General features: G+C 40.7%; 7 protein-coding genes across 8 annotated transcripts; 3 read left to right on the forward strand and 4 right to left on the reverse strand.

The window, feature by feature from the left end:
• Window positions 1-1200: 1200 nt before the first annotated feature.
• Window positions 1201-20611, reverse strand: nek8 (NIMA-related kinase 8; the record flags this gene model as incomplete). The annotated part of the gene is given in 15 exon segments (XM_083914427.1): window positions 1201-1329; window positions 3074-3232; window positions 5012-5164; window positions 5509-5672; window positions 6145-6295; window positions 6442-6559; window positions 7183-7254; window positions 7883-8032; window positions 8447-8631; window positions 8730-8809; window positions 8896-9104; window positions 10155-10286; window positions 10373-10605; window positions 11187-11392; window positions 20565-20611. Coding segments are annotated over 15 exon segments (2088 nt in total). The 3' UTR covers window positions 1201-1300.
• A 6275-nt stretch (window positions 20612-26886) lies between these two features.
• tlcd1 (TLC domain containing 1) lies at window positions 26887-34464 on the forward strand. The gene is made up of 4 exons (XM_083913731.1): window positions 26887-27446; window positions 28416-28498; window positions 30462-30544; window positions 32012-34464. The coding sequence occupies exons 1-4, from the start codon at window positions 27241-27243 to the stop codon at window positions 32414-32416; spliced, it is 777 nt and encodes a 258-aa protein (XP_083769857.1). The 5' UTR covers window positions 26887-27240; the 3' UTR covers window positions 32417-34464.
• Window positions 34465-35571: 1107 nt separating this feature from the next.
• LOC310947617 (ras-related protein Rab-34-like) lies at window positions 35572-42227 on the forward strand. 2 transcript variants are annotated; one of them, XM_083914489.1, is made up of 12 exons: window positions 35572-35726; window positions 35984-36022; window positions 37523-37638; window positions 37719-37810; window positions 37902-37970; window positions 38628-38729; window positions 38834-38898; window positions 39032-39083; window positions 39169-39250; window positions 40050-40140; window positions 41342-41449; window positions 41537-42227. In XM_083914489.1, the coding sequence occupies exons 3-12, from the start codon at window positions 37564-37566 to the stop codon at window positions 41602-41604; spliced, it is 804 nt and encodes a 267-aa protein (XP_083770615.1). In that variant the 5' UTR covers window positions 35572-35726; window positions 35984-36022; window positions 37523-37563; the 3' UTR covers window positions 41605-42227. The 2 variants fall into 2 exon arrangements, with proteins under 2 accessions (XP_083770615.1, XP_083770616.1); XM_083914490.1 differs by having other exon boundaries at window positions 37905-37970.
• Window positions 42228-42324: 97 nt separating this feature from the next.
• LOC310947618 (adenine phosphoribosyltransferase) lies at window positions 42325-45161 on the reverse strand. The gene is made up of 5 exons (XM_083914491.1): window positions 45006-45161; window positions 44774-44867; window positions 44325-44471; window positions 42782-42877; window positions 42325-42697 (listed from the first exon to the last, which is right to left on the reverse strand). Exons 1-5 carry the CDS (start codon window positions 45126-45128, stop codon window positions 42558-42560), a joined length of 600 nt encoding a protein of 199 aa, XP_083770617.1. The 5' UTR covers window positions 45129-45161; the 3' UTR covers window positions 42325-42557.
• Window positions 45162-50160: 4999 nt separating this feature from the next.
• On the forward strand, window positions 50161-53294 carry proca1 (protein interacting with cyclin A1; the record flags this gene model as incomplete). The annotated part of the gene is made up of 5 exons (XM_083913299.1): window positions 50161-50680; window positions 50770-50902; window positions 51431-51565; window positions 51656-51933; window positions 52474-53294. The coding sequence occupies 5 exons, from the start codon at window positions 50161-50163 to the stop codon at window positions 53292-53294; spliced, it is 1887 nt and encodes a 628-aa protein (XP_083769425.1).
• A 6942-nt stretch (window positions 53295-60236) lies between these two features.
• Window positions 60237-63447, reverse strand: LOC310946746 (E3 SUMO-protein ligase ZBED1-like; the record flags this gene model as incomplete). Its single annotated transcript, XM_083913300.1, has 4 exons — window positions 60237-61516; window positions 61624-61765; window positions 62203-62254; window positions 63416-63447. The coding sequence occupies 4 exons, from the start codon at window positions 63445-63447 to the stop codon at window positions 60237-60239; spliced, it is 1506 nt and encodes a 501-aa protein (XP_083769426.1).
• A 1152-nt stretch (window positions 63448-64599) lies between these two features.
• Window positions 64600-70576, reverse strand: LOC310947293 (dehydrogenase/reductase SDR family member 11-like). The gene is made up of 7 exons (XM_083914079.1): window positions 70404-70576; window positions 68691-68900; window positions 68326-68420; window positions 66567-66696; window positions 65821-65913; window positions 65670-65735; window positions 64600-65527 (listed from the first exon to the last, which is right to left on the reverse strand). Exons 1-7 carry the CDS (start codon window positions 70533-70535, stop codon window positions 65486-65488), a joined length of 768 nt encoding a protein of 255 aa, XP_083770205.1. The 5' UTR covers window positions 70536-70576; the 3' UTR covers window positions 64600-65485.
• Window positions 70577-71117: the final 541 nt, after the last annotated feature.

Genomic DNA, 71117 nt, shown 5'->3' on the forward strand with positions numbered 1-71117 from the left:
TTTAGATAACCAGAAACCAACAGACCCCTGTGAAGGTCATTCGTTAATGTTTTGTTTCTAATCCCTACAATACAAGCTTTAACACTAGAAAATAGAAAAATAAAAATACATTATATATATATTTCACTCCACCAGTGGTGGAAAGAAACTAACTTCCTTTACTCACCTGTAAGGGACTTTTTTTACCATGAGGTATTGCTACTGGAATAAAACATCTCAGTACTTTCACTACTTTGGAAGTTTTTTCTCAACACTTTTAGGTCTTATCATACATTTTCAGCGAGATACAACACAGAATCTTCCCAAAATACTTGTCAGAAATCACTCCTTCTTTACTACACGGTGCACTTGATTTACTGCCCACCATTTTCTGATTTACTGCCCACCATTTTCTGTGAATCCAAAGTGTGACCTCTGTGCTCCCGTATATACTGCCCATGAAAGATTCCTAAGATGGAACAAAATCAACTTTCTGCTAACAATCCCACAATGCCCTTTGTCATATTTATTAGAGGTCAGTGATGAAGTGTCTAAAATCTGGATTTACTGCTCTCTGCAGAGTAAACGACTGAGTGTCTATTATATATAGGGAGTATTGAATGAGTGAGTGATTTTGGACATAGTCATTAAGTCTTAAAGACGTTGATCAGTTGAACCCTGAACAACACATCGTTATCTGGTTTGAACGCTGCTGTTTATTTACAAATGAATGGGAGGACTAATCCAATAAAGCACAATGTGAGCGCTGACAATGTGATCGAGATTAATGTTTGGTTCATTTGACTGACGACACTCAAGTGGCTTGTTGTTTCTGTGTATTGTGTCATCTCCTCCACCAGTGGCTCAAGAGAGCTCAAACCAGTTTGACTTTTAGTGGCCTTTATCATGCTAAGTCTGCATGTGAGAGAAGACAATAGCTCGCCACTTGAAAGCTGCCTAATGACTTCCTGTAATCCAGCTTCAGAAACAGTGTTGCAACATTCCTTTAACCAACCTGTTGTGAGATACACCTGCTGCAACACACAGCGTTTGACCTTTTCTGTGCTTTGCTGCATGATATCAAACCGCCGAATGAAACAAACATTCATTCCTGGAGAGTGAGAGACAGGAGAAAAAAAACTAGACAGAGAAGGAGACCAAGTGAGAATCAGAGGCCGCAGCTGCAGCGTGAAAGGGAATCTTTCAACTGCAGCGCAGATGGGCCTCTGGGAGGAGTTATATTCAGAGGAAGCGTCACCTCGTGCCACAGCCGGGCTTCATGGACTGCTGAGTGGGTGTGGGTTCATTTTTTAGGACATAATCATCTTGGGACAGGTTCTTCAAGCAAAGCTGAAATGAGAGGGAGAAAGAGACAAGGGTGAAATGTCTGTAGAGGTGAAATAATAATCGATTAATAGATTGGTTGATCAACAGAAAATTTGTTGGCAACTGATATTTCATATAATATTCAATATTTATTGACATTCGTTTGACAAAACAACTATTCCATTTACCAAAACAATAGTTAGCAGATTAATCAATAATGAAAATGATTGTAAACTGTAGCCCCTAACGTCTACACATAACTTCATTTGTTGTACAAATGATTGTAGATCGATAAATCAATTTGACAGTATGAGTTAATAGTTAATTAAATATCAATAACAGCTTGTCTACGTGTTTTCCGACCAATATGAAACAGGATTCTCCCAGTTAAATATACATACAGTCTGTACAGTTCAACATGGACCAGCAAGACTGTTTCACTCCTTTGACATCTCTGTTGGTTTTAACTTTTTGAAATTCTTGTTTTCTATCTGGGATTGATACGTTGTACTTTATGAAGTGATAAAATAGAAATTTTAAAGGGGAAATTCTTTGGCAGATCACCGTTACAGATCTCGGTGTCTTATTTATATTTCTGCATTCATTCACTTGTGAGTATTAGTACATGAGTTGGTAACTCGCTGTCTTTGATGTCATGTCCTTAAAAATAAATTTAGTATACAAGCTATCAAGATTTTCAATATCTGCAGAAAAACATGGAGATAAAATCAATATGGTTTATGAATAAGATTTTAATAAGCCCTGCCTACAGAGGGGGGCCCGTAAGTAAAAAATGAAGAAGCAAATCAGTTTTGAATTTCTATTGATTTCTTTTTTTCCCAAGGACATGACTTCCTTCATCTATCAATTCATGATATAGTATGCATTTAATTCTTTTTAAAACATCATGGTGTTTGTGGGTTTCAGACACTGTTTTTGATCTCATAATCTTAATAAAAATGTATACTACTAATAATACTAATGTATAATACTGTCCATGAAAACATATATCAACACTGCTCTAATAAGCTGTAGTAATATTATCATCAGTTTCTGGTCTGATCAGATCAGTATCAGACCCATTTATTGACCTTGAGGGGTCTATGTTGGTCTCTGTCCTTCAAAGAAACATTTCAACAGCAGCCATGTAGCCTGTAGCAAGGATTACCAACATCTCTGTTACTTATTAAATTGTGATGCAGTTTAATCTCCTTTAATCTGCAGCTATTTTCAATTTGGAGTGTAGAGGGACGATTTAATCCCACCTTCACTGTTTTCATTAGAATCTGTGGCTTTTGCACTGTCACTGTTGGGAGAAAGGGGGACATGTGATTGTTTTCTGTTCCTCTCAGTAAGAGGTTTGTGGTCATGTCATTAATTTCACTCTACAATCAATGGCCACAATGCAAAACTGCCCTTAATCATTACATTTGGCATGCCAATACAAATGTTCTGATCACGTGTAGCTGAAAGGAAGTAGTTTGCTAATGTAAACAGAGCGCCTGTGACTGGAAATGATTAAAGATGTATGTCTGTGTCACACAAAGCTATAGTCATGTCTTCAGTCAGTGAGCCTTCAAAGTTACAAATGAGTCCTTTCACAATTCTTCATAAACGTGCATCTTTGTGGACTCAATGTTCTCAAGAGAAGCTTGTCTCAAGTTCAGGCTGTCTCTCATCTGGGGATTAGCGCTCTCTCAGTTAAATTCCACCACCGTCCCAACATCTCACAGTGTTTGTTAACAAAGGGTAATAAGCGAAATATTACGTTTCACTGCCAGCAGAGTGTTGCCATGACAACAAGCCACCGATGTCACAGTGAATGGGTGACTCTCGTCGAGCTGCACCGCCTTCGGTATCCCAGAATCCTCCTCCTTTCTTCCGAGGCGGCCACGGGCCCCCTTTCCCCAGGTGTACACATCCCCATCTATGGAGGGCAGGAAGAGAAGGAGCTGGTCACTGTTTCTTAGGATGCAATAGTCCAAACAAATCTTTAACTGACAGCTCTGTCACTCTTGCAACTGCAGCATAATGACTCTATCAAGAGGAAGTCAAAGCTGAACAAAGACTTCCCTCGACAAAGAAAACCTACAGGCATGGCTGCCACTGCTGGCTTTCTCCCCAGGGAGCCAATCGCTTGCACAGTATGACATTTTACCATTTTACACTCACGCACGCATGCACACACACAAACACACACACACACACACACACACACACACACACACACACACACACACACACACACACACACACACACACACACACACACACACACACACACACACACACACACACACACACACACACACACACACACACACACACACACACACACACACAAACACTCTGTTAACTATCTGTTAACCTACATGTTTAAAGGACCACACCAATGGATTCATATGTTTAGCCCATTAGCTGAAACCCTGTATGTACATTACTGATAACCATACCATATGTTCCATGTAACCATTAAACTTCCAGTTCATTTCAGTTTGACATGAAAATAAACTTGAAACTTGTTTGAGTTACCAAATCCATCACAGTGAACATTTAATCAGATCTGTTTTTTGAGTTGAAATTACATCACCATTGTGTGGTCACATTGTTGCTCACAGACTATTTGAAACTGGGTGACTCTCATTAAAATCCTCTTTCCTCAAAGCAGCTAAACCACTGTTTTCTGAGAAATGTTGTCCCTACTCAGATCTCAGATGAACCCTTTGTGTTTACTTGTGCAACTCCTACTCCTACATATCTCTGAGCAACTTTTATTTTTAAGTGTGGGATTAGCAATGAGGGAAAATAAAGGTTGCCTTTTTTGAAAATGCTTCCTTTGTGCACAAGTACTTGTTGGAAACTCAAGTCAGGAGCAGAGTAGCAACCATTTTAATGGAATGCAAAACCATACAATTCAATTTTCTCATTCCCCCATTGACTCATTAAGGAAATGTTGTTTGTTATAGTCTTGTTTTACAAATGCACATGGAAATTACACAAGAAGCAGAAAGAATGAATGCTGCAAGCAATGCAATCTCAGGACAGTGACAAAGGTTATTGACATTAAAATGCAAGGCCACAGATTGCCTTTCAAATTGTTGGTGGGGGGACACATAAGGTGTCCACCCCCACCAACAATTTATGGTGTAACTGTCTTTATTTATGTACGGGAAGACACAAGTGACAATTTAAAACAAAAATCTATGAATATGACTCAAAACAACCAATTCTATTATGACTTAGTTTTTATATTCTCAGATTATTATATTTTGTTCTCACAGTGGCCCACTCAGTTGTAGCTGACAGACTTTATATTTATAGTATATTTACATATATTATTCTTGCTGTAATTTGTGGCCGTATTAGAGCAACCGTTGCTTTTGAGTTTGCATACTGCCCCCTACTTAACCATAGGCACTGCTGCGTCTTTGAGTTACATTCTAGCAGTTCTTCTTAATAAAATAATAAAAGGCCTCTGCTACTTTTATATTTTTATTGGGGCATCCCCCCCTGGATGATTGATACCTGACCTCACTCCCTGACTTGCGTTGCACCTAGTATGTTGGACCAAATCACACATGTATCAGTCTATCAGTTTAAGTAATCCAGTAACCTCACGTACCTCCCAGCCTTCAATCTATGGAGGTGTGCAAGGCCTTTAAAAACCTAGACAGTCAAAATATCACACGTAGTCACTTCTACTCACCAGACCCGATAGCTAAGGTGAAAGCATCTCCACAAGCAGCCATGGTTATACCCTGCAGCCCAGGCACCGGGTAGGGAACACGGCTGCTACGACGGGAACTACAGCCCATCTGACCATGCTGGTTGCTGCCAAAGGTAAAACACTGACCCCTTTCTGGACAAGGAAGATGTGGAAAGTGTTTCAATTATAAAAAAAAATGAATACTAGTATTGAGACTTTGATACAATAAGTGTGTGATTATTGGCAGCCCAATTTTATGACAGAGGTTTAATAGACTGCTCTTCACATTTTAGTTTAGCTGTAGCACTTAAACTTTACAGAAGAAGTTGAGCATGTTGGAAGTGATCTCTAGAATCTAGAAAACTAGTTTGGCAATCGCTAAATGAAACAGTGACCTTCTCTTATTTCATACCATTATGGAGGCAATCAGATGCATCATTTCAATCAAGTCTGGTTGAAAAATGTGATTTGATAGACTCATAATGGGGAAAGTTTACCTGTAACCGCAACAGAATGGGCGGTCCCAATGTCAATGTGAACAATCTTCTCACTGTTGAGTGGGGCTGATTGGACAGGCGTGTAAGAAAGGACTTCTTCCACCTGAGTTGAGGGATTTGGTTCCTCTCCAGCTGTTATCTTATCCAGCCCAAGCTTGTTGAACCTGACCACAACAAAACAGCTAAATTAAAGAACTTATAACAGAGAAACAGAGAAAAACTGTATTTATTTTATTCTTTTAAAACACTCCATCAATATACAATATATGTTTATCACTAAAGCCTTTGATATTTTTTATTCCTGCCTCCTCAGCTGCTGAGCCTCAGGTATCTGAACAATACTACTTCTCCCTGAAATAAACACTGTTGTGTTACTCATACACAGCTCTACAGCCTGTCTAACCCTCTCTGAAAGAGATGGATTACCAATGCCAGAAAAGTGTTTGTCATTTTTGGAGAATGTTGTCTCACAGGTTTGTCTCTCTTGGCATCATCTCCTTTAATCTATCGCCACCTCATTCACATGAACCAATTATAGATAGTGTCTCTGTCAATTTATGAAATGTAAAATGAGATGTAACATCACATTAGCTCATGGCATAGCCATAGTTTGGGTTGGGAAATAATAGTAATTACCTGTTGCTTCCACATGCCACAATGCTGCACTGGGTGCTGGTAATCATGGAGCAGTCGACTCCACACATCACCCTCTGGGCCTCAAATTCCACAGGTAAGCACACCTGCAGTGGAGAGTTGTGGGTGTCTTGGGTGCCTAGCCCAAGACGACCTTCCAGACAGAGGAACAGAAACCCAATGATCAAGCTGTGTTCTAAGATGCTGCTGTCATAAATCACTCTCATACAAACAAACACCAAAAGATGAATACTAAGATAGGATAAAAAAACAACCGGTTAGTTTTTTTTATATATATACCATTGTCTCCTCTTCCCCAGGCAAATACTTCTCTTTCATTGGTCACAGCGAGTACGTGGGAAGCACCGCATGATACCTGAACCAGCTCGTAGCCGAGGAGTGCCTCAACTATCTTGGGCTGAGTACAAAAAGAGAAAGAAAGAAAATATATATCATCCTCGCTATGTTTAAATTATAGATCTGTTGGGACGTGGTGTCCTGGTAGCCCAGTCTTTAATTATATATATAATCTAATAGGTATATAGTAAATGTCCCATCCTGGTTCAATTCAAGCCTTTGGTGAATATCATATTACTCTCCCTTTTCTGTCTAAATGCTTATTATTAATGTTTTTTCATAATCTGTAATTGCCTCACATTACAACACGTTTAACTACTACATCTGTTAACATAGTGGAGAAATACTTACAATATACATAAATATACATAAAGCTCAAACAAATACAGTCTACTGTAATACAACACTCCTGTAAACAATCCTACCTACATGGGGGCTTTAATGGAAAGTTAGAGAGTTACAGATTCAACTGTACGATCATTTTGGAAGATGTGGTGCTGTTGAACTATATTGCATTATACTGAGAGGTGTTTCTAATATTTAGCTACATTAATAAAAATAAGGTGAATAAAATATTAAAAACATCAGTACAACTTATTGCAGGACTGTCGTATTAGATTGCATTAGTTTTGTAATGAAACTACATGTAGTGAGTATATTTTCCTTTGAATGTTGGATACACACCTGTGTTACATCATTGAAGTTACCGTGTCCTAGACAGCCATTGCTTCCACTTCCAAACGTCATGATAATGCCTCTGTCTGCAAATTGAAAATAAAAAGACTGGATTAAATTCAATTCAATTCAATTCAATTTTATTTATAGTGCCAAATCATAACAAAAGTTATCTCAGGACACTTTACAGACTAGGTATAGATTAAAGACACTATTAGTTGACGAGTATAGGTGTATTATCATGTAGACCAACAATGCTTCTAATCCTCATCTAGGGAACACTAATCTGTGTCACTACAGTGAAAAGTGATGAAAGAGAGGCAACTGAGTTGAGAGGAATGGTCTTTAATCCTGCGTTATCTGCTTTGCAATGCTGGATGGGCTAACAACAGCCCCCTAAAGCCCACTGACCAACAGAGCACCACAGTTTCAGCTCGAGGAAAACTACTTCCAAACTGCTAGGGAAGCATGGAGAGGTTTCTTTACAAGTAGATCCACTCTATCTGATCAAGTCTGGAAAAAGAGCTGACTGTTTCTACACTATATGTTCAAATGCTGCCTCAGTGTTTCACAGCCATGTGGTGCAGTGTGTGAGGGCAGAAAACACAGAATACACATTGATTTCCTTGGACAGAGTTCCCTGCTTCACTGACTGGGCATGGGTGTGATGTCTGTCTCTGATGGTTATAAAAAGCACAACGGCCCACCAACCTGTCATGCAGGTGGTAAAAAGATCGCCACAGGACACAGACTTGATGGTGACTCCAGACTGACCCTCAAGGAAACGTGAAATGAATTGAGGCTGCATCTGCTCCACTACACCGGGCAGACTGGCCTCCCCAGATCCCACTGATGGAGCCTGTGACAATGAATTAATATTTGTCTTAATGAGGGAAAAAGAAAAAATAAGCAACTAAAATGTTAAAGGAATGATCCACCATCTCATACAGTATTAGGACCCATCGATCTGTGATCTTCAATGTCTCCCAGCAGTTTTTTCATTATTAAGTATCCATACTCCCCAGCCAGCCTCATAAAACTCTAAAGAACATCAAATTCAGTCTAAAAACATCAATCTGCCGGAGGCTGTTTAAAGCAACTGCTGGTGTAGAATTTGCCATCTCTGCCTCTTCTGTTTGATGATTTATTTTGTCTTATTCTCACAGATAACTAGCCAAATCAATTAAGTGTTTACAACCAGCTAGTTCAATTGTAGTTAGTTGTTTTTCTGATTTTGGTGTTAGCCCCTTCAGAAAGTTTCTCATTTACAGACCTCCCATGTAATCAGACGGCCAGACTTTGTGACCCCCATCTTCTGAGTGCGGCCCAGAGACACTTGAAGCACCTCAGTGTTGAGCATCGGCAGGCGGAGAGGCGCTGAGATTCCACTGCCCCACGTGTACACAGAGGACAGTGGGAGGGAATGCACCTTCCCTGATCCTAAACCCATTGATCCATCTGTTCAAGCCCAGAAAATAACAATCAGTTTGTAATTAAAGTAAAGTGATCTACCTGGAACAGCTAGTTCTGTTGTCAAATAATGATTTGTGCCTGACCTCTGGACCTGTTGGTAGGAACTCTCCCTCCTGGTCTACCCTGAGGACCAGTATGCACAGTAGACAGTGGTTTCTCAATCCTGGAACATAGAAGAAGAAAGAATTCATCTCAAACAATTTGCATTAAAGTGTCTGTCTAGTCAATAGCCATACATTAAGGTAGTACCTGCGCATTTTGACGTTGCCTATATCTGTGTAGAGATTAAGCAGGGGCCCAATGCATATGGGAAGAGCCATTATTTCGTTGAGTTGAGGGCGTTTGGATGGATCCAAATTGAGCATGTTGAGGATAAGCTGTCGGAGTTCTGGGCTGTACCGGTCTGAAATCGGAGCAAATGTTCCGCTCATGATCTTCAGAACGAGGGCAGGTAGATTCTGAAATCACAATCAAGAGTGTTTAACGGTAAAATTACAACCCAGTTCCCAGAACAAATATTGCAAATCACTAAAACCCAACATGTAATCGAAAATAGCACGAGATTTCACACGTTGAAACATAAAAAATGTATTGTTTTTGAAATATTATCCTCATTTAGAATTTGATTCCAGCAACACATCTCAAGACAGTTGGGACATGATCCTGTTTACCACTCTGTTGCATGATCTCTTCGTTTAACAAAACTCTGTAAGCGTTTGGGAATTGAGGAGACCAAATACTGTTATTTTGAAAGTGGAATGTTTTCACATTTTTGCTTGTTGTAGGATTTCCACTGCTCAACAGTTTGTGGTCTCCTTTTTCTTATTTTACGTTTCATATTCGGCCAAACATTTTTAATGGGTGACAAGTCGCGTCTGCAGGCAGGCCAGTTCAGCACCCATACTCTTTTACTACAGAGCCATGCTGTTGTAACACATGCAGAATGTAGTTTGGCATTGTCTTACTGAAATAAGCAAGGCCTTTCCTGAAAAAGACACATGTTGCTCTAAAACCGGTATATATCGCTATCGTATAAATGTACAGGTTACCCATGCCATGTGCACAAATGCACATCTATCTATCTAGTGTCTATCTACGTATCTATCTATAGACCTTTTCAACAGAATTCCATTGCTAGGCAACAGCCTTGGTCCTTGGTAACTTCCTGTCAGCTAACATCATTCACATTGCAACAGGAAATAAACTAGGACTTTTTGGTTTAGGTTTACATCTTTGAAAAGGTCTATACAGTATATCACGTTCTGTTTCTATTTACTTTTTACATTTTACACAGCGTCCCAACTTGTTTGGAAACAGGGTTGTACAAAATGTTTCAGAAATATACGAAAAATCATCCAAATCCCTACCAATGGAATACAATTTTCACAATAGTACCCCGTTTTAGAATTCATAGTGATAATATTTAAAAGCTAACACTAATTTAGTATTGTTGAATCACTACATCTAAGTAAGCAAGGGAATTCTTGTCCATGAAATGCTTTCCTTACAGCAGCCTCAAAGGCTCTCTTAAGGCTTGCTAGCTCATAGAGCACACAGCCCAAAGCCCAGATGTCACTCTTCTGGTTATATGGCTTTCCTTCACAAAGCTCTGGGGAGATGTAACATGGGGTCCCGACCACCTGCAGAGTAAAAAGAAGGAGGCATTGATTTGTGCGAGCACATGAAAGGATTCAACATATCTAGAATCAAAGGCGTATCAACTCACTGTGTATGCTTTGCTCTTGCTGACAAGGATTTTGGAGATGCCAAAGTCACCGATTTTGACGATCATTTGATGTTTGTCAAGAAGAATATTCTGTGTCTTGAGGTCTCTGTGCAAGATCAGTTTGTTATGGACGTGGTACAGGGCAAGTAAGATCTGTACAAAGAAGTGTAGGATGATGTCCTCATCCAGCAGAGAGTTACAGCGCTTCTGTATGTAATCGGCCAAGGTTCCACCTGCAGGAAGAAAACATTGATAATAAGAGAATAAAAAGAATAAAGATGACTTCTCTTCATTAAAACTATAATGACTTTGAAATCGATCAAGTTAATGGGGTGAGTGAACAGCACTGAGAAGCACAGCAAGTGCTCATGTAATTGTCAACAAAAAGGGAATGGGGATCCACAAAATAAACATATAGTGTAAATTAATATTTATATTGTTATCTTCTACAATGAAAACGGGTTCCTCAGGTGTTTCGGATCCCAAGTTAATAAACAGGAAACAAGACCCTATTAAATCATTTCAGGCATGACACACAAAATGTTATTTTGTTTAATTTTAGTTTAGTTTAGTGCAGATTATGAGGTACTAAAGAGGACATTAAATAACAGACCACAACTAAATGCATGTTGCAATGTTGTAAAGGATGACTGGCTCTGGGTCTTGCTGCTGACTTTTGGACTAATTCATGACGATCTACCTTTCTTGGGAACCTGAAAAGGTATGGAGCCCTGTAGCACTAAACCATGGGAAAAGTGAACTGTTAGAGAATGAACAAAAGGGGTTGTGTAATAAGATATTAAAGTAAGCTTACCTGGTGCATACTCCATAGCTATCATCAGGGCTTTGTCTTCCAGGAAATTCTCATAGTACTCTATAATATTTGGATGGTTGAGCAGTTTCAGGACCTGACACTCATTCTGAGCCGCCAGGCGTTCGTCTCGTGACATCTGCTCCACTGGGATCTCCTTCAGGATGACAAAGGCCCCGTCGCTGCGCCTACGGCATAGGTGAACAATCCTGACAGGGGAGGAAAATAAAGGAAAATTAGATGTATCTTTTCTTCCATACACAATATAGTAGGATGGCAGTTGGTAGTTTAGATCTGGTGTGACAGTTTTGTTTTTGACACAAGCCTCTTGTATGACATGATGTTAAGACAAGTTGATGATTATGGCAGTGAATCACTGGTGTAAGTACTTGTATTCTGTACTCATGTATACCAATTTGCCCTAAAATGCTTTAAAACTAAAATGAACTAAAGACCAGCTTGCGTTGGAATCAACCCAGCAGCAAAGCCAGATAAGGCCAGGGCCGTAAAGTGTGTGTGTGGGGGTCTTTTCCCGACTTTATAGCCCCCCCTACTTCTGGCTCCCTTGCTCGGACCACAACCATCTTTGAACTCAGCCTAAATTTTGATTTCAACTAAACACCAGGGCCCCACGAAGTGAGCCAGGCTTTCAAGCCAATTTAACATAATTAAACATAACGGTTGACGCTACCGGGTCTGTTCTGAAGGCTGCATGACAGAGCAGGCGATTTAGCCAGATCCAGCCACTAGGGGCGCTAACGCACTCTATTGGGCAGAGTGCCGCTGCTCAACAGAGAAGAAGAGATTGACGGCAGTGAGACCAGTGTATGGCTGGCAGAAGTTGTGTCCGCTACTTTTTATCGGTCAACTTGCCGTTCGTGGTTCAGTGTGCGTCCAGAGAAACGTGAGTTATATTGTTTATTTACTGGATGCATTTCATTGCTGTATATTTTATTTGTTTCATATGCCTGTTAGCTGAAGTTATACTTTGTGCTACAATGTGTATTCTAGCAGTGTCAGCTAATGCTTCTGGTGGTTTAAATGGTAATTTATGTTACATTCATGGCACTGAGCGTTCTCTCAGTTAATATGTGATATTATGTATATTCCTTTGGTAGGTGATGTATATATGTTTCATGCTAATAATAATTAGATTATTATTTAGGATTGTGTGCTATGATCAATCATATTGTGACCTGTTTTATTGATGGCTATTATTGTTCTTGGTTTATTCCAGAACCACACACACACAAACACACCACAACTGTGTACACTGCTAATATTGGATTAAAGCACCATAAAAGGACTGTCTCCTGCCTCCTCATTCACCTAAGTCTTGGGGGAACTTTATAGAGTGCGTTCTAACCGATGCACACTTTGCGATTACAAATCAGAGTAGCCAGTCTGCATTCTGTAAGACTTCATCACATATGGTCCTTCGAGCCGGATAAGGTAATTACGAAGTGAAAATGGCTCATGTATGTTCCCCCAAGTGAAGATGTACGTCCACGCCGACGAGTGCGTCAGCCAAGATGGATGGAGGATTATGAAGGGTACACCCTCCCACAGGCCGTGAGCTACCCACCATGCACCTTTGCTGCGAGAGAGGAGACTGACTGGAGCAGAACTAGAGAGGGATTTGCCGAGACGACACCCCTCACCCAGCGCCCGCCACAGCATACTCAATATCCTGTTGAGTTCATAGAGACATCTGCCAGTCACTTTGGAGCTGCAGCACCTGTGTATGTGAGTACGCCACAGCCATATCACCGTCGCCTGTAATGACAGATGTGTTGCAGCAAATACAAGAGGATAATAGGAGGTTGCAGCTGATGATAAGTGACATGAGACGTCAGATAGACAGGAGTGGTGCAGCACCTCCCAGCTTACAGCTGCATCACCCACACGAGAGTCACCACCCTGCCAGAGTAGCGGGCACCAGGCTCCCACCATCACAACCCCCCATGCTGCAACCACCACTTGGAACACGTCACCCACAGACAGGAGATCATGACAGCTGGTCAATACCATCACCCTCCCCACAGGCTGCACCGCTGCCTCCTCCAAGGGAGTTGCAGCGACCACCCGCAGTACAAGACAGGTACATAGCAGTCAACGATTGGCCGCCGCCTCCCCCACCAGTAGCCTTCCCCGATGATTACGAGCCACCCGGAGTCCAGCCTATACCTGTAGAACAACCTGCTGATATTGTGGAGAATCTCAGAGGACGTCTACAGCAGCTAGAAGCACGCCTGTCACCGGCCCCATCCATGCTATCAGAACCACAATATGATACCGTGCTACCATCGGTTGCTACACCCCACCCCCCACAACGGCTAACCTCATCAGTGCCGCGGCCCTATAGCAGCGAGAGGACATACAGGGGCCCAGCACCATCAATCCCTAAGTTCACGCGGGGTGACCCCAGAGAGTTCTCCAGACTGAAGCTTGCACTTGACAATATTCTTCCTACCGACGCGACAGAGATGTTCAAGTACCAAGTGCTCTGTGACCACCTCAAGTTTGAAGAGGCTCTCCTGATAGCTGACTCCTATAGCAACTCCTTATTCCCCTACTCCGACACTATGGCTTCTTTGACCAAACACTATGGTCAGCCTCACCAGCTGTCCCTACAGCGCATTGCAGAGCTCATGGAGGAGCCTGCTATCCGAGCTGGCGACACTGCAGCATTCAGGAGGTTTGCTCTGAGGGTCCGAGCTCTAGTCGGGATGTTGGAGCAACTGGGTGAAGATGGGCGCATAGAGCTAAAGTGTGGGTCTCATGTGGCCAGATTAATGAGGAAGCTTCCCCAGGATCTCCGTGCCACCTTCCGACGTTATATTCATTCCTGGAAGGCCGGAACCCCGTCTTTGATGGACTTCGCAGAGTGGCTCGACTACGAGTTGGAGATCCAGGAGGACGGAGACCGGTTCGACAAGATAGAGGATGTCCAGAGAGGGAGAAGCGGGTGGAGGAAGGAATGTGACAAGGACAAGAGAGCCACTAAGAAAACTATGAACGTGCTGCATGGTACCACCCTTGACGCAATTCCTCAAGCAGGTCAAGCTGAAGTTTCAGATTACCAAGAGGCTCCGGATAAGCCCAAAGCCTACTGCCCCTACTGCAGCAATACGCAGCACTTCCTGGACCAGTGCTTGAACTTCAAGCAACTAACAAAGGAGCAGAAGACGACGTGGGTGAAATCCAACAATCGCTGTTGGCGTTGTGGAAGGCACCATCAGGCCGCCCAGTGCCGGTTGAGAGTCCTATGCAAGACATGCCAGGGGAAGCACCTTGAAGCCTTGCATGAAGTGAACCTCCGGCCAGGCAGGAATGAGCGTGCCGCTGGAAATGGCACTGGTGTAGAGGTGAAGTCCGCCACAGATGTTTTGTACCTGGATAGGCGTGCCGGCTGCAATCAGGTCCTCTTGAAGGTCAGTAAGGTGCTCCTGCGTAATGGCAATCACACTTTGGAGACATATGCCATATTAGATGACGGCTCTGAAAGAACGATCCTTCTACAGGAGGCCGTTCAGAAGCTGCAGCTTCAGGGAACTCCAGAGAGCCTCACCCTGAGAACAGTTCGGCAGGACGCAAGAACACTACATGGTTCATCTGTGATGTTCAAAATCTCTCCAGCTAGTCAGCCAACAAAGACATTCACGATTGAGAGAGCCTTCAGTGCAGGCGGACTAGGTCTTGCGGAACACTCTTACCCAGTGAAGGGACTTCAGCGCAAATACAAGCACCTTAAGACACTCCCCCTTCAGCAGTTCACAGACATCCACCCACTTCTTTTGATAGGCTCTGACTGTCCGCACCTGGTGACGCCGATTGAACCTGTACGTCTAGGCCCACCTGGGGGCCCAGCTGCGGTGAAGACCAGACTTGGCTGGACACTGCAAGGGCCAGTCCAGTCTCTTCAACAGTGTAACCGCCCACAACAGTGTCTGTTCATGTCCACCACCTCCCCTGCAACTGAACTCTTTAATCAGGTTGAGAAGCTCTGGCAATTGGACATCCTGCCGTACAGGAATGAGAAGCTGGTGACTCGGTCACGAAGAGACCAAGAGGCCATAAACCTCCTAGAGGCAAAGACTAGGAGAGTGGAAGTGGATGGAGTCCTCAGATATGCCACCCCACTGTTACGAGTGAGTAATATGCCTATACTCACAGCACAGCCTGAAGCGGTACTTCCCAGCCTACGCAGCACAGAGAAGCGTCTCGGCAGAGACCCGGTGAAGGCAGAAGCATATCAGGCAGAAATCACAAAGCTGAAGACTGCAGGTTATGCTTCCAAAATTAGTCAGGAGCAGGTGAAGACTTCCATGGAGTCATGGTTTATTCCACATCACCTGGTGACCCACAACAATAAAAACCGGATTGTGTTCAACTGTTCCTACACTTATAGGGATAAGAACCTCAACGAACTACTGTTGTCTGGCCCAAACCTTGGTGCATCTCTCCTGGGTGTCCTGCTGCGGTTTAGGAAACACTCCATTGCTGTTAGCTGTGACATAAAGGGAATGTTCCACCAAGTGAGGTTGCTGCCTGAAGACCGTCCTCTGCTGCGCTTTCTCTGGCGTGATCAACAGAGGGATTCTCAACCTGGCATATATGAGTGGCAGGTCCTTCCCTTTGGGACAACTTGTTCCCCATGCTGTGCTATATATGCACTACAGAGACATGTACATGATCACAGCCACCCAGGGGATGCAGCGCGTGAGTCCATTGAGAGCCACTTCTATGTAGACAACTGGCTGCAGAGCTTCCCTACCCCAGATATGGCTCGAGACGTCACAGACAAGCTGAGAATACTGTTGCTGGAGGGAGGCTTTGAGCTGCGACAATGGGCCAGCAGTACGCCAGATGTCATCGGCCACCTGCCCAAGGAGATCAGGTCAGATAGTAGTGAACAGCTGCTTAACCACACAGACATGGATCCTCAAGAACCTGCCCTGGGGCTGCGTTGGTTATGCCATTCAGACACACTGCAGTATAAGTCGCGGCTGCTGGATCACTCCCCTGCCACCATGAGGAACATCTACAAAGTATTGGCCAGCCAGTACGACCCCATAGGGTTCCTCACACCCTACACTACTAGGGCCAAAGTGCTTGTTCAGCAGCTATGGGACAAGAAGCGGGAGTGGGATGACCCTTTGCTGCCCGGTGAGTTGCTTACAGCGTGGCAAGACTGGGAGAATGAGTTACCATACCTGGACAGCATCAGACTGCCTCGCTGCTATGTCAGTCCAGCCATGGACCAGGCAACCAATAAGCAAGAGGTCCATATCTTCTGTGATGCATCTCAACGAGCGTACGGCAGTGTGGGATATCTACGCACAGAAGACACAGAGGGGCATGTAGAGGTGGCTTTCCTGACAGCCCGGTCCAGAGTGGCCCCCAAACGTCAGCTCTCCGTGCCACGGTTGGAGCTGTGCGCTGCACTGACGGGCGCACAGCTTGCAAACGTGCTAACCCGAGAGCTTACATTGGAGCTATCCAGAGTGGTTATGTGGACAGACTCTACAACTGTTCTTGCTTGGATCCAGTCAGACTCGTGCCGCTTTAAGGTGTTTGCAGGTACCCGTATAGCCGAAATTCAAGAGCTGACTGATAGCCAGGCCTGGCGCTACGTGGAGACGTCAGATAACCCAGCGGACGACCTCACCCGGGGGAAATCACTGCAGGATCTCTCAGGTGAGAATCGTTGGAGTCTTGGACCCCCGTTCCTGCGGCTGCCACCTGAAAGGTGGCCAGTGCACCCAGTGCCAATTAATGAAGACATTGCTGAAGAGCTTCAAAGGCCCACAACCTGCTTGGTTAGCGCCGTAACTGGCACTCACCATCCCTTACCTGATGCTCAGCAGTTCAGCACCTTCAGTGAATTGGTGAAGGCGACTGCGGGATATCTTCATGGGGCGGCGGCCGATGTTAAAGGGACTCTCACAGCAGAGGAGTTCAAGGAGGCGGAACTCAGCATCCTGCAGTCTGCTCAAAGAGACAGCTTCCCTGAAGAAGTCCAGTGTCTGTCAGCTGGGAAACAAGTCCCTTCCTCCAGCTGTTTAATTACACTGGCTCCAGAATATGATGTATCGCTCCAGCTGATACGAGTAGGAGGTCGACTGCGGCGTTGCCAGGATTTGGATAACGATGTGATCCATCCGGTAGTCCTTGACCCGAGACATGCTGTGACCAAGCTACTCATCCGACAGGTCGACCATGACCTGAAACACCCTGGTGCAGAGCGACTCTTTGCTGAGCTGAGGAGGAAGTTCTGGATACTTCGAGGCCGTGAAGCCATAAGGAGAGAGCAGCGCTTATGCCCTGAGTGTCAGAGATGGAGAGCCCAACCTGTAAACCCCAAGATGGCAGACTTACCCCCTGCACGGCTCAGGCTACATCAACCAGCCTTCTACTCTACGGGGATTGATTGCTTTGGTCCGATGCAGGTTAAAGTCGGCCGACGGAGTGAGAAACGCTGGGGTTTGCTCTTTAAATGCCTCACAACAAGAGCAGTCCATATTGAGGTGCTGTCCAACATCAACACGGACTCCTTCCTGATGGCCTTGAGAAGGTTCATACCACGTCGTGGGAGACCAGCAGAGCTGCTCTCGGACCAGGGCACCAATTTCAAAGGTGGAGATAGGGAATTACAAGAAGCTTTCCAAACCCTCCATCCTTCTCTCCAAACCCAGCTGGCAGAGTACCAGATAAAGTTTCGCTTCAACCCACCTAGCGCCCCCCACTTTGGTGGCTCCTGGGAGCGGGAAATCAGGTCTATTAAGGCTGCCCTCACGGCTACTCTGGGCTCACAAGTTGTCAGTATAGAAGTGCTGACCACTGTCCTGATTGAGATTGAGGGCATCCTTAATTCGAAGCCCCTTGGCTATGTATCATCCGATGTAGCAGACCCGGACCCAGTCACCCCTAACCTGCTGTTGATGGGGCGGCCAGACCCTTCTCTACCTCAGGCAGTGTATCACGACTCAGAGCTGCTCAGCCGGCGTCAATGGAGGGCCTGTCAGGTGCTGTCGGATCGCTTCTGGGTGCGGTTCCTGCGCCACTACCTGCCAACATTGCAGACACGGTCCAAGTGGCAGTCAGACACATCTCCTCTTCAGCCGGACACTATTGTGATGATCGTCGATCCTCAACTGCCTAGAGCATCATGGCCTGTTGGGAAAATCGAGAAGGTGTTCCCTGGGGCCGATGGTCTGATACGCTCGGCAGAGGTTAAAGTCCAGGACCGGACCTACGTCCGACCTGTAAGCCGTCTTATCAGACTCCCTTCTGTACCAGAAGAGGATGCACAGTGATTGACTGAATACTGCAAATTAGCTGGAGCTAATTTGGGGGCGGCTGTTCTGAAGGCTGCATGACAGAGCAGGCGATTTAGCCAGATCCAGCCACTAGGGGCGCTAACGCACTCTATTGGGCAGAGTGCCGCTGCTCAACAGAGAAGAAGAGATTGACGGCAGTGAGACCAGTGTATGGCTGGCAGAAGTTGTGTCCGCTACTTTTTATCGGTCAACTTGCCGTTCGTGGTTCAGTGTGCGTCCAGAGAAACGTGAGTTATATTGTTTATTTACTGGATGCATTTCCTTGCTGTATATTTTATTCGTTTCATATGCCTGTTAGCTGAAGTTATACTTTGTGCTACAATGTGTATTCTAGCAGTGTCAGCTAATGCTTCTGGTGGTTTAAATGGTAATTTATGTTACATTCATGGCACTGAGCGTTCTCTCAGTTAATATGTGATATTATGTATATTCCTTTGGTAGGTGATGTATATATGTTTCATGCTAATAATAATTAGATTATTATTTGGGATTGTGTGCTATGATCAATCATATTGTGACCTGTTTTATTGATGGCTATTATTGTTCTTGGTTTATTCCAGAACCACACACACACAAACACACCACAACTGTGTACACTGCTAATATTGGATTAAAGCACCATAAAAGGACTGTCTCCTGCCTCCTCATTCACCTAAGTCTTGGGGGAACTTTATAGAGTGCGTTCTAACCGATGCACACTTTGCGATTACAAATCAGAGTAGCCAGTCTGCATTCTGTAAGACTTCATCACAGGGTCAGTCATGTGATGCCCTATGGCCCAAAATGACTTTTTTAGTATTGACTTACATGGGGAGAGAGACATCTGTAAACATGTGGATACATTTTTTAAAGCAAAATACTCAAAACCGCCTCCGTGGTATGTCCTGCTACAGTAGGTCTTCAGGGCCACAGTTTGCCATAATAACAATGTGAAAACAATATCAGCATCGCTGTCACATCTGGTAACTACTGACCTATATTTTAATGTTGTTTGTAACCCAACAATTCCATAAAAAGGGAAAATAATACCAACTGGGGTGGATGGGGAGGTGAGGGTGGAAGGAATTTGTGAATTACAACAGACACTTTACTTGTATTTGTTTTACTTGTTGAATTGAACAGTACTGTCTGCTGGAAAGGCAAGGGGGAAATAATGTTTAATAACCCTCAAACGTTTTGCTTCCATTCGCTTATTATCTGTAAGTAGTGGCTCTCAATATCCAGGTTAGAAAATTATTTTTTGAAAAACCATCACTACCCGTGTAGTATGGATGAAGACGTAATGTACAAAAATACACATTTACATAATAGTCTTCATGTTACAGTAAGTCTAAATGCAGTTTGACATAAAACATGGCTCATTAAATCTCATAGGTTAGGCCTTTTTTATGAACTTATGAGTCTTTAGTGTAAAAGTATAATTTACAAAGTAACTGGTATAATTTCATGTAAATTTAGTCGTGGAAAGTACAAAATTACCCTCTATAATGTTGTGTAAGGTTTTACAATGTGAGAATCCTCAAGTACTCCTTTAACGATGAACAGTTGTACAGTAAAGGAACTGAGTGAATATATATCTGAGGACTTTTTTAATAATTTAATCAAATCTCACAGTTTTAAATACATTGGGAAATGAGCAGTAAAGTAGTCTGTTACAGTCCAGAATACATTTAGCTACAGTGTATAGTTTGATGCAACTTGCCATCTTTAAATAACTTTGTCAATAACTGACATGACAATAACTGTCTCAACCAAAGCTAACGTTTGAAAAGAAAAGTCACACACAGTGTAATTGACAAAACCTTCTTTGTTCTTCTAGTTTGTTTATAAATAAGAAACCCAGATTAGCTTTGGCGTTTTGACTCATCACGCCGCTAGCTTTAATATAATAACCGTAATGTTTTTCTCGGTTCCCGTTACATTTGTTGGGGAAACAGACTTCTACCTTTCTTGGTTTACGCCAGACAACAGCGTGTATTGTCAAATAACTCTTGTGTGTGACACAAAACAGCTACAAAGTTAATAGATTCGAGTTTACCCGAAAGCTCCTCTTCCGACAACTTTGATTTTCTCATACTTCTCCATCGCTGCTCCCAAACGTTTCCGCCGTCGTCCAGGCAACCCGTCCTATCTGCTACAGGAAGCGAGGAGGGACATAAAGACGAAGGGCGAAATTCTCCGAAAACATTATCACACAGAAGTTACAGTAATGACCACTCCCGGTGACACATATCACAGTCTTTATAAGTGGATACAGTCATAGAGGAAGAGGTTTAGAGGCAGAAAAAAGAGCAATTCAAACATCAAGAGCAAAACCGAAACCAAAATGTACCAGTGGGCGGCAGTAGCTCAGTACATAGGTGACTGGCTGGTGCCAGTTCATCTCCTGGGCACTGCCGAGATGCTGTTGAGCAAGGCACCAAACCCCCAACTGCTCGGGGCGCCGGTCCATTGGCAGCCCCCTCGCTCTGACATCTCTCCATTAATTGCATGTATATAGGTCCTATTTGTGCATGTGTGTGTATTTCAGGCCTGTGTGTGTGTAACCTGAATAATAACAGAGTGAAAAAAATGGTATTAATAAAATAATAATTCTTCTTCTTCTACCATACTATTTTGCATAGAAATAGCCTTTAGACCTTTTCAAAGATGTCAACATAAACATTGTAAATGTGACATTAAATGGAATAATTGGCTGGAGGTTTGAGATGAATATGCTGCATACACTTTAGATAAGACATATACATTATGGAAAGTAATGTAAAAGGAATACACTGGCTGCAGTCATTGTAGCATACACGGCATGCAGCAGCACCCGTGTTGATCCTGAAGCAATGTAGTTCAACAGGGAGTGTAAAACAAAACACTATTTCTGACTTTTTATCTCATAAATCTGTGACTTTTTCACATACACTTTTTACTTTTAATCTCATAAATCTGCAGCTTTGTTTTCTCGTAGATTTACCACTTCTCATTTAATTAATCTGCAACCTTTTCTCATATACATGCTATATATACTGTGTATTACTTGGTCCTAATACGCAGAGTATAGTTGGCTTCATTTATTATGCTCCATTTCATAATTTCAACTTTTTTCACAAACAGAAATCCAGATTGAAGTACTTTGTAGTCCTGAGAAAGGAAATCACATCCATCCTGTCTGAAAAAGGACACAATAACAAACCAAGTTACTGGCAGAGTACTTTTTATATGATTCTATTAGTACTGACATATAAAAACAAATGCGTTCAGCACAGTGTTGTATAACAATTGTGGCAGGAAACAGATGAACTGAAGTGAAAACTGAAATGGAGACAGTAAGGCAGCGGGGTAATGTCTTGATCATGGACTTCAGATACTCTAGTCTTACACCCAGACGCCTGGTGATTATGAAGCGCCTTCCTCTTGTCTGAGATAAGCAGGAAGAGAGCTTCATGAGCACCGTTTCCCCTCTGATGGGGATAATACATGCATTGTGCTGTGACAAAGCCTGCTCTGTGTTGTGCTGAAGTACATACCTCCACTATAATCATCAATCTGAAATAATGATATATCACCACAAACAGTAATCTTTGTGAAATTTAACCTTTTCTCTACAATTTGCAGTTTTTTTAAATTAAGTTATGGTTGAGCGAATGTGGGTGAGTAGGTGGTTCAAAAATGTGCTCTTTCTCAGGGATATAATATCTCAACAAAGGAGCACCTAAAGGAGCCTTGCAGTATTTGGGCACTCCTCAGACCTGTTCGGTGACATATTTGGCCTTGTGCTGCTGTCGGAGATCTGTCCCCAGATGTAACAGTCAGTAAACAGGAATGCACTGTGTGGGATAGTGAAACTGATGCTAAACCCCAGGTATGAACCATTAATCTTTGGTAGATTTCTGAAGACATGACAGGAAGTTTTGGGTTTTGTTTCATCACAGTGATGCTCTCACAATTCTCTCAATGTACATACACAGAAATAGACATGCGGCTATAGATAAGGACAACAAAGCTGAACAAAGGACAACATCAACATTTGACTATTAAGTACATGCATATATATATATATATATACATATAAACTATCTATATATAAAACAGCAACACAGTTCCTTTTTTTTAAACAGTATGCTAGTGGAATAGTGCAGTGTGCTGGAATAACAGGTTGCTTTATATAGATCATAAGCTTATATTACATTGATAGTGATGATAATGACATCGTAAAGATTAGTGAGTATTTAAACTATGAATTTACTAAATTACTGGTAGTGGATGATTGGTATGATAGGCTTAATGCAAAGGTATTTTTATCCCTGCGGACTGATGTTAATGGTTCACATGCACGTATACATACTGCATGTGTCTGGTACTTAATTACATATTTTTTTCATGATTTCAAAGTTTCTGACCATTTACTTTATGTTTTATTGTTTTTTTCTTGGTTGACATTAAGTTTGTTGTTGTAAATAACCTTGCAATTGTTTTAAGTGCTATAAAAATAAACTTAATTGTTATAATTACTGTTAGATAGCTGGCTAGTTAGCTATAGGCAGTGCATGTTTTTTGCTCTTGTTGTAATATATAACAATTATTAATATTTGATGATTAGAGTTATCATAGCATCAATAACAGCTAAACATAAAGTGGCATGGATATAATAAATTAATTTAATCAATGTTAATAAAGTATTAAACAATTAACCCTCATTGACCAGACAAAACCTATACTTGGATATATACAATGCACCTGCTGGAAATCAAATCAAATTAACCACGGGGAAGCAACCAGGACACAACAATTGTATTAAGTTATATTTCTCTCTTTAACCACAAGGTGTCTTGTTACAAAAAAGCCTCAATTACATTCATTATATACAGATTATGTTTCTTGCTTCACATTTCTCACTTGCAGCAGTAGATCTATTGATAAGTTCAAGTCTCTCTTTCTCTTGAGTGATGGTTTTGGAATACTGTACATAGGAAATTGCAGCCTTATTAATCACAGGGAATTTTCTATCTAATCTCATTGAGGTGGCTTTCTCCAGAGTTTGTTGTAGAGAGTTGCCCTCAAGTGGTTTGATTCAGAACAGGGAGCCACTGAGCTGCAAAACAGAACTAGTCTGTATGAAATGCTTGTTCTTCACGTGAGGTGTTGCTACCATCTGGTGGTATCTTTTTATACTGTAGCCTATAGTAAACTGGGAAAGATGCCCAAGGAAGACACGTCTATCAACACTGTACAGTATACATGATTATATATGGGGTGGCCGGTGGCTGAGTGGTTAGGGCAGTCGCCCCATGGTAGCTGAAGGTCCTCGAGACAGCGGCCAAGAGTTCGACTGCTCTCCCCCTCTCTCTCACCCCATTTCCTGTCTGTCCTATATAATAAAGGCTTTAAAACTGCCAAAAAAGCATCTTTAAAAAAATCTATACATATACATGATTATATGTTGTAAAAATCCAAAGTATGCACCGATATATTTATACGTAATGAATTACAAAAAAAAACACACTTGCATACGATTAAAAAAATCCCCCCGTCTGAGGGTTGTAGATGGTAACCCCAGATTTGAAAACTCGCAAAAACTTTTGAGACTCGCTCCCCAACAACCCATACTAAACTCAACCATAAGATTTTGATGCCTAACATTAACCATTTGAGGTTAATGCCTAATCTTAACCATTTCACAAGACTTTTGTAAATCATGGGTTACCATAGACACAAACCCCTTTATCTCCACCCATTGCTTGAGAATTAAACATTTCAAACTGAGGGTGAATACGGGTATATCCAGACAGCCTGTATGAGAAAAAGAAAATGTGTTTTTGAACATTATAGACTGTAAACATGTTGTAGTAGAAACACAAAATACAAGTGTGATTTTGTATTAATAATCTGAATTTATAGTAATTAGTAACCACTGTAATAAAAAAATTACAATGTTGTGACTGTTAACTGAGTTTTTCATTTGTATATTATTTGTGTTGTTTCATGCCAGAATCGCACTTAAGTACTCAGCCCTATAACATATAACGGAAAACATGAATATGAAAAAGATATACATTATCACAATGTGTGACAAACAAAGCAACATTAAATAAAGGAGAAGCATGGAAGTGTAGCGAGTATTACCCAACAAGATGCTATCAGCATTTCTGAGTTGATTTGATTCATTGTTTTAGTCGTATACCTGTAACAGATCATGTCCTTTTTTTTATCTCATGGACGGCATTTAACTTCATTTGTATTTTGTTATGAAATGAATGTGGAAGAGCATTATGAGCAAAAGACATAGATAGACAAACATGCATAAATAATAAAAACAGGAGCAAGACAATTAAACAGGTATACAAATATGCAAAATCAAACTGTACAAATGGATTAAAGAAATATATCAGTTTGTGAATGAGCTCAATGTAAAGAAAAGTAAACTCCTTGTGCATGGGTTTACATTTCACAGGGACATCTGCGGTGCATGTGGTATTACATGTGTGTCTCTCTGTGTGTGTGTGTGTCTGTGTGTGTTTGTGTGGGTGTGTCTGTGTGTGTGTGTGTGTGTCTATGTGTGTGTGTGTGTATATATATGTGTGCGTCTGTGTGTGTCTGTGTGTTTGTCTGTGTCTGTGTGTGTCTGTGTGTCTGTGTGCGTCTGTGTGTGTGTGTGTGTGTGTGTGTGTGTGCGTGTGTGTGGGTGTTGTGTGTGTGTGTGTGTGTGTGTGTGTGTGTGTGTGTAGAGTCTGGGCTGCCTGATGAGTTTTTACTCACTTCCTTTCCCCCCACCAGGCTGCAGAGAGGCCAGCTGTGGGGGATGAGAGCCCCGCAGTGTTTATGGAAAGAGTTATGGCCAAGGAAGGAGGGAGCTACATATGCTGCCTTTCTCACAACAGATTTACATTGTTATGCTTGAAACATAACAAAGAAGAAAGATGAAATGCGTAAATATTCTCAATCATGTCTTTTTTTTTTTTTTTTTTACAGCTTTTTACTGCTGGCATTTCCATCAGTCTACCTAAAAAGAAATAAATAATGTTTTGAAGCCAATATCTTTAGTACAAACTATGAACTTCCCTAAAATATTAGGAAGGTCCGAGTAAATGCTGAAGAATTGAATGGTAAACTTGATAAATACTAAATGGATACTATAATAGTTTTAGAAGCAGCATTTTTTAATGTGCTGAAGGCAAACTTTGACTTCTGGACTGGGTCAAAATAAAGTCCAGAGAAGATAAAAGCATGGACTACTTTCTCAAGATAGACACTGTTAAAAAATGATTTAATCTAGCTACAAATGTACTGCCAGACAAAAAGATCATACAAAAAGATCACAGTCAGCCTGAATATATGATTACATTAACAGAACACCTTGGTTTAAGGGGAAAATGCAAATAAACATTGGACTTTATGCCATATTTGAGAAATATATGGGCCAGTCAGTGGCAGCATGCAGATGGAAATTTAAAGAGGACCTTATACTGGCCCTTGGGGCACACCACATGCCATTGCCTCCCAACGTCAACAGTGAAACTTAAGAAGAGGAAAGGAACAATCAAGAGCCTAACACTTAATGCCTTATTGCAGGAGAGTAACTGGGTTTATTCATGTGCATATTTGGGGCATTTCTTAATACTTTACTTTCTGTAAATATGTCCATGTTATGCTATATTGTACTTTTACTACATTGGGAAATATTGTGCCCTTAACTCCACTACTATTCTTTTACAGCAATACTTACTAGTAACATTAAGGCTCATACCAATGCAATAATATACGAATAAATATAATAACACTACACTTCAAGGGGCGATTATGCAAAAGTAGCACTTTTATTTTGATACATTTGCCGTTTTACTTTTGCAATGCAATTCTTTTACTTTTATTGGTGTTTTGTTTTGTATTATAACTTTGTGGCATTGCTACTGTTACTTAAAGGATATGTATACTTACAGCAACGTGTAAACATTCCCTGCTCCAAATATCAAAACGCTTACATTGCTCATACACCTTTAGTTACTTTGTGGACTTTCAGGCCAGTGATAAAATAAACCCACCATGAGTTTGGAGCTTCTTATGAGATCTGTTGTTACTATTAAGTTAGATGCAGAAGGAAGAGCGAAAGGCGCTTTACGCACAGTTACATACATAAAGGGGCGGTGCTGGTAGGACATAAAAGTTATTACATATGTATGCAGCTATTTATTGTTTGTTCTGGACATGCTTACTCAAAATCACGTTAGAACAGCACTGCTCTGTGATTTTGTCCCCTGTGTAACGTGATCGCAGTTTCTGCCCCTCCTTGTTTTTGTGGTAAAAAGGGCGCAGCAGCAGCACTACCACTCCCCCTCGGCATTTCTGCACAGATAGGCGGGCTGAGAGCGGCAACACGTAACATTACAAGGAGCTGCGTGAAGACAAACACCGTTTCGTTGGAATGAGCTGTTATGGGAATCCCCTCCAAGCCCCCCTCCACAGGCTCTGGACGCTGAAAACGTGAGAAGGAAAAGGCTGCAGCATCTGTCCGACATCAGCTCTGCGGACAACAGATTTGGCAAAAACCTAAATTAAAAACAGAGGATCTAGGAGAACACTCCCATCTCATACCGTGCATATCTGCCCATCACAGGACGTTGACAGGAGCGCGAAAAAGCCAACAAGGGGGAAAGGACAAGGGAGGTAGCTATAGAGGATAAGAGCAAGCGTCCAGAGACAGAGGGAGAGCAGGGGGCGAGGAGAGGATGGACTCCATAGTCCCTTTGCTGAAGAGTCGCCCAGGCCTGTCAGTGCTGGTGTTTTCTCTGATTTTTAGGTTGATCCACCGGTTACTGCAAAAGTTGCCTGTGCCCAAAGTGGTCACGCAGGATGACATGCACTTCTGGAAGTGGAGGAACCTCTCTGTCTCAATGGTGCACTCCCTGCTGACTGGGACGTGGGCCCTGACCTGGTAAGTTTCCATCCAAACATCTGTCTATTCACCCATCTATCCATCCACCCACACTGGGAAACCATTGTCTATTCACAATCCGCATGATGTGCTGTGTGTGTGTAGCAGTGACAGTCTGTGGCAGCCAGGAGAAGAAGGGCATGTTCAGACAGGGTGAGGGTCGGGGGAGAGAATGGCATTTTTAAGTGGGAAGGGAAATACCACTGTACAGTACAGCATGAGCCACATAAAACTCTTATTGCCATTTGCTTGGATGTGTGATTTTGACTCAGTGTGACTCAGGTTTATAAAGAAAGATTAAAAAAAGTATTTTCAGCCTCACATAAAGCCAACAGTCAGTTACAGCCTGCAATCTTTTAACTGGAAAAACCTGCTGCCGCTTGTGAAAGCATCATGAGAAACTATTTTTTGGGGCGGGGACGTGTTTGTGACTCAGCTTTTAACATTAAAAACTAGGATCGAGGTTAGATTTTAGGCTGTCTGAAGTCTCACTTATGTAGAGATATATTTGTGTCATATGTGAATTATCAATAATTGAGAGAAAGTAAGTTTCCTTATTCAAATGCCAAGGAAAAAGTGTGAAACAGCACACTGCTTCACATGTCACACAGGTCATTTCTTAACAACGACTGACCTGGTGTGTTTATACAGGGAGGGGACACAGAGAAAAGTTTGCTTTCTGAGGTGTGCCCCCAACAGCAGTAAGAAGTGACAAATATCAAAGCAACATTAAGGATCGATAGAAGCTAGATAGTAAACGTTTTCAAATTAAATTATAAAACATTAATAACACTATGTCTTCAACTACTAAAAGGAGGGGTATGTTTTGGTCTTGGGGTTTAAAAAAAAGCCAGAACATCTGATATTAAAGTCTCTGCTTAATCAGGCTTTTCTCTCCAGGAGTGAGCCAATGTATGTTTGAGTGAGGGGATACAGACCCACCTGTCCATAACATTTGTCCCTCTCCAGCGTGGTGGTTTGGCCAGAGACGTTGAGCAACATTTACTCTTACCACACCCCTCTGTCCTACCTGCTCGTCTGTGTCTCAACAGGTCAGTGAAAGCATCATGTAAAACAGTGACACTTCAGGATAACAAGAGTAAAACAACTGTTCTCTAAATGTAAATTTAAACAAATGTGTGATCTTATCTACAGATATTCGCTCTACATAGAAAATATTTGGTTGTTGTGCTTAGCACTGCAAAAAAGGATTCTTTTCATTATTGACTGATCTTGCTGACTTGATTAATCTATACATCATTTTGTCTAAAGATGTCAGGAAGGTTTAAAAGTACTTAGCCTCCCACAGCCCAAGTTAGTGTTTTCAAATGTCGTTTTGTGCAACTAACTGTTTAAAACTCAAAGTCATGTATGACAAGGAAAAGGATCAAATCTTCACGTGAAATGTTGAAACTAGCAACTTGCTTTAAAATACGACTAAAATGATTGTTTGATTGTCAAAATCGCCACAGACTAATTTCATGTCAATCGGTTAATCGACCAGCAGTGGCAGCTCTAGTTTACTGTACACGAGGGAAGTGTGAGAGAGATGTTGATTGACAGCCGTTTCTCTTCCACTTTATCTCGTGGCCTCAAAGCAGCCACCTATTCAGTTGCTGCTTTCCAGAGAAACAACTAAAAGATCCGCCCCTCTCACCTGACTGTCAGAACAGACGAATAGGCGTCTCCTCTAAATCACAACGGACACCAAAGATAATCCACTGAGGACTTGGTGGTCTGGTTGAGCTGTAGTGTATGTGGTTAAGTCCTATGGGTTACCATGAAGACACAATTCTGTGGAGATCGGCCCTAACAACCGCAAACAACTATAAGCTCCACTGAGACTGAGCACACTGCATGAGGAGGTCATGTTCTCTAATAAAGAGGCTGGTTGTGCTTCTTGTTATCACAGCGTGTACAGTTTAATAACCGAGGTTAGGTTGTGAATTATCTAGTTGGCATCTTATCATAATAATAATGATCAAGATCTAACTTGACTGTCGGATCAGTTCAACATGTCTCTTGATTAACAACAAGTGGCAAAGACTTTGTTTGATTAGTCTCGCAAATGCAAATATTAGGCAACAAAAAGTAAATGTTTGTGCTTCTAGTTTACAAAAAAAAAACATGTTAAAAGTCAAGGTTATTTGAAACAAAACAGGTTCAATGGGTTGGGAACATGTTGAGCAGCTTCATATCATCCAGTCTAATTTCATCCATGGGTTGTCTCTTAAAGATGAAATTCATATGTTTCTTATTAGTAATTACTTGTTATTACATTGTTTTTTATGGTGGAGGGAAGTGAGGTGAAACATTGGAACAACACACTCACTGGTTGGAAACCTGTCGGGTTTACAGTGCCAGCTCCGCCTAACCTCGTCACCTCAGCCAATATTATTACATCTATACTGATTATACCCGTTTGACTGATTCCACTTAAATGAGCTGATACAGCTTTACTGCACAAGCGCAACACTGGCTTCCCTCTTATCTATAGTTTGAACAGACGTAAAGTTTTGAATGGAGAGAATAACGCCAGTGACAGTCCGAGAAAAATCACACCAAACTCAGAAGCTATTCACAACCTAAAAAACCCCATAACACCCAAATGTGCTAGTCTACATGAACGCTACTTACATAACATACAAACATACACGTACAAACAATCAAACTACTGTATCCGTATGTGTCCAAATTATCTCATAAATAAACTTAACAAATTAAATATACAATGCTCTAATATGTTGATAATAAGCTTTTAAATAAAAACTGAGCCACAGTAAATTAAACATGTGTAAAATGTACTGTAATCTACAGTACCAGTCAAAAGTTTTGATGTAGATGATGAATCTATCATATGAAACAAACAGAGAACTTATACAGGAAAAGCTTAACTTTAAAAGCCAAATCTGCAGTATAATATTAAATGCATTTAACTCATCTACCTCATCGACTTCCTGTCCTTTTCCTCTCATACCAGTGTCAGAGACAGTGTTTTTTTCTCTTCCCTCTCAGGATACTTTGTGCAGGATGCAGGTGATATTATCCTGACAGGACATGCAAAAGCATCATGGGAATTCTTACTTCATCATGTGCTGGTAAGACAGCCCTGTATGCTTTATTCTATATATTTATATCAAGGTTGCATTTCTGGTTCAGATTAAATTGGTGGGTATGTGAATTTCAGTTGCTATCAAGGTGATCTGCATAGGTTTCACATGTGTGTAAAAGACTGAGAAAAAGAGACTGTGAGGTGATATTTTAGTATTTTTAAGTTTATCTACTTGTTCCACATTGTGTTCAAACTACATTAAATGCTTAAACACAGGACTCGTAAAAACTTGTGAGGTGTCTTATATTCATTTTCCTAAAATTCTGTTCCACATATTTGGTATTTTGTAGGGGTGTGACGAGATATCGTCCCACGAGATCTCTCAATGTTAAAATGTGACGATATTTCTCATTGAGGTGAAAAGTTGTCTTGCGATATCAATATGTAAGTGGAAACGGAAACAAATAAGTGACACAAACAATATGTAAGCAGTGAGCACCGTAACTAAAACATGTAGCACGTGGGCCCCGTTTGGAAGGTCAGCAAGTTCAAATACATGTGAATTCTAACACGTTAACAACACGTAGGCAACGCGTTAACAATGCGTTGTCAGCCCGTCAATTTTTCACGCCTCTGTATGTGAAGAGTAGAGAAAAGGCATCAGTGTCATCCGTCTGTCTGTCAGCAGCTCCTGAGCCTAGTGACAGCTGGTGGATAACCTGCCTTCACCAGCTGACTGACAGACATTTACTAAACCAAAATAGGTTACATGCCGTATACTTTACCAGTGTGGTTGCCGTAGGCTACACCGCGACTAACACGAGCACTATGCAAAGACACTTACAGCATTACCACAGCTCTCGGCTGAAATCAAAATCAAGAAAATATTGAAATAAAAATAGTGTCAAAATCTGGTCTCGTCTCGTAAACTCCATATCGTGTATCGCCTCGTCTCTTGAGCTGAGGGTCTCGTCACACACCTAGTATTTTGACTTTTTTTTACTATATTTTAAGTATCTTTATTGGTTTTAGCATTAAGAAAGACAAACCTGTTATACAAGAAAACATAGAAGAAACTTATTCTTCAACAAAACAAACAACCTAAAAATGTTAACAAATGAATGAATACATGACTACATATACAGGCAGTTTAGTGCTACAATACTTGGCTTGAATAAGACTGTTGTATTTGCCTTTCTAGTCAGATAACTCAATAAAGGTTGCTCTTGTTGTCTGTGCACCCTCCATTCCAAAAGGGGTGCCAGGTTTTATGAAACATTCAACAATCTCAATGAGCCAATAGGTCTTAACTAGAATTTAAAACTGACTTTGGCGGGTTTGAACATTTTTTGACGCACAAGTTTTTAGTGACAGTGGCTTTTGGAGGCTATATGAGAAGCATTGCTTACAAAATGCCTTGGAGGGAAAATGCTGTAAAAACACCCTCACCTGTGTGTGTGTGTGTGTGTGTGTGTGTGTGTGTGTGTGTGTGTGTGTGTGATCTCCCCCTCAGGTGATCTCGTGTTTCCTGTACGCTCTCTACACTGAGCTGTATGTAGCTGGCGCCGTAATCGCTCTGTTTGTGGAGGTCAACAGTGTGACACTCCACCTGAGGCTGTTGCTGAAGCTGGCGTGTGCTCAGTCCTCCTTCATGTACCACATCAACAAATATGTCAACATCCTCACCTACATTCTGTTTCGTCTAATGACCCAGTTCTACCTCACCTGGTACATCGTTCAGAACTACAGCTGGCTGGATCACGCTTTTTACTTCCTATCTGCCATAGTGATGATGAATATCATGATCCTGATTTATTTCTACCGTCTACTCCGTGCTGACTTCTTCCCCCGGAGTAGGAAATCTGTGGGACAAAACGGGACAAGTAACACCAACTCCAAAAAGTTTCTCTCTGATTGACGGACTTAAATCTCTTTTTTTCGTCAGGGTACACGTTTTGCCTTTTTGAAACTGACACCATTCCTTGTGACGACATGTCCCTGTTGCCTTACTGCCAAAGAACCAAGCCAAAATTCTGGAATAAACTCTTGTTACACTTCTCAAACCTTTGAGAGGATGCCATTTTTACTTCACAATTAAAATTGATTTTCAGTATCATGTAACGGAACAGGTTGATATTGTGAGAAATAGGCTTAGTGGCTTTTCGCTGAGGTGTCTACCATTTTTGTTTGAATTTCAGTAAACAAACTGTACAATGTGTTAATTTGTGAGAGGTGCTGGAGTTTTTTTTTTTTTTTTGCTTTTGGACAGATCCAGGCTAGATGTTTCCCCATTTCCGGCCTTTATGCTAAGCTAAGTTAAAAGGTAATGGTTGTAACCTTATATTTTGGCCTATAGGCCTATGTAGCTTATGAGAGTGGTATCGATCTTACATCTAACTCTCAGCAACAAAGTCATAAGAATATTTCCCTATAATGTTGAACTACTTAAACTGTAAATATCAGCATGTTGTCAACTAACCATAAAGGAATAATTTGACATTTTAGGAAAAGCGCCTTTTCACTTTCTTGATCGATACACACCACACTCAAGTATGTAGCCTACAGCAGGCTAAACATGAAGCTACGGCCAGCTGCATAAAGACTGGAAACAGCTAGCCTGACTCGGCCCAAATGGTCAGGCTATCTGTCTCCCTTCTTTTTTCCAGCTAAAAGCTCCAGCTAGAAGTAGGCTAGCTTTTTTAGTGTATCGATACGAGAGTTGCATCAAGCTTCTCATCTAAGTCTCTACATATACTATTTCCCAAAGTGTCAAACTATTCCTAAGTCAATCCCAAAAAGACTGTTTGATAAATAGCTCAACACATAGGCTAAGCCTACATTTTAAATGTAGAATTACATTTAGCATTGGCTAACAATTTTAGCTTATCCCCTAGCTATATGTTGCCATATCTTTAACATTTGCATGAAGAGTAGTGTTTGTGCGTAGTCCCTCCATGTGTGTATGAACAGCTAGGATTTTTTGACATTGGACTTAACGGTTCTTAAAATTTCAGCACCAACAGACTCACATTTTAACAGTATGTGTGTACAGTGATCTGTGTCTCCTCTTTGTGTCTCTATGATGCCATTGGTGGCTGAAGGGACACTGGGCTGTGACTGAACTGGTACAGGACCAATTCAACTGGTACAATTCATGGTCCTCTCTTGGCTCTTGTAAATGTCTTGGTATTTGAGAGCAGTTGGTCCCAAGCTGGATCTAACAGTCTGAAAATTGAGCTCATCGGGAAGTGCACAGTGAGAACCCCTTCACAATAAGCAGGCAGCAGCACAATCAATACTGACATTGATGATCACAAGTAGACTCATGCAGAAATAGAAATGTACCCCCACGGTGTGTACCTTATTTGCAAAAAAATGGTAATACTTTACAGAATAGATCCTTTTTTTTTTTTTTTTTTTAAAGATATTTTCCTCTCTCCACTTTCCTCCAAAAAGGATTTGCAATTTTTTGTAAATAATATTCTCAAATTTGCCTTCCTTTTTTAAATATCTCAAGTGATAATACATGTAAACACCATCAGTGGACTTTAAAGAATAATTTCCTGATCATGCCATAAATCATGATCATAAACGTGCTGACAGTGTCAATTAAAAACCTAACGATCAGTACATTTCATTTTCTTTTGCAGCCAAATGCAAAGAAATGGACAGAGTTTAGATGTGTCCGACCTGTGCTGCAGTGCCTTTAACCACAGTGCCTTTTTGAAAAGAATAGAGCACAGATAATGTACGAATGAGAATGTAGAATGTAGACTGATATCTGTATGCTTTTGTAAAAGATGGGCCAATCAGAGATATTTTTGAGACAAACATTCTGTAAGTAACTTTGATTGTGACCACAATAATGTATAACGTAGCCTTTCTCGTATTAATAGTTTTTTTTAGGAACCCCATATTTTGGATGGTTGAGTGATACCATTAATTAAAAAAGGTATTTAAAAATCACAGGAGTGTTGGTGCATATGTTTGTAATCTCCTGAAGAGGGAAGGTTTGCGGTGTGTCTTCTGGTTTTCTCTGTTGTACGTTCATGAAGTCACACACATTCACATCTGAGGGATGTCTGGGGAAGCTGCAGTCAGATACTTTACCTAAGTAAAACTACTATGTAATAAAACAATGTACAAATATAATACGCAGTAAATAAGTAAAAGCGTGCATTCAAGAGCACAGAAGTATGATCAACAAAATGCACTTAAAGTATCAAAAGTGAAAGTACTCACTGTGCAGACTGTGATTGATATATCCTACATTACAATATATTACATTATTATTATTTTTTAGATGTTGAGGAGGGGAGCTTCCTTTACGGTTAGGTTTCATGTGTTAGGGTCACACTATAGGCTCAATGTTTGGGTCCTGAGATGAAAGAAGAAAAAATTTATTTATGTTTTTTCTCTGTCTTTACTTATTTTTGAATATATAAATCCATCTCTTTGGAAGAACTGCTAACAACACAGACACCTAAAACATGACAAGGGGCACCTACTGAACTCTTTTTTTATGAAAGGAGTCACAAGACAAAAAAGGTTGTGCAAATATGCTGGATTAAACATTGAATGGGTGTGTAAGTATTATCTACATATTTTGTTAATAATTTTATATTGAGTATTAATATATGATTATTCTACGGTAGGTCGATTGTGTTGGTAACACAGAGGCTTAGGGCGCCCTCTGTTGTCCACATATTTGAATGGACGGACAGAAAACAAAAAAAAGAGTTACAAATGTTTTCTATTTTTTTCTTCCTTCCATGCAGACAAGTATGAAAATATGAAATCGTGTAGAGACAGTAACATTGATATATTTATATAAAAAAATAGGCTACATTGATAAATAAGAAGAATAGAAACAAAATTAAATAATAATTGTTTCCAACGTGTTCAACACTCCCATGAAAAGATGTAGATTTGTTTCCTTTTCTTATGTCCGATTATTCCTCCTTTCCTCCAGCAGGGGACCGAGCAGAGAGAAATGTGGGAGGAAAGAAAAGGAATCCGGGGATCTGAGTCAGCAGCAGCGGCGGCGGCTCCAGTCTGCTCCTCCTCCCCAACTTCCGCGGGTCGATCCCAGCTCCGCTCACCATAAAAACAACACTTTAACACTCTGATCAATGAACGAGAGTGCGGCTACATTACACCAAGAAGCATCTGTGGAATGAGAAACAACAAGCCCAAACACAGAAGAGAGAAGGGTCTGTCTCGATAAGGTAACTTCTTCTGCTGCAGCTCAAACAGACACACACACACACACACACACACACACACACACACACACACACACACACACACACACAGAAAAAGTTGAATTCAGTCATCCATGCGTAATTTTAACTACTCCTGTCTTTCTTAACGCGTGACTTTACAGAGATAATGAGGTACTTCACCAGGTGTTTGGATGTAAAGTGGAGTTTTAAAGGTTCAGTTCTATGGTGGACCACTAAACCAAATTCTTCTTCTTTACCAGGAGCTTTGATGAACAAGAGGATTAAAAGAGATCTGCACAGTAAGTGGATCAACACTGATTACAGTTGTCTGGTCTGACTGTGTGTGTGTGTGTGTGTGTGTGTGTGTGTGTGTGTGTGTGTGTGTGTGTGTGTGTGTGTGTGTGTGTGTGTGTGTGTGTGTGTGTGTGTGTGTGTGTGTGTGTGTGTGTGTGTGTGTGTGTGTGTGTGTGTGTGTGTGTGTGTGTGTGTGTGTGTGTGTGTGTGTGTGTGTGTGTGTGTGTGTGTGTGGTCATGTTGCTACACAATAGATAACTAACACATGTTTTTAGTTTATTGTTTATTGTTTGACTGCCTAGCTCTCCGCATTTCTGTTTCTATCTTTGGATGTGTGTGCTGTCTGTTCACTGGGGAAAAGAAACGCTATAGTTAAAGATGGCAGAGAACATGAGCTCATTGATCCCAAACTTAATACAATCTGATACTAAGTGGTGAGTCCATCACCTTCTGCCACCATTGTCCTCGGAACTAACAATGTCTTTTTTTAAAGGGTTAACTTGTTGTTAAAAAGAAAGAAAGAAAGAAAGAAAGGACCAAAAATATATATATAATATAATAAATATATACAGTATATATATATATATTTTTTTTTTACTACAAACAATATATATATATATATACAGTATATATATATATATATATATAGTTGTGTAGTAATAAAATAAATATAATATATATTATATAATATTATAATATATATATGTATATCTTATTTTTGCAGCAAGACAATATAAAAATCAAAACAAATCAAAAAAATCAGAGGAGAATTGATATTACAGCTGCAGCTAATGGTTATTTGCATAATATATTTATCTGTCGGCTGTTGTTGTTTTGTATTTTGTTTCTGTCTAATTACTGTTTTGTTAAACCAACAGTCCGAAAACCCAAAGATATATCTATTTAGATCCATATCCAGTGGGTAAACAGCAGATGATTATTCTCATAGTATAAGTGATTTTCCTGATCGCCTGACTGTATATCTGTCTAAACAATGTCAGAGAACTGTTAAAATAGATGCTAGTCATGTTTCCCAGAGTCCATGGTGACGTCCATGAATGTCATATTTAGGGCTGAAAGAATTAGCGAATAAACTGTCGATTCGCAGAAAAAATGTTGAACATTCCCTGTTTCCTTTCCCTCAAAAAGTGCAGATTCACTGCTTTTTTTCTGTTAGCTCATTGTAAATTGAATATCTTTGGGTTATTGGAGGTACTTGAAGATGTCACCTTGGGTTGTTAATAAATAATAAAAAAATAAATGTTAGTTGGCGCCCTAGTATTGATGTCCAAAAGACAAAGATACTCAAGTTCAAGATCACAAATAATGAATAATTACTATATTTTTTAAATAAAGCAGCAAATCCTGATATTCGTGATTCATTAAGCTTCATTTAACATGAACCTTTTTTCAACTTAGCAAAAGGAAAAATAAGCAGCAGGTCTGATTGTTGGGCCTGTGATGATGAACTAACAGATTTGAAATGAATTTCTCCCTCTGTCCAGCGCCCCACACGTCCCTCTGCTAAACATTACCTCCAGGCTTCATGTCTGTCCGAGTTTCAGGCATGAGTGTCCTTCCTCCTGTTCGAAGGGACCGCGTCATCGCTCAGCTCCCTCAGGTAAAGTCATTACATATTTGCCTATAGTTGTGCACCATTACTCTAAAACAGCATCACAAACTCCTCTACCTCCCTTGTAGTTTTTCCGGAAAGAGGCAGCTCTGCACACTAAGGAGTCTTTCAACAATAAGGTGAAGAATGCCTGTCAGGAGCAGCGCACCGGCACAGTGGGGTGAGTACAGGAACCAGCAGGCAGGTGATACTGGATGTGTTGTTTTTGTGGTACTTATATACTGGTTGCTATCCTCTTTTATTCTTCTCAGCAGATTTAAAATCTCTAAGGTCATTGTTGTGGGTGACCTGGCTGTGGGGAAAACCTGTCTGATTAATAGGTAAGCTCAAACACTTGCTGGTGCAGTTCTGGGAATAAATAACTTAAACAAGAAATAACTCGGAGTATGTGGCCGTCCTTCAGGGAAGCACAGTCCAAAGTTTGTTACTGTATTACTAAAAAGTGTATGAATGTTAAATCTGCATTAATACAAAGTAATGATAAAAAACTCTATGGGAGGCTCAACAAGTACTTTTCCTTTAATACGTTGAGCACCTTTTGCTATTCATATTTTTGTACTTCACGCAAGTGAAATCTTGAATTTAGGTTTTGTAAAAAAGCATTTGTAGGGAATAGTATTACTACTTTTATTTATGTAAAACTTCTGTGTTTCTTCCACCACTGACAATTGACGCAATCAGTTAAGGGGCAAGGTCTCCAAAAAATAAAATAAAACATTTCATCACTCACTCCTAAAAGAAAGAAGAAAGTTTTGCTGTCGGTTGTCTGGGTATTATATATTATATTAGTGGTATAGTATATATTGATGGTGAATACAATTCTAAATGCTGTTTATTTTACTAAACCAACCCTTTAGAAAATCGGTGGATCTACACATTAAATAACTGGAAGGTGACGTGAATGTGCTGACATACAAACAAACAAAAAACGCCTCCTTCGTTTACATAAATACTGAAGACATTTTAAATGTTTTCAGGTTTTGCAAAGATGCTTTTGATAAAAACTACAAGGCGACCATTGGCGTGGACTTTGAGATGGAGCGCTTTGAGGTGCTGGGCGTTCCTTTCAGCCTACAGCTGTAAGTCTAATGTCATCTGTTCATTCATTATTCTACACAAAAACAAAGTAAACAGAGTCTGACTGGTGTGGCATTGCTTACGTGTCTGTCTCTATTTGTTACAGCTGGGACACTGCAGGTCAAGAGAGGTTTAAGTGCATTGCTTCTACGTACTACAGAGGAGCCCAGGGTGAGAGATTTGTGTGTTATGGACTAAAGACTCTCCTCTTTCCATGTATCAGGAAAGAAGCAGTGTATACATACTGGAATTTGTGTAAAACTCTTAAAACTGCTAATTGATGTAACGTTTTCTTTTCCTCCAGTTGTGATTATTGCGTTTGACGTAAATGACATCGCTTCTTTGGGCCATGTGAGGTAAGCTTCTTCATTAGGAGTGGATTTCTTTGGCACCATTTTTGTCCCAGCTGGAAGACTTACACTTGTCTCTGCGTGTGTGCAGGCAGTGGCTCGAAGACTCCCTGAAAGAGAACGACCCCACCGCCGTTCAGCTGTTCCTCGTTGGCACAAAGAAAGACCTGAGCGTAGGCGTTTTTACTGTTTTAAAGTGGACGTGCCTGTGAATGTAACTTGTGTCTTTTATTGGAGTCAAATGTTTGGATTGTCGCCAGCATCGCAAAGCGTTTGTGTCCCGACTCAAACCTCAGGAATGTGGTTTCCCCGTCGTTTACTTTACTAGACTCCAAATGTTTTCTGAGAGAGGCTGAAATGATGTACATGCAGACATTTCTAAGACACCACTAACTGCATCTAAGCAGTGGTGGGAATTAAGAAGCTCTTCTATTTCGAGAATTTTGTGATTTTTGTTGAACTATTTGAAATGTGATTTTTGTGATTTTTGCAGACCTGCTAATACTGTCGCTTTGTAACAGATAACACTACTAGATTAAGGAATTTACCTTTTTTATTATTTCTAGAAGGCTTCTCTTGTGAATAAAATATTCCAGTACTCCGGAAAACATTACATTGTGCAAAGCTATAAAGCTGAACGATAAATTGATCAGAAAATCAATTGTCAACTATTTTAATAATTGATTAATCATAAGTAAAAATACCCTTTTCTGACATCTTAATGGTGAGGATTTATGTGTGAGAAAACAAAACATCTTTGGGTTTGAGAATCTTAGTCAGCCAAAAAGCGATTTGAAGACCTTACTTTGGACTGTAGGACCCCATTTGACTTATTTTACCATTTTAGAGACTTAATTATATATTAAATAAGCAAGAAATGACTGATAATGAAAGCAATAGTTAGTTGCAGCCCTTTTGTGTTCGACTTAATTACATTAAATCTAACTGTGACTGCTCTGTTTTCTCCGACAGTCTCCTGCTCAGTATTCCCAGATCGAACAAGATGCCCTCAAACTAGCACAAGAGATCAGAGCAGAGTATTGGGCGGTGTCGTCGCTGACAGGTGAGTGTTTTACATTATATACAGTGACATAAACAGTGCCAGTGTCTCTACCACTGACTGAGAGACTGTTTGAAAGTAATTGGTTGGGGAGGTGGGTCAGAAAAGGGGGAGGGAAATCTTCTTCTTTTTTTGTTACAGATTTACTTTAAAAAAAGATTGCATAGTTATATAAGTAAACCTGACTTTTGTACTGATCATAAATCATGGGTTTTTGTATATTGAGAGGACAACAGTCACATCTCTGTAAAATGCTTTATTTGCTAGTTGTTAGGAGAAATATGTCAGTTTTGAGAAACAATAAATGTGGATCTGTATAGTTACAGAGCCTGATCGCTTTAAAGAGCTACTAGTTAACAGTTTATATACTTGCACTGTATCATATAGAGTTGCAAAGTGTGAGAGGATATTTTGGGCAACCTGGTTCAGGAGGTAAAAGTCCCATTCCCATAGACAATGTTACGTTATTTCACTTAAAGTATGTGACAGTTGGAGTTTGTCTACAGCTTGTATAGGCATCAAATTCTCTGGGTTAAATCAGTATATCATATATATATATATATATATATATATATATATATATATTGTATAACTGATTGGCAACTCCATTAGAAAATATATGGTTCTTTATAAAAAAGTACAAGGTACAAGCTTGTGTATATAAAACGTAATCACAACTCCCAAGGTGTGATTTCGGCAAGTCACATCCAAGCTGGGCGGGAAGCTACAGATTACTGAGTGGAGAACACTGGTTTAATAATCTGCAGTTTAAACTAATTTAATTAGAATTTTGGGCTCAATGTGGTTGAATTATAGCGGCATGTTTTTGTTAAAGACTGCATGAACAGAGTGTTTTGAATGGTCACCACTCTGACTGGATACTTCTCCAGCTGAGGCGCATGGATATTGTAGTATCTGAAAGCTCTTAGTTCAATAACATGACACACTGTTTGTAACATTTACCATTTGGCAACTATTAATTCCAGTTTGGGCTGTATAAAAATGATTGTTCAATTGACATCAACATTTTTAGGGAGGAGGAAGTGGCGGTTTTTTACATTGGGTAAAATATTAATAATCCTGGAGAGGGTTCTAAAAAGTAAAACTAACTTTAAACTACCCCCCCCCCCCACACACACACACACACACACACTAATAATTTTCATACAGCCCCTGAATGATCTATATTCCCTCCATGCTGTAGGGGAAAACGTCAAAGAGTTTTTCTTTCGAGTCGCATCGTTGGCATTCGAGACCAACGTTCTCGCCGAGTTGGAGAAAAGTGGATCGAGGCAAATTGGGGGCGTCGTCAGTGAGTATCCAAGCTCATCTCTCTGTAATCATGGAAACCATCCCATTTTTTACACAGTTTTAACACCCAGGTGTTCGTTTGTTCCAGGAATTAACAGCACGTCAAACAATCTGTACACTTCATCAAAGAAGAAGCAGCCGAACTGCTGTCAGTAAGGATGGAAGCAGGAGCCAGAGTCAGAGACTTAAAATTAGAGGGAAAAGACCGGAGGGATTTCTGTGGTCAAAGCAGGAGGAGGAACACTGGAGCTCTTGCTTCCTGACATGGTTGAGTTCAGTTTTTCCTGGCTTAGAAAGATTTTTCCTCTGTAGGCTGTGGATTCTTGTGGTGGTGGTCAGTTTAACTTGTCTGGAGTTACAGCGTGACACAGCAGTTACACAAAAATGACTGTTCTGGTACTGCAGAGATGCCAAACAATGACGGATGTTGGATGTTGATGGATGTTTTTAACATGTTGTTTATGTGGATGCTTAAATATTCAGTCGCACTGCTGTAGTTTATTTAACAATTAAGGTTTTCTTTACAATAATACTCTGGTTCAGCTTAAAGTATGTGGCTTTAAATGGCTATTTTTACTTGGTACTTCACCTCTTTTCATAATATTGGTGATCAGACGTTCCCGACCACTTTGTGAGAAGTAAACAGTATTTTTGCAGCAGGAATGTTTTTTCTGCTTCCCTATCCTATTAAACATCTGCCAACCCTCAGACTTATCTTGGGACCCCTTTAGGGTCTCACCCCCCAGGTTGGGAGCCATTGTTGTAGATGCAGACTTTTTATCTATAGTGTATGCTTCATAGGTACTTTTTGCTTTTTTTTTTACAATCAAATCAATGACTGAATTGGGATTATCATGTTTATATCAGAAACTGAAATGTGTGTATGAATATTTTAATCATTTATTTTCTTAAACATTTCTCATGGTATGTTTTACAGGTAATAAAAATATTTAAAACAACATTTCAATGTGTTTTTTAAGAACAGTAATTAAGTTGAAGTCTTAAAAAAAATGTCTGCGGATAAAACGATTTTGACCATCTCAGTCATAGAAAATATCACTATTTCCCCTTTTGCTGCTTTACTGATGTAAGAAATCAGGTTTTCTTGGTCAGTTGAAGCTTTTGAAGGAATCAAGATACTTCCGGTCGATTTGGCTCTGCAGATCTTCTGGGATACAGTGAGAGAACTTGTATTTTTCTTTAATCCACTTTCCTCCTTCAGTGTTCTCGATGGCCACAGCTGCGACACCTGCAGGAAACAGAGTTTGATATTTATTTTAAAGTGTTGAGGATCTTTGAATTAAGGCGTTAGGACATAACCACCCAGACTGACCTACAACAGTGGCTCCCAGCTTCTCCACCAGCTGGATCGCAGCCTTCATAGTGCCTCCAGTCTCTATCCATTGGTCCACTAACAGCACCCTTACACCTGCAGGAAGGAAAGACGTGTCAACTACTCAGATTCCCTGGATTCATTTTTTTAAACTACTTTTACTAGTTCTATATTTTTTATTGAGAGAGAGGATATTGCAAAAAAAAAAAAAAAACAGAATGTAGACAAGGTTAAATGAAAAGATGGAATAGTTTGTTGTACTATATCTGGTGTAAAATACAAAGAAAACAACAAAAATATACATTGTTACATAAGATGATAAAGTATACATGCACAGATTTACAAATGTACATTTACACACACAATATGAAGTCAATTATCAAAATGACACGTGAGATGAACAAGCACTGTATATCTCTGCCCCTTCTTTAATCCTCCACCCAAAGGATTTACCCAAACTTGAAAACAAAACAAATTAAATCTAATAATAAATAAATAGATCTGTAAAAACACTCTTCCAATAGCAAAGATTTATTGGCAGGAAAAAAAAACACATTGAGATATAAAGAAAATCTATGTTTGTGGACTTAGATGATCTTTGGTGTGTTAAAAATGAATAACAGAGAGTCTAACGCAAACTAAGGAAACCACTCCAACTTCTGCTGGATCTTTAATTCTCAATTCAACTACATTTCATTCAGTTCAATGGATCTTTATTGTCCCAGAGGACAATTCAGGTGCAGCATAGTATTGTACAGGGGGGCCCGACCCTGCTCCTGGAGAGCTACTGTCCTGCATGTTTTAGGTTTCTCTCTGCTCTAATACAACTTTTTGATGATTATCAAACCTGTGACAAGCTTCAGCTGCTTGATAACAAGCACATCATCAGTAGTTCTCCAGGGGCAGGATTGGGCAGCATGTCACATTAACACCAGAGGGTGCTGTGTCACAGGGAATAAATGGACATAAAGTTGAGGAGACCTGTGGTTTAAATCATTTGGGTTATGTAGCCCACTGTTCAGAGTTATGTTGATTTTAGAGCATTAGGTCATTAATCAGCTGATGGACAGAATCTGCAACTATTTTCATAATAGATTAAACATTTTAGTCATTTTTTTTAAAGCAGAAATTGTATTATTTTATTTTGTGGTTGCAGCTTCTCAGGTTCTAGGATAGTTGATATATTGGCTTTTTTGTTATAATGAAATAAATATTTCTGGATTTTAGGCTGTTGGTAGTTGATATATTGGATTTTAAAATTCTGTTCATTATCTTAACTTTACAAATACATACAGCTGTGTATTGAAGCTTTCTGTACGCTCACTTCACCTAAAACAACTCTTCCAGTACAGTTTTGGTGCCAGATGAAAAACACAAATATCATTAAGTCTAAACTGATCGACATCCTTGTCACAAACTGAAGTGTTGTCTTTTGTAAAAATCTATATTTTAAGCTGCAGCTGCCACAACCCTGACGTGTCCAAACACTCATCACCTCAGGAGAAGTAAGTGACATTAAAGGTTAAAGCAAAGGATGATTAACCTGGTTTTAGCACATCCAGTCTTACTTCCATAGTCTTTTCTCTGCATGTGTAGTCGCTGTAGCTTTGGTTTTGGGTTGCCACACAAAGGTGTCCTGCTTTGCGGATAGCCAGAAAGCCTTTTCCTAGGGTTGTGGCAACAGACGCACCTGAAAAACATTCATCAGAAATATTCATCCGCACTGACAGAGTGAGGCCTCAGAAAATGACTACTCATAGTGTGAAGTGGTCATTGTAATGCCATTTCCCATGAGGAGTCAAACCTTTACCCCCCTGATGTCAAACATTGACTCCTCACAGCAAAGCATCTAAATTTAGTATGTTAAATCAGGGGTTAGGTTTCCTGACCTGCGCACTAGCAGAGTAACTGCCTCTTAAGATAAAATTAGTGTGAGACACCCTTAACCTACCATATATATCCTTTTTAAAATTAATTGGTGTGTTTTCTTACCAAGAATGAATCCCATTGCATCTATCCCGGCAACTAAGTCAATGGTGTCGCTGTGGAATGGGCTGAGAAGGTCTTTGACACAGTCTGCAAGAGCCTGAATGGAGTGCAAAGACAGTAAATGCACAAAATGCAAAGTGTGCATATAAAATCCCTCAAAAACAATGTGTTATCAGTCAGAAATCAATGCTGTGTTCTTTGATTGGAGAGACAGTAAACACCATACCCATCATACCTGGGAGTTGCAGTAGAGTCTGGACGGGTCCAGCCAGGCAAATGACGGTCCTTTTGTGTTGGGTGCCATCAGAGAAAGGTACCATCCTTTATGTTTGTCAGCAGGAGCCGCCAACACGTCCATTTGAAAAACAACACTTCAAGTCTGTGCTGCTACAGTAAGAAACTGGGGTGAATGAAGTGGACTGTGAATGAGGGAGTGAGCCATCTCCGGTTCCAGTGGGGTGAGTGGTGGGTGGGAGGGGGCAGTTAACAACATGGAACTGAGTTATTTATTTTCCCTGCAGTCAAGTTGATTTAATGACCAGTCTCAGCCATGTCAGTCGTTCTAGATTAAAAAGAAACACCACTTTTATGTTGGTATTGTGTATCCTGATTAAGCACCTTCCTTTCTGTATGAAAGTATCTCTGTGTTGGGACTAATATCTTTCCCCCAGTGTGGAGAACTTACATGGGAATCTCAGCTGCTCTCCCTTTTGTCATTACAAGAGCAACGTAAGTTTCACAGATCAACACGTACAGTAAAACCCTTCTTCTCAGCATGCAGAGTGGAAAGGTGCAGATACCTCTTGACATGAAGTGCTCCACCACAATCATCGTTTTCTACTTAAGTTTAAAGTGTAATTCTGGCGTAAAATAATCCCATGGTCTTTTTCTGCATTTACATACATCAAATAAGCCATTGAGGCAGTTTTTCCTTGTATAAACTATTAATGGAGATATCCCGGAGAGTCGCTTACAGTCGCTAACAGCCCGGAAGTGGCTAACACTGATTAGCTCGGGGCATTGCGGTGAAGGCATTAAAACAGCTTTTTAAACCACTTTGAATCGACTCTACTACGAAAGGAGCTGTTACCGTGGTTGTGGTTTGCAAATGAACAAAAACTTGCGAAAACTTGCAGAACAGTAGAATGACCCTTTAACAGACTGACGTTGTAGTTCAAAAATTCAGGTTAAATAAAAAAATTCTATAATAATTTTCCCTATTGCTACTTCCGTAGACCAATAGGATGAATATTCTTGTGATTTTTATAAATCATATTTAAAATACTGCCACTTTTCACTGTGGGTCAGTGTTGCATCCTCAAAAGCCACAGAAAATGACGCATTACTTTTTTAGGGACTCAGAGATCCGTGCTGTAAAACATTGTTAAATACAATAGATTTTGACACCTGTGATTGGCGTTGGCAGTACTTCTATTTGGATTTCTGTCAATAAACTCTCAGGTGATAAGACATAGACCTAGAACAGTGTGTCACTTATTTTTATTATTGGTGCACATTGTGTCACAAATACAAATCAGACACTGTAGCTACTTGATAATAATTAACATCAACACTCACTGGACTAGATAAACTCTGACTAATGATCCTCTAAATGTTCCATTTTTTTTCACTCCGTTCTTCAAAGTGCTCCTAAGAGCTGCAGTCTTCAGATGATCAGAGACACCAGATGATCGGCGTCTAAATAAGCTCAGCTTGTGATCATATTCACAGCTGCAGCAACAAAATCCATTTGCTTACTGTATCCACTGCACATTTTCCAACTCTGACTGGGAAGGTTATTGCAGTTATTAAATAAACTGATCTGAAATTTCATCCCAGTTTTGTACAACAGAGTTCAAGCTGTGTTCACCTTCCTGCCAAGAGTGACTTTACTTTCCCACAGTCTTCTGTCTCATGTGCATCGTGAACCAAATGAACTCACAGGAAATGTAACACTGGGATGCTAACATGCATTGTTTCACACTTTTGCACACTTACAAGATTTGCATTTTTTACATTTGTTTTTTTTAGGTGGACAAAAGTTATAGGGCAACCACTGATTCAGACCGATGTAAAACCAGCAAATCCATCAAATTGAATTACAGCATAATGCGCTGCTTCATATTTCCCATGCGGTGTCACACAGGTGATAACCCGACTGGCACATACTTGTTCTCCTCAGCTACCGCTCAATCCCTGGTTTGTGTGCTCTGTCAGTTTGGGGAGCCATGTTTGCCCAATTTAACTGTGTTGTCCGGCTGCTCTTTCATGTTTGGTTATCGTTTTAGAAAGATGTTTGAGATCCTGAAAGCCTGACCAGGTAACGCTACACTCCTCCCCTCCGAATAACACACACAGGGAGCATTTAACATTAGCCATTTTGTTTCAGGCGAACCACTCCATGTTAAGTCGAAACTAATCCGTCACGGCCCACTTCGGGTAGCCGAATTTCATATTTTGTAAGATATTATACGAACCTGTTTCATGGTGTCAAACTGAATGTAATACATCGTAACATATCATAGGCTATACATTTTTGTGAATGACTTTTGGTAAGATATCATATGAGCCTGTTATTGTGATTATTACTGTGTGATTTTTAGTGAATTGTTTTGAATTTTTTTTAAGTAAAGTGTCTAAGTATCATGAATCTACTATATAAATCCATCCATCCATCTTCAACCGCTTGTCCCTATCCGGTTCTCAAGGGGGGTCCGGAGCTGATCCCAGCTGACATTGGGCGTGAGGTGGGGTCCACCCTGGACAGGACGCCAGTCTATCACAGGGCACATAGAGACAAACAGAGAAAGACAACCATTCACACTCACATTCACATCTACGGGCAATTTAGGGTCATCAATTAACCTAACACATGCATGTCTTTGGACTGTGGGAGGAAGCTGGAAAACCCGGAGAATACCCACGCAGAACACGCAAATTTCACACAGCCGGGATTCGAACCACAAACCCTTGCTGTGAGCTGACAGTGCTAACCACCAAACCACCGTGCCGCCCTGCTATAAAAATAAAATGTATTAATAATAATCAATCAATAATAAAAATAATAATACATTGAGGTTGAAGCTAACCCCACATTACAGCCACTGAAGCCAATTAAAATACCATTTTAAAACTATTATATCCAGTCACTTTAAATTGTACATAGAATAACAGCAGCAACCAGGAACACTTTGCCATGCATTGAAACCACACTTTTTTCTATTGCCAGCAGGTGGGGCTAACTGTGGTTTATACAATTATATAAAACATTATATGTCTTTAATTAGCTCTTTGCTGCATTGACTTTGCTCATTTTCAAATGACAAGAATCATTCTGCTCCTGTGACCTCTGCATGTAGCCCGCCCTGCATCAGGACGGTGCACTGAGTTGGTAGAGAAGTGTCCTTGAGTCAGATACTAACTCTGCATCTCATCCAGGGGATGCTGTTCTGCAGCTGACCTGTCTGTAAAGACCATTTCCCAGCGGTAATCATATAATACATATTTTATCAAGTGTCCTCTTTCTGTTCCACTGCGCGCTGTTAGTTGACTCCACATGAATCTTTCCAGGAGGATTGTCAGCCTCACCCTTCTGCCCCAAATTCCTCCTGCAGTGACCACTTTAATTTATGAGAACCCTTTTTTTTCTTTCCTCCCTCAAGAGTTGGTCGAATGTTGCGTCTGGTGATTTTACATCATTTCTCTCCGCCTTCCAACAATCGGATTTGAGTGCCTTGAGTAGGCCGGATCTCCGCCTCCAGCAAGAGCTCCGTTTAAGACCAACCATGTGACTAAACACTGGGCTGATTAGAAAGTCAACCTGACAGGAGTTGTTTTTTTCTGAGAGAACACTCACTTGTCCACACATGCAGAGGAATTATCATTTTCCTATATTAACATGTGATTTTGGGAGAATGTTTCAAATGTAATTCACAAGTTCACATTGGTCCAGAAACAGATACATAATAGGATAAATAGCAGGCAAACGCGCAGCAACACCGCAGCTGCTGATACATTAATGATTGAAAGATTGTTTTATTAATGTGTCATCCATATGGCTTAAGATGCAAGACACCACAACTTTCCAAAGGGCTAGATCCAGATGTACATCATGTATGCATGTACACTGTCAAATAGCAGTGCAAAAGTCTAGAAATTAGGTAACAATTTGAATTTTCAGAACTTCATGTCCACGAGTCACTACTCTACATGGCCAGGCCTATATAAAAGTGGTCAATCAAGTATTCCTTTGTCCTTTTTTGACTGTACAAAATGCTGATGATCTGGACACCATGATGTGTCAGGGTTTTGTAGAGATATGCCCTGACAGCTTCAGGAAAAAATACCTGCACTTAACAACTTGAGAGCTTAAGTTTTTGAATAGCCCACAGCGTACATGATTTATATTCATACTTGTATTATGATGTTCTTACCGTTCACCCCATTGGTCAAAGCATATTTGACAAAGGGAATTATTTTTGGACCAATGTGATTACATAATCAATGGTCTGATGTTTAGAATAGCATGTCATATTTTTGCATGGTCAATTCCAATTAATAAATAATATTTCTTAGTGATACACAGCAACAACAACGAAAAGATAGGGGTTATAAAAGAAAATGCAACCTCACCAAGAGGGGAATTGTAACTAATTTTGGATTCATTCGGTTGACAGGTGGCCAACACTGTTCTGGGCATCTGATACAGTGGACGCCTCCATTATTTCATCGCGTTTAGTCTGAATCCAACCATCAGCTGAGACTCTTGTGAGCTGCAGAGGCCTTTCAATCAGAGTGGTCTGCGTGCGACAGCGCCAACCTTTCTCCACATTCCACAATGAAAGAGTTTGTCCTGACACTTTGATTTAGGTCATCACCGATTCAGTGCCTGTTTTGTGGCATTTGAAAGATGTCCAATCTCCTGGGTTGGCATAATCACCCCATGCCTGTTGCCATGGAAAACGAGAGCAGGAACCTCCTCCATGCGTGTTCCCAAAGTAAATCTCCACTTTCTGGGGGGTTGGGAGGTAACTTGCGGTCATCTTTCTGCTCAGTGAAAGGTGCCGGAGGATCATGCTCTCTACACGCTCACAAATTAACCCTATCCTCTCCTTCTGTACGTTTTGATTCCGTGAGGTATCATACAGGTGGTTAATATCTACTTAGAGTGAATCAGCGCTCTGTGACTGTGTAATAGATAAAGATAATTCACCCAGGCAGGACATCTACAGAGGTTAATTTGGCTGACTCCTCCCAACGTCGCCATTTATCGTATTAATAATCACACCACTTGAGCTTCGCCTTAAAAGTGGGAGGGTTGTTGGAGCGCCGGAAAACCGCGAGGAGCTGTCTCCGTTACGCATGGTGCTGAAGGTGCCATTCGCCGCATCATGTGGTCGGTCTTCTTTGTCTTTCTGTCTTATCTGGACAGAAACTTCGTCAAGGGAGACTTCCTCAGCCTCGCCTTGGACGCAGAGAAAGAGAGCAAAGAAATGTTCTCAATGCTCAACGGCACCTTTTGCGCAAAAATGTCAACCGTGAGGGAGAGCTTCCTCTACCAGGTGTCAGACGGAGCCGAGGTGGTGCGCACCGTCCTCAGCCCCGCCGGGAAGCTTGTAACCTGCTCTGTCACAGTGAACCAGATGCAGGTGAAATCGTTCATGCACGGGTGCAGGTTGGGAATGAAAGAACAGAGCGCCGGGCAGCAGCTGGAGACGCGTTTTACGCGCATGGATGAAGCCAAACGAATGTGCCAGGAGTTTAAAGAGAGGTCGGAGCGCAGCGGCAGGGTGAAAGGGGAAGAAGATGCGCTGCAGGACGTGATTTTAAAAAGATCAAAGAGAGGCTTCACTTATCCTGGGACACTATGGTGTGGAGCTGGAAACATGGCTGATCATTATGACCAGCTGGGTAGGTTACAACTTCAATATCTGTGAGCATATTAAGTTAATGATCTGAGAGTGTAATAATCAACAATAATGCTGACCATCTTGTTGCAGGACAATATGCAGAAACCGACAAGTGCTGCCGTGACCATGACCACTGCCCTCATGTCATCCACGCCTTCTCCTCTAATTATGGCCACACCAATTTTAAGTTGCATTCCGTCAGTCATTGTGACTGTGATAATGCGTGAGTAAACATTAAGCCTTACCCCTATTTAGATAAAAATGCTTTTTTTTGGCTTGCATTTAACTCAATTCACTATTAATTGAACCATTTGTAAACGTTTAAGCAAATGTCCAACCACCATGATGAAAAGATGAAAAGGAGTATGACAACATGTGGAACAATGAAAACATTCTATTTATGTAACAGTAATAAATATAAACATCAGTCTTTTAAAAGAATCAGTCTCAGAGGTTTTAAAAGCACAATCAACATGAAGAACTGCATCAGAGTAAAGTACAGAACACAGTGAACTTCAAACATTAAGTGCAATATACAGAACATCATTTTGTCTTTCTAATAAAGGTTGCTTTGTGAAAATCATACAAATTATGTAACGTTTTGCATTGACCATCACTCACAGGAGGTCATCACAATTAATTAAAAACGACATAACTTGTTTTTGCAGTTACTTTATTCTCAAAGGCCAAACTGCATTGCCATTTCCTGAAAGAGACGACTAAATAAGACTGTATTTTTGTTCCCATGCAGGATGAGAGCTTGCCTGAGGAAAGTGAACGACACAACTTCCAGGGTAGTTGGTCAGGCGTTCTTCAATGTCGTCAGTGTGCCTTGCTTTGAGTTTGTCTATGAAGAACAGTGTGCAGAACGGCACTGGTATGGCCTGTAAGTATCAGTTTTTAAGTAGATTTGCAACATGCTGAGCAGTATTACTTACTGAAATCACACACAAACTTCCCCTTCGTACTCTTGTAGGTGTAAACAATATGAGAAGCTTCCCATTGCTGTTTTGAAAGAGGCGACCTTGTACGACTTTGGCGGTATTGACGCCATTGATGAGCTGCCGCTGGATCCTCCCAAGAACGAAGAGTCCGAAAACAGCAGAGATGAGAAACTGGAGAGTACAACATATTCTACAATATCTGGCCCTGAAGAGCCTTCTCTCAGAAACGTTGTCATAGCCGCTGAGGACTTCATAAAGGTCCTGGCTACCGTTTCCACCTCTCAAAGCTCCATCGCTGACTCTGATAAAGGTGAGACGCAAAGCTCAGAGAAGAAGAAGAGGAAGAGCACAGGGAAGAAGAAGAAAACCACAAAAAAGGAAAGAAGAAAGGGAAAGGGGAGGAAGAGAAAGCAGAAAGCAGAGGAAGGAGCGTCAGTTTTGCCCTCTGGCGGCAAAGCAGAAGAAGTCGCTCCTATAAGTAACTTCATCAGTGAGTCGCACCGACACGACCAGTCAAGTAGAAACACAATCAGAGTCTGTGACAGTGAACATAAGCTGGGAGAACAACCCTTTAATGGAGTCATGAAAGATGAACCAGCGATGGATAAAGAGGCCGTTTCCATTACGTCACCTACGACAGTCCCACAGTCCACAGGAGAAATTGCTCTTTCTACGCCAACAACCACAACAACTGTTATGCCACATGAAACAAACACCAAAAGGCTCAGGAGGGGGAGGAGGAAGAAGAGCAAGAAACTTCCTCTTCCTTCCTCTGAAGAGCTTCTGACGAACACAACAGACAACTCTAGAGCCACTGCTGTCCCCATCATCATTACCATAACCCCAACAGCACAGCCAGAGCAACAAAGCGTAGTTGTCAGCACCACCATTGTAATCCCCAAAGTCAAAAGGAACAGGTCAAAGGAGAGAGAAGACAGAGAGGGGAGAAAAAAAAGGAGGAAAGTCGGCTCGGCTTCAACCATTGTAGCTGCTGCCCATGGAAATTCCTCCGCGGACAAACCGCAAGTGATCCCTCTCACCAGGGCTCCCACTGCATCGTCGGTGCCCACAACAGAGCGGCAGGTTTCACACAGCATAGACGTTTACGGAGGGAAGAACACTGTCCAAGTTACGGCTCAAAACTCCTCCTTTCGTGTTTTGAAAAGGCAAAAGTCTAAAGGGCTGAGAAGCAGAAGGAGGAAAACTGTTTTGCCTCCTTCCAGTGAAAATACCCTGTTTCATAAGAGCTCTGACAATGTGCTGCCTACACTTCCTGCTCGGCAGACGAGTAATGCATTGAGCAGCCTTACAGAAACTCCCATTAAATGGAGTGATTTTACTACTATCACAGCAGCCCCTTCTATCATTACAAATCGACACAGGCAGACAATCAGGCAGCAGAGAAAACCGAGAAAGAAAGCCATGGCTGCTGCTCTTACTGATGGCGTTTCTATCCCTGAACAAACTGAACAAACACCAATGACTTTTACAACCACACCATCCAAAGTCGCCACCACTGGAGAGCTCAATCTACAGAGATCTGAAAATTCCCGCGTGACTACCTCAGCAACTCCCATCATGAGTCCAGTTCAGATATCTATTGAGAGAGCAAAAGCACAATTCACCAGGAAGAAGAGGAGGAAGGCAACGCTGTCTGTTCGACAACAATGAGCCACGTGGCACAACAGGATAGGCTGAAAGAAAATAGAGCTTGCTAGGCTAGCTCCTGTCAATCAAATAAACTTCTACATTCAAATATAAAACGATTTTACAGAATCTTTTCTGGTTCAGCTTTGAAATCACAGAAATGGACAGAATTCCCATTTGATTGCAATGTGAGAATCATATTTTGTAATACTGTTTTCTGCATGTCTATAATAAAATTTTGGAATGATTAAACACATGTATCTGGAGGGCATTTTGTTTATATCTAGTGATAAAATAAACAAAAACAAAATGTCATTGTCATTTTGAGAAATAAGCTAAATGATTTTCTAGCAGAGAGTTAGAACTTTTAGTTCTATCAAAAGTTTATTTGACGCCTTTTTATAAATGAAACAAACCAGATTCAACATCCATATGAGGGAGGTTTAGAGGTTCTTTGTTTTACACTTGGCCAGAGCTGCTTCCCCCTGTTTCTAATCTTTGTGCTAAGCTAAGCTAATGACTGTTAGCAGTAGCTTGATACTGGGATCATCCCTATGTTCCCTGAGTCCTATGTCTCTTGATACGTAGTGTAGTAGAAGTATGGCAAGGGAAACAAAAAGTTTGGTAAGGGCTAGCTTTTCAGTTCAAATCGCAAAAGGGAGATGGGATGTTTCAAATTAAGTTAATCCATTCAGCTGCTTTAGGGATGTCTGCAGTCAAAAATATTGTCCTGCCCACATATTTGAAGGGAAACTTGCATTAAACAATTGACTCAGGGAAAGGGACCTTTTAAAGGTCTTCATAATCAGAAATATAAAGACGATACTGAGCTGTCTGAACATACAGTCCCTTCATATTTACTGTACATACATGAGAGTGGTATCAATTTCTTCATGTAGGCCTAACTCTGCAAGAAAGTAGATTTCACATAATTCCATTAAACATTAAACTTTGTAGATATCTGAAATGATTCAGATTGGAGATGAGCAGAGAGAGCAAATAGATCAATTATTTCTTTTTAAAGTCATTTTTAAGTAGTTCTGTGTACACAATGTCCTATCTCACATGGAAATATTTAATCAAAATGAGAATATTCAGAGGCTTAAGACTAACCTGCTTAACCTGATTTTTTTTTTTTAAACACTTCCTTTCATAGTGTGCAAAGAGAAACCATGCCAAGAAAAAACCTGCAAGTTTATGTACTGTGCTCTTTTTGTTTAGAGGGGACTTTGGCCTAATAGATGCCCCCCTCTTTGGTATAAGGCAGGGTCACATTCTCCACACAGATTAGGTGCTCACTTTGCACTTTACTTTCACCTCTCAGCACTGAGGGGTTGTAACACCCTGTGTGGAGGCTAAAATCCTTCCAGGTCAGCTGATTCTCACATGTTCGCATAAGACAAATTGATCTGGATGAGTTTGAAAAGATGTCCAAATTAGATATCAATTAGGTGACAGGTGAAAAGTAAAATACACTGTAGAGGACATATTTTCAGATACTGTAGAGCATCAGATGACCTTGTGTGAATCTTGCAGTGGGAAACTATGTAACAATGTAGACTTTTATGCTACAGTTCAGATTTTTTGGAAGATACCCAAGTATCCAAATGAGCTTGCATGGCATTCAGACACAATCATAAGCTGAAATGGCAGACCGGCTAACACAGTTGGATCTGTGATTAGGCCATTTTCTCACAGGGAGGGGAGAAAAGGCTGCAGGAATTTTCCATTTCATCTGCAAGTTTAATATGCTTTAGTTCCATCTAAACTTCAGCATACAAACCGAAAATTTAGATTGGGATTTAAGATTCAAATGACTATGATTCTTTGCAAAAATGTCCAATATAAAGAATATTATTATTTATGCCTCGATGCTTACACAAACTTTGACTTACATAAGAAACGAAACACTGATCAAATGTGTCCATGTGTGTACTGTAGCTTATGTTTGTTACTTTAATCTGCACAAATCAGATTTATACGCGGATAAAGGATGATTAACACAAAGAGGTCAACACACCCACTACACACACACACAAACTGGCTAATAGTTGCACACAATGTTAGACAAAAAGCGTAATTGTATTCATGAAAGATCACTTTCTTTAGACTCAGAAATTAGGCTTGGGGCGACCTCTCCGCTGGTAGAGTGTGAGGTGCACCCCATGGAGTCTGAGTCCTTGGCAGCGGCCTGTATTTGAATCCAACCTGTGGCTGTATGTTCCTGCTTGTCATCCCATCTCTCTGTCCAATAAAGTAGAAATGCCAAAAAATAATCTTAAAACTGAATCAGTATTGTGTTGAGGTCTTGGTTTCACATAACTATGTTAGTAAGCAAAGGCTTTGTATTCCCTTTAAATCACAGAACATTGTGTTGGGACCCCCCAGAGGAGACGTGAGATGATTAACAGGTTCGTAAAAAAAAAAAAAACTTCACAAAATATCTGTTTTCAGACATTTTCGCTTTTTTTCTTGTGAAATAGTGAATAATTTCACCTCTAAATGCCTCTAAATATTATTCAGATGTAACAAGAAGGAAGGAAAAGTCACATACATGTACAACCGAAAGAAAACATAGCTTTGCTTTAGGGGGTCACATGTCAATAAAGGTTGGGAATCAGTGGAATACATATACTGGATATGGAAAAAAAAGTATGTGGACACATACTGATCCTTGGTTCCACTTCAGGGACAACTGAATCCCACAGTATACAATTATATTCTAGACAACAGGGTGCTTCCAACTTTCTTTTTTTTTTAAAGGCATTTTACTTTCAACATTACAATGTCAGATGCACCTAAATACATTTTTTTAAGTTACGGAATAGCTTGAATGGCCTGCCCAGAGCCCTAACATCAACCCCACCCAACTGGAACTGAAAGTATCAAAAAACTCAGTTAACAGAGAAATGTACAGTCCAATTATATAGAGACACCAAGAGCACAGATGCTGAAGACACAGGAATGCTGAACAATCAGAGTAGACTGGGCTTTTTCCGTAGGGGGCTTAAAGAGACAGGCGCAAAAAAACGCAGAGTTTCAGACAGATGGGTGAATACAGGTATATTCAGACAGTATGAGAAAAATCCTGTTTTTTTTAACATTAAAGCATGTAAACATGTTCTAGTAGAAACTCAATATATAAATACAAACCTGAAAATGAGCATGTGTAATATGTCCCCTAAAAAATACTTGCATTCAAAAGGTTACTTAAATAAAACAACAAAAGTATTAGCATCAAAGTATGCTTCAAGTACCAAAATTAAAGTACTTATCATGCATAATCATTATGTTGCAACTGGTAAAGGTGGAGCTCATTTTTGTATTTCTTATATTCTGCACGGTAGCTTAACTTTTAAGAATCATAATAATTATTTATTAATTGATTTGTATTTTCTATTCATAATCTGAGTGTGTAATTAGTAACCAGGGTTATCAAATAAATGTAGTGTAGTAAAAAGTATAGTAAACGTAGTCTATGGTAGCATAAAATGGAAATAGTCAAGTAAAGCAAAGCACAAGTACCAAGCTCATGTCCCCTTTAAGTCCTTTAAGTAGTTATTTAAGTGCAGAACAGACTTTCTGGAAGCTATGAAGGAACTTACTGTGACTGTGGTGAAGATGGGTTGAGGAAGAAAGGGGTGCAGGGGTGGGATTTTTAAAACCTGTGCTTGATATACAGTTCGAGTAGCTTGGTATCATAATGGGAGTAGCACAATGTTGGTGTAAACATAACAGAAAAAACATGAGGTTAAAAGGTGAAATAATTTAGCTTTACTGCAAAACTTGAAATTTCCTGAATCTATGTGATAACAGCTGATGTCTCCTCTGCAGTGCGTTAACATCATGCCCACCGAGCAGGGGTTGTGTTAGGGTTTTGATCCCAGCCCGTTACTACGGAGATGGCTTTGAATCATGAAATGTGTTGGGAGGCACGCTCTGGTCAGGCAGAAAAAACACACAAAGGGATATACAATCCATAGTATATGGGGGATACTAATAGGACAGCATGCTCTGTGGCATGCTATAAAATCAACAATCCAATAATCCATTATATTCACCAACACAGAGGAGGCTTTATTGATTGAAAGTAACTAACCTGTCGTTGTTAACTTGGCTTTTATGGCACTGATGGATGAGGGAGAGGGATGTTGTGCTTCTGCTCTAAGCGATCCAATGAGACCATCCATCACATATAACTGATCCTGCTTCTCTAATCTGACTTTAGGTTGTGTAGAACCATGTCTCTACAGTAATTAAAGTATGTGTATAGCTCTGTAAAATGCGTCACAGTTACAAATAAAGACAATAGAAACATATGAATTAATATTCAAAATAAAGAGAAGCTACATTTTTTAAAAGAGTAAGAACAAATCAGGGCAAGGAAGCACCAGTAAAACACTTTGACATCAAATAAAGGGCTTCGAACTGTAGGACAATAACATATTTCGCACAGAAACAAGTGTCCCTGTTGTTTTACATCAACTGGATCTGGTATATTAAAATGATCATGCCGAAGCACAAAAACATTAAAATATGAAAATTTCATGTCTCGATTATCCTGACAAAAATAATTGTGATTTATGATATAATTGCGATTATCATCAGAATATACTTAAACTCTTAAAATGGCATCAAAAACACTAACTTTACCTTACATTTTATTGCAACACTGAAAAGTGTTTATAGTGAAACACAAACAATCACATAAATCACGGCCCACCCTTATTAAAAATGTAATAGTATAGTATCTTGTTTAAAAAATCACAGCGGATCAGACTTGCCAATGCCAAAATTTTTACTATACAAAACAGCAACACAGTTTTTTTTCCACTTTTATGCAAGCCCAGTTCTCATTCTTTTATTTCTGGCAGGACTAGCCCACATTTCTCTGACACACATTTTCTGTTTGGGTGTGAGGAGCTTCAGCCTGGTCAGAAAACTTTGAGCCAAGTGCTTTGCCACCATTTGTGTATACAAATGTAAGCTCTGTGCAAATGGATGTTCATTAACATCAGAAAGATGGTGGGTGGTGGTGGTGGTTGGCAGTCCCCAGCTAACCTTGGCTTTCCTCCGGACTGGAAGCGGAGCAGGAGCCTCCCTGGCCGCTCTCTAAAGGCAGAAACACAGAAGGAGATGAAAGTAGGTTTCTCCTTCAGCCATTTCAGAATGGAGCACTTTGGTGGACTGACAGACCAGAGCGATGCTGCTGGCATGGCAAAAAAATGAATATATTCACATTATCTGTGGAAAAAATTCTCACCTCATCTCATCATCTTCTCTTTCTCTCTGCTAATGTGGGAGAAGAGGCTTATCATCACTATCTTGTTGTAAACTGTAGAGAAAATAAACAAGGAGACAATTCAAGCAACAAGCAAAACATTGCTCCAGGATGATGCTTTTCTGCCTCTTCCTCAATATAGTAAAATGTTCCTGCTATTACTTTATCTGTTTAACATAAGTAGAATGAGCTGTCATAACACAACCGAGAGGTCATGGGATTTTAGAGGAGACCTTGCCTAACTTAAAGAAGAAAAAACTAACAAGTAAAACATGACTTATTAATAGAAAGAAAATTCATGACTATAGGAGATACAAAATGAATCCTAAGTATTTAGCACAAATTATCTAACAATAATCATACCTACGCTGTATTATCCCTCCACTCTTCCTTTACAATATGTAGGACCGCTTTTGCTGTCTTACCTCAGAGGATGCATATAACCAGAATATTTTCTCCTTAAATAAATGCATGGGCCAGAGGATGTTTTACCCCCACTCTCCATCAAATGGTGTCTTTATTAAATTGTCAGCTGTTGCTTTTTTTGCCCAAAAGCTTCTCTATGTGAAACTCACAGATTGTGTTCTCACCACCAGAAAATATGGGCGTTCACAATGAGACCAGTATACTGTATATCAACATATTCTGGAGGCATGTATAAATATTGTGCTTGTGGCCTCTAGTGGCCAAAGCCTGAATGGATGTTTATCAAGTTGAGTTTTTCTTCCTTGTTTAGCTGAACTTATTAGTAACTGTGCCACTCTTTAAAAAATAAAACAATGCTATTGGTTAATTGTAGAGATGGGCAAATGAAGCCTCATGAAGCTTTTGAGGCTTCTTTCTGATTGTACCGAAAAAAGATTCGAAGCTTCAAAGCTTCAAAGAAAGACGCTACCAGTGACATCTAGTGGTCAGCTGCAATTATAGCAGCAATGAACCTCCAAGTGATTCACACATCATTGATTCCAGTTCCAACACAAAAGCAATAAAGTCATTATTAAGCAGTTGTGTCTTCATTCTAAGAATCACTGTTCACACATTAGTGTTACTATAAAATGTCAATTGACTAATAAAATGTTAAATGTGCTGTCCTGTTATTACTTGAAACGTGTGTTTTGGAGGTGTGACTGAGTTTGTGAGAAGTTTTTATGCAATTCAGTGGAAACCACTTATGGTTATGACTTATGATTGTGATGTAACATAATATTAAAAGATTCAAATGCAACATTGTAGAGGTACTTTTGTGAATATGTGAGATTGTGCTTGTGCTACAGTGTCAAAAAAAAGTGAATATGTGCATAAGGGAAATGTGCTTGGGGGATGTGTTGTTGTTGTGTTGTGAATGCTTGTGCTTTACTTTATTACATGTTTTTATTTAAAAACAAAATTTGTTCAATGGTGCTTGGCTTCAAGCGGCTTCTTTTCTGGCTGACGATCTCGCCAGCCTTGGAAAAGATCCTCTCACAGGGGACAGAGGATGCTGGTGTAGAGAGATACTGTGTAGAAACAATAAAAAGGTGCGGGTAGGCAGACTTTTGGAGGAGACAATATTTTAGCGGGTCCTCTGTCCTGGGCAGTAGTTTGTCCTTCAGATATCTGGATAAGTAAAGAAAAAATGCAAGGTCATGATCATTTGAGCAAGATATGAATACAAAATGAATTAGAATATGTAAAGTTAAAATGTTTTACCTCTGGACCTCTGCTATTGCACTGGCGGTACAATTGGATGGACGTTGTGCATCCACATGGCTGTCGAGTAGGTCCCAGAGGCTGTTGTTCTGGACAGGGGGTGGACCCTCTGCAGGTGGCAGTGGCAGAGCCGGTGCAGGCATTATATTTGCACATTCTCTTGTGAGCCTTTCCACCGCTGCCTGACAGCTCGTTGAGCTGCAGAAGCCCACCTCTTTGAATCGGGGATCCAGTAATGTGGAAAGTGTTAAGGAAGTTACCTTTTCCAGCATGGCACATTTCTCCTGCAGGTTGGTGTTTATGTTATGAACCAAGTTGCTGGCTATATGATGTGTTACTGAAGCACACTGTCTTACAGCTTGGTGCTTCAGCATTTTGACCATGGGGATCACCTTGGATCCAGACACCCTCCTTTCTGTTGACATCTCCTCTGTGGCCTGGTGGAAGGGAGAGAGGACTGAAATGCACTGATTAATAGTTTCATAGTCCTCAGCAGAAAATGGCAGGAGGGGGGTGTTGAGGCTGCTGAGGGCTGCACCCAGGGGCTCCCTCTGCTCGTACAGCCGCTGGAACATTGAGAATGTACTGTTCCAGCGGGTGTCCACTTCTTGCACAAGTTTGTGCTCGGGTCGGCCCATCTGTCGCTGGATTTCACAGAGCTTTTCTTTGGCTGTGGTGCTGGACTTGAAATGCCCCACGATTTTACGTGCCCTGGTGCGTAGCTCATCCAGGTCAGATGTCTGTGTCAATGACTTGTTCACCACCAGATTTAACATATGAGCAAAACAGTTAATGTGACGCACATTAAGAATATTGGCACAAGCAATCATATTAGGTGCTGCGTCTGTGACCAGACACCTCACTTTGGCTCTGATTCCCCACTCAGCCATCACAGTGGCTTTGGCCTCTGCAATGTGTGCTGCAGTGTGGGACCGGGGAAATTGCTTGACACCAAGCAAGACAGTTTTGAGCTGGACCTCCTCTGTGACAAAGTGCCCAGTCACTGCCAAGTAGGCATCCATGTTTATGGAGGTCCACATATCTGCGGTTAAACAGATAGTGGACGACTTTGCCACTTCTGCCACGGCCTGCTCTTTTCTGATCTTATATTTTTCTTCCATCATCCGTTTCAGGGCCTTCCTTCCTGGGATCGTATATGTTGGATCAAGGAGGTGGACAAAGGCCCTAAAGCCTTCATTCTCCACCACAGACAATGGCTGTGTATCCACAATGACAAGGTTCAGCAAGGCCTCATCCAGCTGTTGCTTCCTGGACACTGATGAAAGAAAAATATTTAGGTTACGTGTGCAACTATCAAATCTTATTGTATATAAATATTATAGACTCAACTGAAGAATAGGTTGTATTAAATAGTTACAATACCAGAAGGGTCAGCAGGGTGAGCTTCAGCTGAGGTGCTCAGCTGAGAAGTTGCTGTATCCTCATGCTTGGCACGAAGATGCCGCAACATAGAGGAGGTGTTATTCCCATACACCAGCTCTCGCGAGCATATGAGGCACTGAACCTAAATTCAAAAAAATACATTAAGAAAAGTATTTACACGCAATATTAAAACAGTCAAGATAATATGAAGTTGAAAATAATACAAGTGATGTCATAACATTCATTCTTTTTCTGTAACCATTACATCCAAGTGTAACAAGAAGATATTTTGCTATGCCATATTATTTTATATATATTATATCTCATTGCTCCTCAATGCACAACTGAGCGCCACAGGAAGTCATTCCTGCCTGTGGCCATTAAACTGTATAACTCCTCTGTCAAAACTAACAAAGCATTATTATAATTACGCATTTGTAAAGCTAATGATTTCACTTTATATATCTGTTTACTGTATTTTAGCTCGTTTTCTACTACTTTGCACGGAGCAACTGGAACAAAAGCAATTTCTCCCCGGAGATCTATAAAGTATTCTGATTCCGATTATAAAACACCTACCTTAGTGGGTGACACAAGTTCGAAGTGTTCCCATACACGGGAACGCTTTCTTCTAGGGATGGGCAAACGATACCGAGGCTTTGGAGCTTGTGTCGCTCTTCCTGAAGCAGGCTGGTCCGAAGCGCTGTGTCGAGGCTTGTATCAAATCTCCGCGATCACATGACCGATGACGTTTGAAGCTTCACACGTCACAACGAACCACCGGAAGTGAGGTGACTGAATCGAAACTTTGGCGCGGCTTCGTTCTTTTTAAGGAGACCGAGATGCCCAGTGTTCCCCCCGCCTCATTGCGTTCTTACAGACCTTTGACAGCGACAACCCTACTTGAGTGATGGAGAATCCGAGTGGAAGATTCTCCATCACTCAAGTAGGGTTGTCGCTGTGAGGCGGGGGGAACACTGGGCATCTCGGTCTCCTTAAAAAGAACGAAGCCGCGCCAAAGTTTCGAATCAGTCACCTCACTTCCGGTGGTTCGTTGTGACGTGTGAAGCTTCAAACGTCATCGGTCATGTGATCGCGGAGATTTGATACAAGCCTCGACACAGCGCTTCGGACCAGCCTGCTTCAGGAAGAGCGACACAAGCTCCAAAGCCTCGGTATCGTTTGCCCATCCCTAGTTAATTGAAACATTGCATTGAAAAGCATTGTTTGAATAACTCAATGTATGATCTCCATCTCTCTCTCTCTTCTATTTTCTTTGTCCACAACTTAATTAATAAGAATCATATGGACTCACAAAGGTTTACCTCATCATTTTGCTGTTCTGTAAAGTCAGAGAATGTGGCTCTGGAAGGGGGGAGTCTATGTTCAACGGGTCAGTAAAGCCTGCTGATTGTAATCAGTAGTTTTAAGGTAACATCTGTCTCCTGTCTCACATCATTTTATTATAAAGTTTTTTCGTCAGACATTTCACTACTATTCTTTTTTTGTTTAAAGGGATAGTTCTGAATTTTTTGAAGTGGGGTTGTGGAGGTATTTGTCCATAGTCCATAGTGAATAACCTACACTAGATGGGAATGGCCCAAGTTACTGAGCTAATAAAATAGATGCCTATGACTTAAATATGAAAGCTCCAAACATCGTTATTGTAAATGTGTTCCGGTTCCCCTCCAGCTCCTCAGCAAAGGGATACAGTTTTTGGGTTGCTCCAGTGTTTACATGGTGGCATCTTCCCCCAGTTCATTTCACTTCACTTCATCTTCCACCCACTCACAGGTCTGTGGGTGAAACATCCAGAGCATCCATGTAGGAGTCATGCTGGTAGATGGGACAGTGACAACACACCACACACCGGCCGTGATGCAAATAAATGTGATTTTGTTAAATCTACTGAAGGTCAGTGCTCTATAGGTTTACTGTTGTGTTATTATTTCTTTTGTTTTCATTGTACTTTTCTTGCCAAATAAATGAGATTACGAATCTGATACAGCAAGTACTTGTCATACTGAAAAAAGCTATTTCAATGACATCTAGTGGACATTATCGTTTCAGTTTCTGTGGTATTGGAGTTCCTTATTTGGGACAGTTTCACACATTTCCCTGTACGCTTTAGAACTGATTTTAAGTTTTTATTGATCACTCTTAGGGCTCATCAAGGTCTAGACCCAGAATACATCACAGACACGCTGACCCCATATGAGCCGGTTTGCAGCCTCTTAACTGTTCCAAGGCTCAGAACCAGAGGTGCCTCCTCCATCAGAGCGCCTGGGCTTTGGAATGACCTGCCCGCGGAGATAAGGCTTGCTGGTTAAGTGTCCTCTTTTAAATCACTTCTTAAACTCATTTTTATACTTTCCTTCCTGTGATGCCATCTTTTTATCTTTTTATCTCATTGTCTTCCTTTCTTTGCAAGCACCTTAAATGAATTACTTATTTTTTCTCTATACTATTTATGTGTGTTTTGTGTTATGTCAAAACACTTTGCAAACTTTGTTTTTAAAAGTTGCTATACAAATAGTTATTTCACTTTTGTTCAAATATTAAAATGTTACTTGTTCTCATTTACTCTCATTCAATGTTAACCTGCATAAACTTCTTATTTCTAACAGTTTTCTAAAATATCAACTTTCTATTACATGCAATGTGTCAGTACAAGTTAGTTGTTCATGCAGGCCATTGGGAAACTAGTGGCTGTTAAAACTGTCATCCATACTCTGACCTCTTTCTTCTTTTGCATGTCCCAGGGAACTTAGCAAACATGAAAATGGGCAAGGGTTTGTCTAAACAGCTTTTCATTCCAACAAACTACAGTACTGATGCAAACTTAGTACAGTATTATTAAACAACAACCTTTTGCCTGTTACTGGAGGGAAGTCCTTCATCTACTGGGAAGAATGACCACAGACCACAGCTGTCGGTATGATATACTGTATTTTATGATAAGTAAATTAATGCAGAAGTTGATCAATTAGGTGTGACAAAAGAACATATGATAGAGGCAGATTATATAAAGAAACTGTTCATTTATTGAGGAACTGGTAAACAAGAGTCATGCCAGCAGCTCTGCGACTGTACTTGAGCACGGTAGTGCTTTGAGTGTCATGCTAACGTCAGTCTGCTAACATACTATGGTTGACATCTGTGTTTAGTTTGCTAGAATGAATGTGCGGATTAGCACTAAATTCAATTTGCTTATTTAAAGTGCCAAATCATGACAGAAGTTATATCAAGACACTTTCCATATATAGTAGGTCTAGACTACACTGACTTATTTATGATTTACAGAGAGCCAACAATATCTATATAATTATCCAGCACTCTTGCCAAAGTGGCACTAAGGACACTTTGCCCCCATTCGGTTTTTGGACTTTTCAGTGTTTTTGTATGATATTTTATTATTAACTGATAGAAATTTTTTTTTTTTTAAGATTATTTTTGGCAGTTTTCAAGCCTTTTATTAGATAGGACAGAAAATAAATGGGGTGAGAGAGAGAGGGGGAGACATGCAGCAAAAGGCCGCAGGTCGAAGTCGAACCTGTGGCCGCTGCCTCAAGGACCTTCAGCCTCTTTACATGGGGCGGCTGCTCTAAACATTTAAACAACAACATAACATCTTTTTTATTTTCTTAATAATTGTGCAATTGTGTGGTTTATGTTCCTGACATTTTGACACGGTTTGTTGTCCTTGGTGCATCCCTGTGATCTAAGTGTTTCCTGCTATTGAGGTGTACATAATTTTTCTTTAAGTACTAAAGTAGTTCACACAAACCAAACCGAAGTTATATAATGAGATTGTAATTGTGCCAAACATATCACATAAGGAATGTGTCGGTATGACGCAAGCCTACACCGCCTGCTCCACAGCACGCATCTGAACATCTCCAATCTGAAAGAAAACACATGAAGGTTATCTCAGTATGGTTACGTAACTAATGATACATTAACATTAAAAGAGCAAAGGTTGGAAACGTGTGATAAGTCTCTATAGAAAGCATTTAAATGTGTACATAAGAGAGGAAATCCCATACCTGCACGTGGGGAGGGGCACTTAGGACGTACAGAACAGAATTTGCAACATCTATGTCTTCCAAAGGCTGTAAGAGAAGTGGAAAGTGAAATAATATGCTAGTAATTCAGTATATTGACCATACATTGGAAATTATGGAATAATATTTGTACCTTAAAGTTAGAGTATGAAGCTGCAGCTTTATCAGGATGGTTGCTGTAGAGCCGCGGACAAAATTCTGTTTCCACTAGACCAGGAGATATACACTGAAAAAAAGAGCGGATTATCTTAGAAAACGTTGTGAAATTCTGTACCACTATAGTTTATAATGGCTAATGATGATGTAAATGGTACTGGCTGTGGTAGATTTTAGGTTGAGCTTGGCCCTAGACATATTTATTGTTTAATCATGCCTCTGCACACCAAGTCTGTATCGTCCGTCTGAAACTATCACTCATTTAGAAATAAATATGACCTTACGGTGTGTCAAACACAGGTACACATCAACTCCTTTCGTCAGTCATTACGTCTACATTTTTCGCATCAGTCAAAAGCCTTTTAACCACTCAGAGCCACGGCACATACAGTATATAAACCTCATCCTCCAAACCATCAGATAAATTGATTCATCTTGTCTCCCAGCTCAAAGCACTTTACGACAAAATCAAAGTAAAGTTCATTCATAACAATTATTTCATGACTCAGATAGCCTTCTTTCAACAGGTCAGTTATTCAGGTGGATGATGATGATGATGAGGGAGGGGGATGAACTAGAGGATGATGACAGCACACACACAGTGAAGGAGAGCGATAGTGTATGGATGAAGACGGAGAGGGAGGACAGCTCAGCCTCTTCAGGAAGCTGCGGTCCCATATACAACACACGGGCAGAGAGTGACGAATAGAAAGTATTTCTTACTGTGGCTCTGATGTGGGTGTTTGCCTCACGCAGTTCCTGTCTCAGACCCTCTGTCAGGGCCGTCACGGCGTATTTGGTGGAGCTGTAGAAATGACCATCAGAATTGGCAATGACACGATGTCCGCTCATGCTGCAACAGAACAAGAAGATATGTAATAGTTAACCAGGCTGTTCTACCAGCTGAAAATTACATTTAACTAATTTATGTAAGAAGATTACTGTTTGAGTACCTTTCCCTACTTCAAGCGCCTGGATTTGCATATTTTCTTTGCCTTATTTGATGGTTAACTAAATGTCTTAATGTTTTTAGACGATTTGAAGAACTCACCTTAGGCTTCAGGTTATTGTGACTCACTATTTTCTGATATTTTCCAGACGATTAATAGAGAAAATAATCTGCAGATTCATCAGTTATGATAAAAATGTTTGGTTGCAGGCCTAGTTAAGTCCATAACTGGATAATCTATTATTTTACTTTGTAATCACAATGGGCCTCATTTATCAATCTTGCGTGAAAACGGGCGCAGATCTGAGCGCAGAATTGGTCGTAGGAAAGGACCCACTTGTGATTCATGAAACATTCGTATCTGACCAATCTCAGCATATGAATGAGCGGGCCTTGATAAATGCGGCGGCTGAATTTCGATCGTCATTAACATGTTACGCCCTTAAATATTCCTGTTTCGGAGGCCTCACACTGAGGTCAAACATGGAGAGACGATACACTGGTAAGAAAAGAAACTTTTCCGACACACAGATCGGCATCCTGACATCCGAGATGGAGCAAAATGAAGAAGTGCTTTTTGGCAGTCTTAAGAGTGGAATAAAAGGGGCCCATAAAAACCCTGTATGGAAAAGAATAACGGAGGCAGTCAACCCGAAGCACTGCTGAACCTGCGCTCCTGCTCTGTAGCGGGGTTTGCCAGCGGGGTTATTAGGTATTCCGTTAGGGGATAACCTTTGTCACCTAGAAGAACCATACCAAGATGTAAATCATCTGATACCTTGTTTGATTTAATGCAATTTATCGAGGGTAGCCACTTACCGAGGAGATGACTTTGGCTCTGCAGTGCGCATTCCTGCAGCCGCACGCCAACACATTCATTCACTCATTCATATTCAACCGCTTGTCCCTGTCGGGGTCGCGGGGGGCTGGAGAAATATAAAAGAATCGCGTGTGTCCCCGGCCACCTGGCCACCATGTTTAAAAGCGATAGCTTGGCATCGCAAATAACCTGTACATTTATCGAATGGTAGTTTTGGCGATTGATGAATGCGTAATCATTCATGGATGGTGCCTTCAGATGCACATGAGTACAATGAATTGCTTTATTTTTTTTTTTTATTTGTTTTAAGAGTCCGTTTTGATCTGTTCTTAATATGTGACTGCTTATGCTTAATGACAGCTGAGGTTTGTTCATTATTTTCAGACAGATTTTGCTGTGCTGCACCGCAAGTACACAGGCTCAAATTTGCGTACACGATCTCAGACTAGACGTGAGATTTGATCGTAGCTCCCGCTCACGTCCAAGTTGATAAATGCCGGAGTTTGCGAGGAAATGGTCATACGCATGTTTTTCTGCCGTACGTTCGTTTGATAAATGAGGGCCATTGTGATATTAAAATCTTCATCTCTATTGAGTCGTGTTACCACAGTTGAAATTTGAATGTTGATGATAATATTTCACACTTTATCATCAATGAAACAGAATTCAAAAGCATAACCATCATTGTGCATCATAAATAAATAAAACTGTACCTGTTTATGTTTATGATGTGCCCATCGTCGACATTTCTTTCTTTCATTGACTGATACGCTTCGCGGGTGCATATACACAATGCAAGAACGTTCACCTACAAGACACAAAGATGTTAGTACCTCCCAGATAAAGGTCTCTCTTGAGATGGAGAAAATGGCAACAGAATTTTCCGTAATGACCAGAAAACTATAAATTAGTCCGCTTTAAAAGGTGTAGTAGACACTTCCCTATTTTAATTTCTTACTGGACTCTAACTCGGGTCTATTCAAGGGTCCAAGTAATCCATGACAGTGTGACAGTGAGACTACATGCACAGTACCAGGACTCTGAAACATTTTCAAAATAAAATGACAGGCGCTCATACATCCAGCATGTTCTTCCAGCTGCTAGTTTTGCCATTTAACAGCGACTCTGGATGACCCAAGCCAGCGTTGTTGATGCACACATCCACCCCTTTGTGCTGCGCCTTGATGGCAGCGAACATGGAAAGAATCTCCTCCTCATTGTTCAAGTCACACTTGAAATGCACCAAAACACCACTGTGGCCTGCACTTTGACACTCAGCTGCCAGTTTCTGAAATAAAAAATAAAAAAGATGTCCGATGTCAACTCAGTTCACACAATCCACACCGCTTGCTAATCATAGGTATAATTTTGACATTGACACAAATCCGGTAAATCTGTCATCAAATCAGGGAAACATGTAACTGCGAGACAACCTTGTAAATGCAATACTTAGGATTTACAATTTTTGATCATTTGAATATGTCTCTTTAATGATTCCCTTTACTTATTGTTATGCCTTTTTATCTTTTTTTGGGAGATAAAATCATAATTGCTTTAGGGAAACTTCTCTGGGACAATAATTACAGGATGTCTCCAAGGAAATTGTTCAGCTGAGATGCTCAGTACGGTGGCCCCGAAGTGCAAATCAAAACAGCAAATAGGAAAACCCAACAGCATATCATAAAACACAACGACACATCACAAAACACAATGACACTAACTTCGCCCTCGGAGAAGGTAGAGCCTATCTATCAGAGGATCCTCCTGATTGGACAGACCGACTGTCAAGTGCTCACTCACTAGCCTGCTCGACCGCATCCCTTCATTCAGCGCCAGACAAAATTGGTAAAGAAAAAATGTTGGGAAACCAACTATCACATCATATGTACGCCCTGCATCTAAATAATTCATAAAAAAAATAGCTAACATATCTTCAGAAGTACTCGTCTTCAAAACGGACGCTTTCCATGCATTTTTTACCTATCCTTCTTTTAAAAGACACAGTCTGTCTGTCCAATCAGGAGGCTCCTCTGATAGGTAGGCCCTACCTTTTCTGGTAGAAGTTAATATCGTTGTGTTTTTTGATTTGTTAACGTGTTTTCTCTTTTTGTTGTTTTGAGTTGCACTTCAGGGCCACCTCAGCTCAGCCATCTGGGTTTTGACACATTGTGGGGTTGAACTAGGCCGAACAAAGAATAAACAAAATGTCGTTTTCTGTGTGTAATATCTCGAATCTTGGAAAAGTTAATGTTTTATATTTGAGAGCTTTAAACGTTAATGTTTTATTTCATGTGTTTCCGAAAACCCTGGAGGACCCCAGCAGACCGCTCCAGTGGAGCAGGCTGCTGTTGTACTTGGCAGCGTCCTGGCGTGAATGTGTGACTGTGAATGTGACCAGGGTGCTCCTGAACTGCTCTGTGTTCTCCCCCTGAATAAATAAAGGTAAAAAAAAAAAACACATGACAAGCTTAACCCGTGATTAAGGGCGTGTATTTGTAAAGAAGATAATAGACCAGTTCATTGTGCTCTGTTGTCTCGTGATAAGAGATAAAGTTACACAAGACTGATAGCTAAAAAAGTGTACACAGCCCCGTAACTTGACAACAATAAATTATTCCAGTTTCCCGCACACAACAAAAAAACATTAAAAAGTCAAGGTGCATTTTCAACAAAGGCTGTGTTTGAACGTTTAGCTGGCTTCTTCTTTGGTAGTGTCACAATGGGTTGTAACTTCACGTGCCCTCTTGGTGGACTGTCAGTGCACAAACTTCCTTTCACGCTCACAACAAACCTCTATTTTCTCGACGTCCCTGGCACAACCCACCACCTTCATACCGGACCGGACCAGCTCCTTGGCCACGGCCGCCCCAATCCCGACCGAGGCTCCGGTAACCAGGGCCACTCTGCCCTTCCAGCGGTCCATCACTGCCAGGACGCCGGACCCTACTGCACTGAAACCCCACCAGAGAGTGACACCGCCGCGCTGACTGCAGAGGTGGAGGCGGCCAGCTAAGGGATACGTCACTGTGAGGCATTCAGGACGACTGAGAACTGTAGGATTTCGCACAGCCACGTGATTTTCTTGGACTGTATCACGCAGTTCTGTAACTACCAAGTAATATTTAAAAATAAAACACCGCATATCTAATCGTAATCAAAAATATAATACTCGTGAACAAATTCGACTTCTCTTTATTGATCCCTTTGGAATGAGGAAATTGAGTTTCCAGCAGCTTACAAAAACACAAGGGAGGTATAAATATATAGTATGTATGTATAGGATAACCAATAAACTCTTAGCTATATAAATACAGAAAGTATAAAAAAACAATAAACAGTAAGCAATAGTCAAATATAGGGAGAGTGGATTATTATGTTGGAATACAAGTTAATGTAGCCCCTTTCTTAATTCATATATTAAGTGTACAACCATATCTGTTTGTACACTCTTCCTTCCTAATGTTTATTTATTTCAATCATTTATATTTGTATTTACTTTTTCTGT

Source organism: Echiichthys vipera (assembly GCF_963691815.1).
Source record: "Echiichthys vipera genome assembly, chromosome: 5".
NCBI lineage: Eukaryota > Metazoa > Chordata > Actinopteri > Perciformes > Trachinidae > Echiichthys > Echiichthys vipera.

Bases quoted from the DNA above. Each gene is read 5' to 3' on its own strand.
- tlcd1 (XM_083913731.1), top strand. From the start codon at position 27,241: ATGGACTCCATAGTCCCTTTGCTGAAGAGTCGCCCAGGCCTGTCAGTG. The intron at 28,499-30,461 runs GTCAGTGAAAGC...CTTCCCTCTCAG, and splicing joins GCTCGTCTGTGTCTCAACAG to GATACTTTGTGCAGGATGCA. The intron at 30,545-32,011 runs GTAAGACAGCCC...TCTCCCCCTCAG, and splicing joins TCTTACTTCATCATGTGCTG to GTGATCTCGTGTTTCCTGTA.
- LOC310947617 (XM_083914489.1), top strand. From the start codon at position 37,564: ATGTCTGTCCGAGTTTCAGGCATGAGTGTCCTTCCTCCTGTTCGAAGG. The intron at 38,730-38,833 runs GTAAGTCTAATG...TATTTGTTACAG, and splicing joins GTTCCTTTCAGCCTACAGCT to CTGGGACACTGCAGGTCAAG. The intron at 40,141-41,341 runs GTGAGTGTTTTA...TCCATGCTGTAG, and splicing joins GGCGGTGTCGTCGCTGACAG to GGGAAAACGTCAAAGAGTTT.
- LOC310947618 (XM_083914491.1), bottom strand. From the start codon at position 45,128: ATGGACGTGTTGGCGGCTCCTGCTGACAAACATAAAGGATGGTACCTT. The intron at 44,868-45,005 runs GTATGATGGGTA...CACTCCATTCAG, and splicing joins GACTCTACTGCAACTCCCAG to GCTCTTGCAGACTGTGTCAA. The intron at 42,698-42,781 runs GTCAGTCTGGGT...TGTTTCCTGCAG, and splicing joins GCTGGGAGCCACTGTTGTAG to GTGTCGCAGCTGTGGCCATC.
- LOC310947293 (XM_083914079.1), bottom strand. From the start codon at position 70,535: ATGGACCGCTGGAAGGGCAGAGTGGCCCTGGTTACCGGAGCCTCGGTC. The intron at 68,421-68,690 runs GTATGAGCGCCT...TGTGTCTTGTAG, and splicing joins GCTGGAAGAACATGCTGGAT to GTGAACGTTCTTGCATTGTG. The intron at 65,914-66,566 runs GTAAGAAATACT...TCTTTTTTTCAG, and splicing joins ACACCCACATCAGAGCCACA to TGTATATCTCCTGGTCTAGT.